At 46.8% G+C, this 60,948-nt stretch overlaps 2 protein-coding genes across 4 annotated transcripts; one reads left to right on the top strand and one right to left on the bottom strand.

Moving 5' to 3' along the window:
- Positions 1-731: 731 nt before the first annotated feature.
- CCDC186 (coiled-coil domain containing 186) lies at positions 732-33,828 on the top strand. Of its 3 annotated transcripts, none has more exons than XM_080597746.1 (17): positions 732-824; positions 10,371-10,421; positions 12,540-13,238; positions 15,622-15,748; positions 17,673-17,801; positions 18,524-18,736; positions 19,975-20,094; positions 20,620-20,724; positions 21,079-21,177; positions 21,972-22,058; positions 22,825-22,967; positions 24,939-25,194; positions 25,805-25,994; positions 27,082-27,162; positions 28,192-28,402; positions 29,028-29,247; positions 29,978-33,828. In XM_080597746.1, the coding sequence occupies exons 3-17, from the start codon at positions 12,544-12,546 to the stop codon at positions 30,059-30,061; spliced, it is 2,760 nt and encodes a 919-aa protein (XP_080453872.1). In that variant the 5' UTR covers positions 732-824; positions 10,371-10,421; positions 12,540-12,543; the 3' UTR covers positions 30,062-33,828. The 3 variants fall into 3 exon arrangements, with proteins under 3 accessions (XP_080453872.1, XP_080453873.1, XP_080453874.1); XM_080597747.1 differs by lacking the exon at positions 732-824 and adding an exon at positions 4,301-9,813; XM_080597748.1 differs by lacking the exons at positions 732-824; positions 10,371-10,421 and adding an exon at positions 10,585-12,411.
- A 23,145-nt stretch (positions 33,829-56,973) lies between these two features.
- ADRB1 (adrenoceptor beta 1) lies at positions 56,974-59,705 on the bottom strand. The gene has a single exon (XM_080597219.1). It carries the CDS (start codon positions 59,698-59,700, stop codon positions 58,393-58,395), a length of 1,308 nt encoding a protein of 435 aa, XP_080453345.1. The 5' UTR covers positions 59,701-59,705; the 3' UTR covers positions 56,974-58,392.
- Positions 59,706-60,948: the final 1,243 nt, after the last annotated feature.

The raw sequence follows: 60,948 nt of genomic DNA, 5'->3' as shown, positions 1-60,948 counted from the left end.
AGGTCCCTTCTGACCCAATTACTCCAAGTGGCTCGTTATGTTTAAGGAGTTCCTACAGGACAGATGCCATTGCTTGGGGTAGCCAAGCTGCTACAGTAAATGCAACTGTTATCATTTGCAGCGTCTGCTAATGTACTTCTATCAATTTATTTTTATTAGATTAAAAAAAGGCATTTATGTTGTCCTTGGGATTCCAAACTGTGTTCCATGGAGCAGTTGCTTCTGTCACCACTAGACACGCTCCAGGCTTTTGCTGCCCAGCAAATTTTATTTATTTTTTTAACCCCCTCAGCAAAAAGCGGTGAAGTTCTGGCAGATGCTCGCCGGGGCCAGACCCCATAACACCCTAACACATGCTATTGCACTGCAATAGAAAAGTGAGGTGCCATTCTCTTCATGATGAAGGGGTGAATGTTACTTGGTACAGCACACCCATCTTGGACGAGATGAGAGGCGTCGGGATCTATCTCTCTAAAACCCCGAGGGGCACACACCTCCTGGGGACCGCCCTCCCTACGACGCCAGCCGTGAGGCGCACCCCGCTCTGACAGAATCCCGGAACCACTCCGGCTGGACAAGATCCCTAAGACCATCCACCCACCCTTTACCCCAGCACCGACAACCCCACCACCAAAACCATTCTCCTGAACACCTCAGGCCCGGCCCCTCACGGGACGTCCCCGCGTCCCCTTGCGCGTCCTCCGCCCACTGCGGGCCGGCCGCCGGCATGGCTCCGCCCGGCGCGGGCCCGGAGCGCCGCCCGCCGCCATCTTGGCTGATGTGTCAGGCCGCGGCCATGGGGGAGCTGTCGCCCTCCCCGCACGGTGAGGCGGCCGGGAGCGGGGACGGGGAGGGGGCGGGTGGGTGTCAGCTCGCTGCCGGCCCCCTCAGCCCCGGGGGAGCCCGTGGGTTCCGTGAGGGGGCCGTGCGGGGCCGGGGCTGGGCTCGGGGGGGGGGTCCCCGTGGCGGGGGGGCTCGGTACGGGGCGACCCTAAGCCGGGATGTGGGAGCGCCCCGCTCCGGCCTCTCCGCGTCGTTAGGCGGCTCGCCCCGGTGTCTGGGGCTGCGGGGGGCTCGCTACGCGGTTAAATAATCCGCTGACGAGAATTAGCTTTATGGTGTATCAGTACGAAGGTTATTTTCCAGCGGTAGGGTGAGCGGTGTCCTTGTTTTTGCGGGTGGTGTTTGCTGAAGCCCCTGCTGGGTTGGCGAGCAGGGAACGCTGCTGCGAGTTGGGTTGTGGTGTAGGTATGTGGGGTTTGGCTCCTGGCCTGGAAAATCGGCTGCCCAGGTGGGTCTGGCGTGGGTGTGCTTCCAGTGAGACCGTGCACGCCGGGGGAGGATCTCTTGTGGGACTGAAACCTGTATGTAGGGATAGGGATAGGGTCCTCTGGCTTTGTTGTTGGCTTGCTTTATCGCGTAAACTTTCCAGAAGTTAAAATGTGACAGGCGGAACGTGCTAAAAAATCCACATGTGACCAGTGTCCTGCTATGTTTTGCTGTATAAGGAAATTGTTGAAACAGCATGGAAAACAGCTGCTCTTTTATATTGAGAAAGAAATGCAATCACTGACTGCGACGAATGCTTATGTTGCCATTGACTTTAGGAGGGGATGGTTAAGCTCTAAAAGCAGAAGAAATTGAAATTCTGAAGTGGCATCAAGAGACAAGGCAGTCCACTTGAAATGTCATCCATTTTAGAGGGGGGGGAATGTAAACTTGAACCTTATTGCCTCTGAGCTCTTCTCGTCTTTTTCTGGAATTCTTCAATCATCCTTTTTTGCCTTGGCTTTAAAACAATATTCTCTATTGTTTTAAAAGACTTACTTGATTTGGTATTGTTGACAGATGTTTATTAGTATTGCGAAGTTCAGTATTTCAGTGTTGAGAAGAGGACTAAGGAACGAAACAGAGAGAGTGGTTTCTTTGGTCCTAATTAACAGGTATGTTGCTTATCGTTTCCTTAGGCTAATATTGGATTTCCTGAAGCTGGCTTTTTAAAGAGTTATGGAAGAAAGCAAGTCTTTTTCTGGATAGGCTGGTGTTATTAGGTAAAAGGCAGTGTGTTAAATCAGTAGTCCTTACGGATAGCTTACATTCAGACTATAGACTGAGACCTTGCTGCCTCCAACTGAAACAAAAAATCTCATCAGAAGCAAAACAGTCTCAGAAGAGAGGAGTTGTAGAAGAAAATGATCCTATCTTCAAGAAGGGCATGGAATACTGATGTTTTTAATGTGCAAATGTTACATAATACCTCTTATTAATTAACAGGAGTCCATCTTCTTTAGAGCTCTCAGTTGACTCATTCAGATTTGCAAAAGATCAACTCTTTTTCCCTGTTTGTTTTTTTTCCCCTCAGGGGCTCTGGAGAAGCTCTGTAGGAAGATCAGGTTAGAAAACAGCAGTGCCTTACCATCCTCATGAATGGTGTTTTTCAGTATACAGAGGTCAGGCAGACAGAAACGCCTTGGTTGGAGTTTCACAACCCTGTTGTATGTTCTGGAAAGAACATTTGAAAATAGCCTTTGATTGCAAATATGCTGGCATCTTCAATACTAAATAAGCTAAGACCAGTAGCTTAACTAATACAATACCATGACACTACAGCTTTGTAATGGATGAAACTTCTAACTCGGTTAGCGATGGAGAAGACCTGTCGTAGAATATATGTTTTGTCCAGGCTGTGATCTCAGTCATTCAGGGAGGATTTCTTCTCCTCCCTTAAAGCATTCTGCTCTGCACAGGTGAGAATGTCAGTGTCAGAAAGCGAATGCAAACGAGGCAGTAGTGGTGACTAAACTGGCCGATATTAGCCTTGTTCTGAGCAGAGTTGATGCACGATGCTAAAATCCTGAAAGACTGTAATGGTGCTGTTGGTGGTATGGCAGCAGTTGCTGAGCAGTGTAGGTGAGACCAGTTTTCCTTACTGAGAAGAGTAGGAGTTGTGTGCTGAAGAAGCTTGCCCACAGAAGATTGCAGGTCTGTGCATAATCCCGTATGTCTCACTTGAAGCTCAGGGTAAAAGGGCCGTGTTGCTCGTATGTGGTTTTTCCTGAGACACGGGCTTCTGAGCCTGGGGCTAGAGTGACAAAAAAAGCAATACTCAGGGTACCTGATGCCTTGTGTTATGGGGAACAAATCCAGTCCCACTTACTAAACCTTAACCGATAAACTTTATTTTGGAGTTGTGCCGTTACTTGGCTCTGTGTGCGGAGTTAATGGGATTGTGATATTAACCACTTGCAAGACATGGGTAGAAAACCTGGTGATGCCGTGAAGAAATTCATACAGTGTTGCTCAACTGTTTAACTTGTGACATAAACAAAGAAAAGCAAAGTTAAAGTATGAGTAAGCCTGGTCTTCTACAGTACTTGACTCACGTTGAAAGAATTGATAGCGATGATGAGCTTTGCACCTTAGCATGGGGCTATGCAATCAGTGCGTGTATATAAAGTAAGATTAAAAAAAGAGGAAAAATGAGCTTAAGTGTTAAACTGATACAAGCAAGGAAATCTAGAGAGTATTTGTGTATATGCACACTTCCACTCCCTGCTCTCCAAGCACTTGCATCAATGCAGGTCTTTGTGTGAGCTGAATCGGGAACTGTGTCGAGTTATGCCTGGGCTGGAGAGCTCGGTGTCGCAGCACGCAGCCAGCTTTACCTCTTGTACGTGTCCTGTCTGCACTGTAGCCCTCCAGCTTTTCCACACAGACGGAGCCACGTGTCGATACATCTTCCCTCTCAGCAGCACTGGCTGATACTCCGTAAGCCCTTTACCGTTTGTCTAGTATAGAGCTATATCCAGTCTTTGGTCTAGGGTCAAAATGAGTTAATGTTGGGAGAGCTGGTGTAGGTGGGACTTGGGTGGTTTTCTTCTGTTTCCGACATGTGCCATCTAAATACAAGAAGGCCGTCAGTGTACAAGGCCTCACGGCCTTCCCCTCTCTGTTTTGTATGGCATGCAGGCAGTAGTTAGGAACTAAATCTCCTCTGAAGCTGTTCTTGGCTGAAATCTTTGATCTGTCCCTCTACATAGCAGCTATACAGCAGAGATACTTCTCATATCTGGTCACGTAAACAAGAATTTATTTCAGTGAATCCTCTTTTCCTTATATTTTTCAATTGAAAACAGAATTATCTCTTGGAGTTGAATTTCCCTCTTTTGCAGCGTTACCTGGTGATGCACTGTTTAGACTGGGAAGGCGATTTGAGGTGGAGCTCTTGTGAAAGATGCCATGCCCAGTACAGGTACGCTGGGTGCTAACTGGAAACAACAGGGAAGTGGGCTTTGCTAGTCACTGTGATGAGCAGTAGACAATAGCTGAAGATATTTGCTTTAGGAAAATAATTAAACAAAATAACCTCATAGTTGACTTGTTGGACAAAGGTAGGTTTGGTCTGTTCAGATTAGTCTAGGTGAAAGTATTATTAGGATTACACTTCAGCTGCCTGCTAACACAAGCTGTAAGATTTTTCTTCCATTTTATTTTTAGTCATGCTGTCAAGTAAAACTTTTAACGAGTTCTTGTGATGACAGGTTGGCACTCACTTAGTGCTGACTAATTATCCCAAATTAAATGATTGTTGTCTAGTAAAGATGTGAAAAGTTCTTGAAGAGTTGCATTGTAGCTTTTAAAATGAGCAACGCTACGATACGAAGGGAAAAAATTGTCCTACCCCAGCATCAGTTATTTCCTTAGCAGTCTGCTTGGAGATTCATTCCGTGTATGAGAGCACATGAGCTGTCCTGCGGCTTCGTTTCTTACCCAAGTGTAATAGATTGGAAATTAAACCCAAATTAAAATGAAGTAGCAGTTTCTGGGATTCTGAGAGTTGTCTGGTTGCTAATGGTGACTTTAATGTGTTTGTTTTAGGGTAATCTGGTAAAGAAAATAGTACTTATTATTCTGTGGTGATAGAATAGGGAGGTGTCCCTGCCCATGGCGAGGGGTTGGAACTGGATTGTGTTTAAGGTCCTGTCCAGTCCTAGCCATTCTCTGGTTCTGTGAGCTAAATGAAGTTTCTCTTTAGTTTACGATGAGTGTAGAAGCTAGAACTGAGGTGGAAGGCTAGTGAGAATTGCAGGGCATTTGAAGAGACTGCTGCTTAAAGCTGTTTACTTAGATTTTCTCTTGAGTCTCCAATGGGTGTTACTTTGGGATGGTGCCATCTTGAAAAGCAAGATGGATAATAACAGCAGCTATTTTGTAAGCTCTTGGTCCAGAACAGAGTTTAAGGACGGATCAGGAGGCAAGGATCTCTAATCCCAGTGCAGAGAGCTGCTCTGGAGCAGTTCCAAGGGGCCTGTCCTGTAGGTAGGGGTTTTCTCTAAACGTACTGCGTAGAGGTGCGCAGTGTTTCCGTAGCTAGTTTGCGATACGGGCTGCAGTTTCAGCGTGACCGTATGAATACCTCTGCATGTGGGCTGCTTGTGTTGGTGTCACCGGGTGTTTCAGCTCTTTATGTTTGCCTGGTCATGGTGCTTAGGACCCTACTGCCTGGGGGTGTCAGCTGCCCATGAGCCGTGGAGCGCTTCGTCACTTCTTTCCTTGTCCCACGCCCACTCTGAAACGCATCGTGCCGCTGCTGCAGCTTTAGTCATTAGACTTCAGTCCACTGCTTGTAGGAAATTTGAGTACTCTGCTGTGACAGATAAGAAAGAGGAAAGAGGGTGGCTTTGTAAGTTACATTGTACTTTAAAAATAAGCTTGTCTCGGATTCTATAAAGCCTATATGGATGCTTTTCACATTTCCAGAGGCGAAGAGCACATGTGGTGTTAGCTGCTGATGTGAGAGCTGTGGTTCCCTGGGTTTGTGGATTACATCCCTGCCTCCTTGGTGGAAAGGAGATGGTGCTCTCTTTGCCAGAGGCTCTGCTCCAAGGTCTCGTAGCACAGCTATGAGGGGAGAACATCTATGCAAAGCTGATGCAAACCCTTCATTGTCGGAACTGACATAAGTGGCTGCAGCTGACCACTACGTTGTTTAATGCTGACTATGTCTGGTGTTCAGTGAACTGCATTTATGGTGTTAGCTTCTTGCTAACCGAACGTTTACTCCTCTTTCACTCTGAGGCACGTATCTCAATACCCTTTACTGCTTCTCAAAATCCACTCTGGTTTGAGCAAGTCTTTGTTGTTATGCACACACTCCTGAAGCATTAGTCCCTTTCTTTCCATCCTTGTCCTGCTTTTCTACTGTATAGCTAAGCTCAGCAGCTTAAATATATTCTTTTTCTGTTACAGCAGTGATTTTTTGTCTCCTGGGACTGACCTGAACAGCCAGCCCATGTCCTGGCAGTGCCATGCTTCTGTCACTCTTTACTCTGTTTTGGTAAAAGCCCAAATGTGATAGTTACTTGGTGACAAGATGCGCATTTTCTTTTTTTCCCATACTGTCAGTGATTTTTTTCTCAACAGTCAAGCTTCAGAAAATGCTTCCTATACTTCTGTCATTTAATGAGTCGTTAGATGTGTTTTGAAATTGCCTGAAGCCTCTTTGTTCTTCTCCGCTGTTTACAGCGTACGTGAGGCATGGTTCAAACTCGGCTTCGTGAAATTGAATGCTGGCATTAATGGTGCATCTGCTTAGGAAGTCTTTGTAGTCCAGGATTTAAAAGGATCATGTTTGTGTTCCGTAAGATTGAAAAGGCAGGCGGTTTGAAATGGCATGATATTGAATTAAAATGTACCAGATTCTGAAGGCATGCCCCTAATAACAGGATAGGGGAGGGTTGTGGTCCTGCTGAGAGCTGTGCAGGCAGTGGGAAGCACACAGGGAATTGCTTTCATCATGAATTAACTTCTGGTGGCTGGAAATTAGCAGTGTTGGAACGGGGCTGAAGATTTCTGAGTGGTACGGTGGATAACCTGGTGGATGGCTGAATGTGTCAAGAGCATCTTAAAAAGTAGGGTGTATGGTCTTTTCAGCAGAGGAAAAGGGAGGATTGAGTGTTGGAGAAACTGCTCTTTTTTTGTGCTCAGTGACTGGCCTCTGAAGTGAGAATTTATTGTTAAAGCACGTATGGGAATGAAGGACTGCTGCTGGTTTTCTTCCCTCTGCCTTCCACCTGTATTGCTGCATCTTCTTTCACTTTTGCATTGGCAGTAGGCAGAAAGGCAAAAGAAAACCAGAGAGCAGGAGGGAGAAAAGCTGCAAGTTTGAGATGAATGTGGTAGGTCTTAGCTCTCTGCTAATACAGAAAACTTCTTAAATTTTCAGAGTTCTTCTAGTGAAGGTGAATAGAGGAGTTAGTCTGGTGGTTCAGTGTAGGTATTGTTTGAAATACTTTTATTTGGAATCCTGTATCTCGAGCTGTACCTGCAGAAGCTATCCATTGCTGGCTTGCGTTCTGACACCGGGCGTTTATTGTCATCTCTTAGTGTATTTGGAAGAGTGATCCTAAAACAAGAGTTATTAAATTTATTTTTGTTACTGCATATGAAAATTAATTCTTAATTCTTCAGAACGTATAGCAGTATTAAAATCAGCATTTGAGTTGGAAGAGATCTTAAAAGAGGTGATGTGTCTTCTAACTGCTAATTGGCTTCTTATCGCTGCAGGTAACTGCTATGGTTGTAGTCCAGGAACTAAATATTAATGTCTGATCACTGCTTTCTTAAATAGTTATTTAATGTGGACTAGTAAGTCTTGCATTAATAAACAGTCAAATTACTGTTCAGAGATGATATCACTGGCTTTTCTGGTAATTCTATTTTCATTTCCCTGTAAAAATACCATAATAAACAGGTACCTTACTACCCTAACACATTGTCACAGCAAGGGTATACCATAATTAGACTTTTTTCATTCCAGAAATCCAACGAACGTGCTGTAGCGTGGTATTTACTCGTCGTGCGAGAATGAGAGCAAATCTTGCGTGAGGAAGAGTTGCTTGACTTGTCCACTTAGCAGGTGGATTTCATAGGACAAGTTAAGACCTTGATCTTACTGGCTGGTACTTCACAGATCAGGTCTGTACTGTTACGGTAGCTAAATATTAAACATTATTCGACTTAATTTTTAAGTCACTTTAAACCTTGAGATAGGTTACTTGCAGACAATAGAACGTAAATGGACGTAATCCAAATAAATTCCAGCAACCTGTACATTTTTTCCTTTGCAAGTTTTACCTTTTTACATGCATTAATTCTGCAAGCATTTCTGTGTGCTCTTACCTCTTGTCTACAGATAGCCCCCGAGGCCAGGGCTTAACAACATGTTAGGGTGCTTGCTGCTGAAGGTAGCTACAAGGAATATTATTTTTTTGTATTTTACAGGATCATGTAGCAAGGTTTTTGATGTTCCCCCCAGATCAATACCTGTCTTGTATCAGGTGCTTAGCCGAAGAGCTCGAGTGACTGTCACCTCAGTTCGTGTTTCTGCCGTTTGATTAGCAGTTAGAGGGGATGCTTCTGTTCTGGTCCAAAGGCAGTGAATGAAAAAACTGCTGCTGGTTTCCTGAGTATTTGCTTTCTTTCATGTATGTTTCTGTGAGACACTCCCTTAAAAAGTTGTGCTGGCCATTCACTGTACCTGCAGGCCCTCAAAATCTTCCGGAGTTTGATTCCCGGCAGTTTTGCAGCAGCAATTCGTCAGACAAGCACATTTAAGTTACAGCAGTAGGAGAAGGCTGCAAACTGTGGCCCTGCCAGAGCAGCAGCAGCCTTACAGCCTGGCTGCAGGAAGCCTTCCCCGCACCGTGCCAGTGCCCGGCAGTCTCACAAGGTACCTGGGGGCGCTGGGGGTGCGAGGCAGGCACGCTGGGGCTGAGCTACCCTCCCTGTGCTCACCTGACAGTTCCTACCCTGGGCGTCTCAGCACGCACTGCTGCTGCAGATAGGCTGCTGCGTGAGCCGGGTCCCATGTGGAAGGGCTGGAGAAGCCTCAGGTGGGTTTTGGGGCCGAGTGACCGTCTGCGGGTGTAGGGGCACGCAGAAGGGCGCCGGTGCTCCCCTGGCAGCACTTTGCTTTCTCCTGCCCCGCTGTGTGCAGACTTGCCCTGGTGGTAGGGCTGGTGTGTAAGGAAGTGGTACCACAACTTCGTTATTTCCCTGACCTTTGGAAGAGTCATTTAGGGTAGGTAGGGTGATAGAAGGCGTAGATGGAACCTGGAAAAACATCGAGCTGCTGTCAAGTGTGTATCAGGCGTGTTTGGGACCTGCTGTATTTGTACGCTTGATGTGAAAGAAGCGAATATTATCATATTTCGTTTCAACCAGCTGGGGCTAGGCTGGCAGCGTTGATCTCTTTAAGCTAAGCACACAGTTTTGCTTACCAAGCAGGAGCTTTTTCTTTGCTATTGTTACTGCAGTTTTCTGTCTCTGGCCTTACAAAAGAGGTCTCTGCTCTATTTAGTTGCCTGGGGTAGACGTGAGAAACTTTGGATATGCAAGAGATACGTTTGAATATCAAGGTGAATTTGCATTGACAGCTACCCCCCATGATTTCTTTGGCTGGATATTTCTGAAGATAAAATTCTGATCCTAGCATAAGATCTTATTTCTATTTTAAAAATAGGAATGTGAAAACTAGTACTGTGCGGTGGCAGCAGGAGGAAAGAAAACATCTGTTCAGGGCAGGAACAGGTTTGGATCGATGTGGGCAAACAGATGTAGAATTTAATATATTGGAATCGGGCTGGGAACATTCTTAATGTAGGAAATTCCATTCTGGGCACCACTGAGATGCAGAGCAAGTCTGCAGGGAACACTGAATCCTCAGAATTTACTCTTAAGCTTTACCAGATTTGTACAGTCACTTCAAACTCCCCATGCGTTTGATACAAAACCTACACGTCATGGCTGATAGTAAGTACATGATATTATGGATAAGGACTTGATGGCATTTTATTGCTCTGTAACTGCTTGAATTATGCAAATAACTTTACTTCTGCTTCCGAATAGATTAATCTCTATTATTAGTCTCTAATATTAATTCAGAGTCTTACTTACAGGAGGAAGTAACACGACAAGGTTAAAAATCAGTATTCTTTCAAAAGTACAGTCTAACAGCGCTTTATTTTTCTGTTGCTCTCATGTGAGGAGAAATACCATCCAGTTTGCTGACCGGCCTTGAGGTTTAGGTGGAAGCTCCCCTATCTGCTTTTACCACTTCTTTTCTTGTGGGAGTGAACCGCAGCAGCTGGGCAGCCATGAGCGGCTTTGAGGCAGCAAAACATCAAACAGCTACAAAGTTGGGGGGGTTATAACACTTTAGAAAGTGCTTCAGAAAAGTCTTAAATTGAGCCAGAATTTTCCCTCTGATCATTCCAGAGAAAGTGTCGGCAAGGACTTAAACTAGAGGAACCGCTATGGAAAAAGTTGCACCTCAGCTTTATTCTAACAGTCTTTTTTTTTTTTAACAGGCATCTGCTGAGTGTGTGGATTGGAAGCTGCCCGTGACAAGATAGTAGGAGGTGAATTTCTGCCTTCCCTCTGAACAACGGCATTGTTTGCAGATCTGATGGTTATTGACTGTGTTAAATGTACCAGTCTCAATCATTATTTTTAACAGCTTTTTAATTAAGTAGAAGCTAGCATTCTGCTACTGTCGAGCTCAATGCTTTTTCTTGCTGCCGTATTCATTTTCCTTGCTTGCCAATTTAGATCGTAAATGGGGGTTGTTTCATTTATTTTTTTTAGATTAACAGTAGAACATCTTGAACTTTCATTACTAGGAGCTATCAAAATGTAGATAGTTACGAAAAGAGCAGTTGTTTTGGCTGGACAAACTAAGCAGATGGATTCATTGGCTCTGGTATTGACCTAAGCATAAATACTTGAAGCCAAGGGTAATCAGGAATTTTATTCATGTCAGAGAAGATTTGCTTGTAAACTGGGAATCCTTGTAAAAGTTTCACATGGTATGTTGTGTAAGAACTCTGCCGTTCACCACCTCTTTCTCATTTGTAGTTTAGTTACCATTTGTTTTCTGGTTCCCATTGATTTGTACTGTTTTAGAGACTGTGGCGTTTAGTTTTTTGTTTTGAAACCAAAAAGGAAAAGAGGTCTGTTTGTTACTTAAAGAGGTAGAATTGTCACTGGATCATTTGTTACTGTTGCCATAGCATGTTCTCTTTCATACTCAGCCTTAGGTTTAGTTTCCCTTTCTATTTTCCTCCTGTGGATTACCCGGCAGTGTTTTCAGGTACTTGTGGTGGGTCTTTTTTGATTGTGTTCTCTGATAGAAACAGCTGAGCTGAGGCTACTTCTTTTTTTTCCTTATCTGATTTTTTTATCTATTAGTGCATAGTGGTAGCAATTAGTCACAGACATAATGGGGTTCGTGTATCCCTCTGTTTTAATGGGGTAAGCCGTGGTACTAAGTGTTGGTTAATAAGGCAGGGACTTTGGAGGAGTTGAGCCAGGTGGCACAGAGGGCTTCTGCTCGGTCTGAGTTCAAGTGCAGAGTCTGGAGCGTGTAGCTGAACAGCTCTAGTTGTGTGAAATGTGTGAGAGAAAGCTAAACAAATGAGAAAGCAAGTGTGAAAACATGCCTGATGTTGCAAGATGGCAAAGTTACTGCTTCCTTCGAGATAATTGCTGGAAAAGCTAAGCTGAATTCCTAAATGAAAAAATTGACTTCTGTTTATAAATAGTCTAATTTATCCAGTATGGGGGGCAGGGTGACATCTAAAAGTTATGACTGCTGTAATGAATTTCTCCGAATGGAAATGGTACGATAAGAGCTTCTTGTGCTTGATAAAAATGCCAGCAGGCTTTCCAGACACCTGACCATCTGGGAGTCCTGAAAAAGAAGATCCAACTTTATATCCAGGCTGTTCCATAAATGTTCTAGCTATTTGGATCACAGTACGGTGTCCTTCTAGAAGAACACTTTCTTGCATAGCTTTTCAACTCCTCAAATGTTTGCTCTGCAAGCTACTTTGGGAGAGCAAATCTGCCTCAGACCATCTGTGCTCATCCAGCAAGAGATTTCTGCTGCTTGCTAGCAGATGGGAGAAGAGAATCTCACCCCCAGCCCCCTTCTTTTGGGTTGCTGGGTACAGATAGGTTTCGTTGTATGGGTAATAGGTGAGGATGTGACAGTAAGGAAGTATTTTCTCCCTGGCCGGATGAGGGAGTTGCCCTGTGTTATAAAAATGAGTGAGTGAAGGCATATTGTTGCTTTTAAATCGTGTGTGGGACAATGAAAGCTAAAAAGCACACAATTCTTAGATATTTATTTGTTATATCTGAAATGTTTTTCAGAGGTGATTACTTGAACTTTTTCTGGTTTTAAATCATAGAATTATTAATTCTAAAAAAGTTCTATTTTTTTGATTGTGTTGGCATTTACTGTCCCACTCCTTCGTGTTTGCTTTCCTTGATTTATCACCCTCCTTCAGAAAAACTTGGAGAATTGACGTAAAAGGCTAGAAGAACAACAAACTCTGCATAGCTGCTGTATGTAAATGTTTCTGCCCTTTGAATTGTGCTTTCCAGTAGACTTTCTTTCCCCTTTCTTAATCTCTTTTAATTTTGATTTTGAATATAGCATGTTGTCTAATACGAATCCTTCTACATTTCTGAAGGAAAATGATGGAGGAATGTGTACCAGCAACGCAAGGCACGCCGGAGCCAGTCAACCTGTCGGGCAATGCCTCTTCGAGGTGCCCAGATAACAGGAGGGCTGACGAAACACCTGGAGCGAAGGACTGCTCAGACATCGCTTGTGCTGGAGCTGGAGCTGGCGTCCTGGAAATGGAACCGAGGTTGTCGCCCTCAGACCAGGATCCGTCAGACATTGACCTGAGCAGCCGCGGGGGCCTGGCGGAAAGACAGGAGCAGCAGCAGTCTGTGCGTGACGACAGCGGAGGAGCGGACTGCGGTGCCAGTACCTGCTCTGAAAGTAGGGTCGAGGGCTCCACGAAGCCAGGGCGTTTATCTAGCGAAGAATTTGAACAAGATCCAAAAACTAATCAGGCCGAACAATCGTTAATGGAAATACTGCAGGAGCTAAGGGAGGAATCTGACTTTGTGAAAAAATCTAGTGATAAAATCTACTCAGAAAGCCCTTACGACACAGACTGCACAAAGAAGCTTATTTCCACCATGCATCAGACTTCCTCACAGGATGATTTGCTGAAGGAAATAGAGTCTGAACTCTTATCTACAGACTTTTCCAAAGAACACAAATGTCCAAACGGTGTGAGGAAAGGTGAACATGCCTTGGCTGTGTTTGAAAAATGCGTGCAAGATAAATACCTGGAGCAGGAGCAAACTATAAAAAAGTGAGTATTTTAGTATTCTCATTGCAGCTGTGGATGTGTGTACTAAAAAGTTTCAGATGCGTATTCATGAACACAACGTTATGGTATGAAACAAATAGCATCCTGAGTTGTTTTAAGGACAGATGAACATCCTTAAAAAAAGGTCAGTAAGTGAGGAATTATTTTTACGTGTGGAATGTACTTTTAAATAAAAATGCGTGCTTAGATCTCTGAATTCTCGTGGGCTTTGGCAGGAACTGAATGGCCAACTGTTCAGTCGAATAGCTTGCCAGTGTCTAGAATTACTTATATCACCATCACTTTTACAGTATTTAAAAATAGTCCAAGATTCGTTCTGTCCCTGTATGTCTTCGAAGAAACGAACCATTGTAATTACGAACTCTCACTATTTGTGTTTGATTTGAGTTTGAAGTTGCTTGTTTCTTTTTCAAGCAATATCAGAATTCAGTCTTCTGTCATAATCCGGAAAGTTCTAATTGGTTGAGAGTTGTTCTTTGTATTTGAAATGGTACAGGGGGGCTTTTGAAATGCTTAAACTTTGCTGTATTCAACTGGGCTTAGTAGTTCTACCATCTGCTACATGAAGCATATTTGTCGAAAGCCAGTTCATTGATTTTTATTTTATTTTTTTGATTCCCCACTTGGCCTTTAGCGTTCTGTTACCTCTTCAAAAAGGTTTTTTATTAACAAAGCGTAGTGTGTAACTTTAATTTTATTCCTGCTTGCAGAGCTGGAAATAAGTGCCCTCTCCTTCCTACGAGGCATTCTGATAGCGTGGAACGGGAGGACATCAAAGGGAGGGAAAAATAGGGGGAGAAGCTCCCAAAAAGTAGAGCAGGGAAAGCATTCTCTTGCACCTCACCAGTTGACCTCGTGGCATAAAACATAAACGTGAGGAAAGTGAGCTGATGACGGGAAAGCTTGGGTATGCGTGATTATGCATTTAGTAATTGTGGAGGAGGAATGAGACTCTGAAGGGACTGGTGTGTAGCTGGTTCTAACTCCAGAAAATGGTAAGTGAACAAGTCAGTTGGGTTTTACATTTGTTTACAGTAAATTCAAAGGCAGATCAGTATTTTCAGCAGTGGACCAATTACTTAGAGACAAATGTGCATGTAGATATATGTATTTATTACATATACACACAGATTTGTTTTATATAAACATATCTTCAGTCTCTTTCTTTGCCAGCTGCATCCCTTTGAATTTTGGGTACTCACCTCGAGAGCGCAAAGCTGCTGTGGAATACTTTGTTTAGTCCAAAGAGTGTTCTGGGTTGGGCTGATTTTTGTCCCTTTGTTTATGATCAAAAGAATTTCCTGTAACGTTGCTCTGGAAATAGTCCAGCTGTCTTTTATGAGCAGATCTGCGATAGGTAAGTGAGCAGCAACTGTGTGAATCTCAGCTCCCTTTGAGCATTTGTAATCTTGGAATATTCCTGACTTCTGAACTGTTCTTTAACCTAAGCTTGCTTTCGTTGGTGGTATTGAAGTTCTTGTAATTTGGAAGTCTTGTTTATTTAGAAAATAGTTTTTGAAGGAGGGAAGCTGAAGATGAAAGTATGAGTCTAAAGGGGTATTTAAATATCTTGTTCGGGTAAATACATACGGCACACAAATTCATGCGGTTGGTGGCCTAACTTGCCTAGGTGCTTTTGGAAATACCCACTACCTAACCGTGTCTTTAACCATTTAAGTACATTTGAGACTGTTTACTCAGCAACTCTGACAGTATGACTTCTGAGTTTCACATATTGCACTGCTAGAAGGTCAGGCTAAATCTAGTATTGTCAAGGTGTCAGCCTCAACTCAGGCTTCAAACAGCTGCAAAGGAACAAACTGTAGCTAAACATTTTAACTTTATAAGGGCTATGAGCACAGATCCTGTTGTAGGTACATGGAACCCAGATTTGCTAAGTCCTATATCTTAGCAGGTTGTGGACTTCAAAGGCTGCTGTGAGAGTTTGTGCCGATCCAGGAAACGAACGCGCTGCCTGTGTTTTCAGAGCTCTGACTGGGGAGCTCTGTGGTTGGAAGTTACTGTGTACAAAAGCACCTTAAAATTGTTAACCTTTACAGAGCCTGCTGCTAGTTCTGGAGTGGCATAGAGGCATGAAATATCTCACATCGTCAGGGGCAGTAGAAACCCCAGAATGCTGGAAGCAAGCATTTTCTCATCAGAAAGATGCTGCTGGCTGGTTTAGAGTTAAGCTTCATAGGCACAGCATGCTTTTGTTTTTCTAAGGCTTTGGTGGAGTTCATTAGTGTTTCTGGCTCTAATTGCAATAGGATTTGCAGTCAAGAAGGAAGAAACGTATCTCAAAATAAATAAATCAAAAATACAGTACTGAAGTACCTTACATTTTGTTTCTTTTTCTTTACAGATTGATTAAAGAAAATAAAAAACATCAAGAACTGATTTTGGACATTTGCTCGGAAAAGGACAGCTTAAAAGATGAACTGAAAAAGCGAACAGAAACAGAAAAGCAGCACCTCAACATCATTAAACAGGTACAGACAACGAAACAGAAGTGGCAGCTAGTATCTCACCTGTATGTGGTGCCCCTGTTTAATAGAATATGTGGTAGCATAGGGGAGAAGGAAGGAGTGCCCGTGCTCATGTATTCTGAGTATTTGGATTTATCCTCACAATTCTTCCATTCCAAGAAGTATTAACTGGCTGAAAGTGCTCAGTGCCTCTGGCTAAGCAATCTGAATCCAGCAATTCATTTTAGGTGTTCAGGGAGTTCAGCTTGATGAGTTGCCTTGATAGGCGCGTTGTGTGTACCTTGTCTTCCTGCTGGAGACTGTGTATGTTACAGGCCTCGTAAGCCTTTTTGCAAAATGGCGAGTTCAGTCTTTTAGGATGATTTATTTCTTGTATTTAGACAGAAGGGGAATCTTAGGAAAGTGTTTTATCATGCCTCATTTTTTTTGTAGTAGTCTTTACCTTCTGTTGTTAACTACTGCATCTGGCAATAGAGGTGAATGGCTGTAGGTGGACTTGTAAGTGCTAATGGTTATGTGGAACGTATGTAAAGGTTACAGCATGTTAACTGTGGCCTTACACGTTATTTTGGTATTACTATATGCTACATTTGGCCAGTGAATGGTTCAGAACCATGACAGGCCAAAGAGGAGCATAGAGTTTGTGTTGGTGTAGGCTGGCATTAGTGTAGGAGGGAAAGGTATCGCTTCGGGTGTCACTGCTGCTCTATTACAACATTCGTGAGGGAGTCACATGTTGGTTTCTAGTCCCATGAGTAAGATCCCTGATACGGATGTTTGGAGGTGGTTTCAGAAAATGCTGCTTTGGTGTAATACTCGTAGTTGGATAGCAGCTGGAATTGTGAGATACAGTGCAGTGAGAAACACCTGAGTTGTTGGGTTTTGTTTTCTCGTTGTTGAAGTGAATGTTTTTAATGTGATGATTTCTGAATTAATGCGTCCCGGTAGCTTTCAAGGAAATGAAAGTTTGGCAGCACTCGCAACTGCAAGTAAAATGTTTATGCATGCTTGCACGTTTAAAAATAAATAAAAACAAAGGTTTTGTGTGCTAGGCAATGATTCAACTTGCAAAACTGAAGAGGGTGTGATCAAATTCACTGTGTGGCAACAAGTATTTTAGCTTGTGTTTGCTTTGTGTTGTAGCTTAGGTTGCACAGAAATGAGGTACTGACAGTGGCATCTTTCTTCTTTTACACCTTTCTTCCCCACAAAAAAGGCAGGCCTTGGTGAAATGGCTCTTGGTAATGAGAGGGTTGTCCTTAAGGCACAGTTTGAGCAGCCTTAGGGCAGCATCACAGCTTGTCTCGCCACCACTCGCCCTTGTGCGAGTGCTGTTTCCTCTTGGCCATGCCTGTGCGGCTGTTCAGCGAGCCTGCCCGGGGAGGTGTTCAGCTGAGCGTCGGTGGTTGTTCTTCAGCTGGATCAGGTCTCACCTAGTTCACTGGGTGCCTAAGGAAACGTGCCAGCACAGTGACTAAGCACCACCTTTGTATTTGCTGAGTTGTTTTTCACTGAATTAATTCCCAGTCCAGTTCAGCACGGACGCGTGACTTCTTTGCCAGCGCAGTGCAGGCTGGAGGTGGTGGCACAGGGATAGCAACGAAAGGGTAGAAGGTGAAGCTACTGCAGCCAGCAGCCAGCATCTCAGCATTTGCTGTCAATCTAATTTTTTTTCTGTAATAAACTACTGTGCCTACTGTTCTACCTCATTTGATGCAGTTGTGTCACTGAAGATGAAAATTGACATCTTTCATGCTTGTACTTGAATACAAAGCTAGGCGTTGATACGGATAGTTGCAGCTTGACAAGTGTAAAGTACAGGTAAAGGTCTGTTGAGGCATATAATTTGTGTGAAATGTTCCTGCCTGTACAAAACATGATCAAAGTCTTATTTTTCCTGTAATTATATCATAATGTTGTCTTCTAGCTAGAAGCAAGAATAGAAGAGCTTATTAAAGAAGTGAAAGCTGGTAAAGACAAACTTTTAACCCAAGATGCAGCAGCCAAAAATGCTATTCAACAGTTGCATAAAGAGATGGCCTATCGAATGGAACAGGTAAGACAGAAAACCTTTAATTACAGAACATCTCATGAATGAACTTGATTCCTGTAGGAAATATGCAACGTGGTTTTGGCTCAGAAGCAGGGTAAAAGCTGGCAGTGGCTCTTACTTATGCTAACTTATCAGATGAAATATCTCTCTCAAATACGGCACAAAGCTTTTATTTTTGTCTTGTGTTACTGAGAGTTGAGTTTTTTTTTCCTTCCTAATACATTATGCCAAGTATTTTCTCTATTATGTGAACTCTAAAGCTCAGTTTCTGATTCTTTTTATTTTCTTACATGAAACAAAATTTATTAATGCTGGGGTAGGGGGGAAGCCCATCTGAAAAACAAGCCACTAAATGATACTGAGGTTGGCATGTGGACAAGCAAGACAGAGGATTGGTACTGGGTTTTTGCAAAAATATTTTGTGACTAAATCTTATGAAATACAACTCTTTCCTTCTGAAATAAACTTGTGGGGGGGTAATTCACATGAGACGTTTAGCTGTGAAGCTGCAGCTGCTTCGATGCATTTACTGTTACAAGTAATTCCAGGTGAATCAATTGGACTCTTGTGATACTTATGTGGTGGTCTAATGCTAGGCTTTGCAAAACTGGTGCTATTGAGCCCTACTTTGATATGCTCCTATATTGGATGTCTTTGGAGTAGTGTCTTCCAAAAGCAAACCAGAATGAATCAACTTTGTATTTCCTATTTAAATATTTTTCAAGGCAAATAAGAAATGTGAAGAAGCACGCCATGAAAAGGAAACAATGGTGATGAAATATGTCCGAGGAGAAAAGGAGTCACTTGACCTCCGAAAGGAAAAGGAGATACTTGAGAGAAGAGTGAGAGATGCAAACAAAGAAATTGAAAAGCATGCTAATAAAATCAAACAACTTTCTCAGGAAAAAGGAAGATTACACCAGCTCTATGAAACTAAGGTGCTCTGAGTATTGCTGCGTGACTTGAGTGAATGATTAAAAGCACTATCAGAACAAACTTTTATCAACGCTTGTTTGCTACTATACTTGGGGAAAGAAACATGTTTTCATTTTGTTTTGACGTATATCTGTGGAAAAAAACCCTTTCCTCTGAGGGAAGGGGAAGAAGTAACTGACTTCTCGTTATCTTTTTCAAGTTCCATTTAATATTTCCCTAATTTATTGTATTTAATAAAAAAGAAAAGACGGCTTATTGCAGGTCCGTGGATTTTTGAGGGACTTTCTAACTTTTTTTGAAATTTTAAAAGGCTGTAATGGCACTAAATTATTGCAGTCTTTATTGTAATTTTTCTGTCTTTACTCTGTTCTCTTTTGTACTTCTAAAAATTGGTGGTATGGCAATCGGATTTTTCAGGCCTGATTCAAATAAATAAGTAAATTGCCATTCAGTTGTAGAAGCCAGTAAGATTCCCATCAGGCTCCTAAATTATCCAGGTCTTTCTGTACTGTTTTGCAACTATTTCATGTGGAAGAACCCAAAACTGATAAATGAGTAGGGTTCATGCTGATTTGGGTCTCTTCTGATGAATTTTACTATGCTCAGTTGACAAAAGAAGAATCAGAAAAATACAACTGAAAGTGATAAAAATTATGACTCTGAAGCAAAAAATCAGTGTTCTTTCTCACATGAGCAGGAAGTGGGAGCGTGGCTTCAGGTTTGCTAAACAAAACTTAACCTCCTAAAAAACCTCCTAACACCTCATGATTACACTAGAGCCTTACAGGAACTGTACTGCCCTCACACGGTGCTTCCGTAAACCTGTATTGAGCAGTTGAACCTGTCATTTCTGAAACAGTTTGGAGGTGTGGGTTGCTGCCGTATCTGTGGATGCTGGTATAGAAGTTTGGGCCAGCAGTGTGCCTCTCTTAACGTCCTGACTTGACGCTGACTTACAGGCTGGTGGTGTGACCTGCATATGTTGCTGCCAGAGCTCACGCTGCACATTTATAGCTGGTGTTACCATTCTGTCAGCGTCAGGACTTCTCTCTGTAGCTTTGTGTAATACATAACTACTGCTTTGCACCTGCGTTTCCTCATCCTGTTGCCAAAAAAAGAACAAAAAGGGGCCTGTGCAGCTTACTCGGGAGATTCTTATTGTAGACCAGAACTCTAGTCTGTGTGTTGCAAGAAGCGCTGAATGATTTATATCCTTAAAATAAAATTTGATTTTTTTTAGGATGCTGAAGCCACTCGACTCAACAAAGAAATAGAAAAACTGAAAGAAGAAATCAATTCTCATGTTATCAAAGTGAAATGGGCTCAGAACAAATTGAAAACTGAAATGGATTCGCACAGGGTTAGTAAAGTGCTACCATGACTTGAAACTACAGTCAGAGGAGTGTAGTTGCGATACTGTTCTCTCTTTAAATAGTACTAAAATCTATTTTTAAAGTGTTTTGAATTTGAACACCTGCAGCAGAAGTTGGAATAGTGCTTTAGATACTGTTACTGAAGTGGTAATGGTGGAAGGATGCGAGGAGGGAAATGCAGAGCGGGTTCTGTTTAATTTGATCATCAACTTTTAATTTGGATTTTGTATGATAGATTTAACTGTCTTTTTAATTTAGGTTTTGTGTGATAGATTTAATGTGATCTGTCATCTACAGCACATAACCAAGAAGTCCTTTTTTTGTGATTTTGGAACAAACAAAATTGCATAAAGTAGTAGCAGAATGGAAGTATGAAGGGAAAAAATACTGGACATTTTTGTTGTTAAATCTTTTCAAACTGAAGTAGGAAACTTCTGTTATAAGAAATGGTTTTTTTTCTAAATGATGTTATGTAAGTATGTTTAATCCATTATTCATTCCTGTTTCTGTAGGAATCAAAAGAGCGCCTCAAAGATGCAACAACAAAATTAACTCAAGCAAAAGAAGAAACAGACCAGATAAGGAAGAACTGTCAAGAAATGATAAAAACCTATCAGGTAAACACTTCTTCTCAGGAGGTGGAATTAGTGTTCAGGATCTGATTTTACATCCCCCTCTCTCCCAGTCCCCCCATTTCTATCTTAAGCTGTAGCAGGGAAGAATTATCCTGTGTGAGCTACAATGTTGAGATGACCAATCACTGATTGCTTTGATTGGAAAGTTGATAATCAGAAAGGAAGAAGTTTGTCTTGATTGGCATCTGGTGTGCAAGTCTACTTCACCTTTTCAGAATTATTGGATACATACCTATGGGAAAGTTGTTCAGTGATGTGAAAAGCTGTATAGATGTTCATAAAACAGGAAAGAGGGACGTAAAACTAAAACTCTCCTTGTATCTTCTATCCTTTTAGGAATCAGAAGAAATTAAATCAAATGAATTGGATGCAAAGCTCAGAGTAACTAAAGGAGAACTAGAAAAACAAATGCAGGAGAAGTCTGATCATCTGGAGGTAAATATTTGGTGTATGGAGGCAGCACAGTTGCCTGGCTACCAGTTAACCTGGTAGTTAAGAGTGCTACGAGTTTCTAACTTTAAATTTTTTTTTTAAGCTGATTACAGTTCTTGCCAAACATTTTTCTTCTTGGCCTAATACTCCATTCCAGGTGTCTGCCTCCAACTGTGCTTACGGGAGGATGTTTTTACATGTTACCCTGGACCCACTTCTTAAAAACAAAGCTGCCCTCGTTGTATCATGCTTTTCCCATAACTGCTCTTTTCATTCATAAACGTGAATGTTGCCATAATTTTGAGCACAAATCCTAAGGCAAGGCTGTCTTTCTTTGACCAGTATTTTGCTAAACTACGAGTCAGGGGATAGCTTCCATTCTCTGTAGAAATTTGCTATCCCCAAAACTAGATTCTCTAATGAGTACCTGCTCACATGTGCATATATCATCTCCAGTTAAGCAAGTGTCAGAACGTAGAACTTTCCCCAGGGGCTGTTGTGATGTCAGTTTGTACAACTAAAACTGAAATGTGCAATCCTATTTTTGTCCTTGGTTCTTTTAAGAATAAAGAAACTTCTAGGCTTTGCTTTTTTTTTTTCCCTAGGCTTTTGCTTTTGTTTGTGGTGGCTGTTTACCAATCTATATATAAGCAAAACAAACCTTTAAAGTACCTGTTTTATTTTAAGCCCAGCCCTCTCAGCTGTTGTGTTGGCCTGCATTCGCCTAGAGTTTTTTTTAATATCCTAGGAAATGCCAGTGTTGATTTAGATTTCTGAATGAACTTCTCTTTAAAAAGGTGCATCATGCAAAAATAAAAGAACTGGAAGACTTGAAGAGAACATTTAAAGAAGGCATGGATGAACTTCGAACACTGAGGACAAAGGTAACGTGTTGGATTGTAGGAGAGCACAGTGCATAGTATTGGCATTTGGAATAAGACTCTATTCAATTTTTTGTTAGTAATTTTCGTTCTTTGAATAAATACTGTGATTAGAGACCGGCTTGCATGAGATCAGAAGGAGCACATAACTGTAACTCTGGGTAGCCTTTCTTAGTGAATCGGTTGGTCCATAGTACAATGTTTTGTTTTATGGTATGCAACTCATTTGACTGAAAAGTTAGGAGAAACATATTTAGTAAAGATCTTCTGAGTTTAGTAACTTTTGGAAAATGAAAAATATCTGTAAAGTTTTCCTATCAGTGAAGCTAGGCTTGTAGACATCACACATTTGATGTCTGTTGAGGAGGTTATGCTATCCATAACTTCTGAACTGTCTATAAATTAGCCTGCTGTTTCTTCAACCCAGATCTCAATAGGGCCTTAGAAAAATGGATGAAGACATGACTGGATTTGGCTTTGTAACTGGAAAAAAGATGTCTTTGAGGTCTTTGAGTCCTGTTGCATTAGTTTGAGTCTTTGGACAAGGCTAATGTTAATCACACTCGCATAATTTGATATTTTTTGCATGTATTATTTTATCTATTTTTTCTGACTATGTGTTGTCTGAAAAACAGGATATTACCATTCTAAGCTAAAGTAACCAAAAAGTAACAAAAATGTTTTGTACAAAACGTTAGACATTTGATCAGAATACTTCATCTCCGAAGCTTGGGAGAATAAATAGTTTCTGATTTTTTTTCCCATTTAGGTGAAGTGTCTAGAGGATGAGCGCTTAAGAACAGAAGATGAGTTATCCAAGTATAAAGAAATCATTAATAGACAGAAGACTGAAATTCAGAGTTTGCTGGACAGAGTCAAGACTGTAGATCGTCTGCAGGATCAACATCAGAGGTACGGCTATGCACTTTGAGGAGTGATGTGACAGGTTTTCTGGTATTTGGAAAGTTTTTCTTTATTGAAATTACGAAAAGCTTTAAAACATCAATAACGTGCAGAATCCTTGTCCTAATTTAAGTGTGTATTTCTCACATGAATCAATCTCCCCAGTAATAGAGATGACCTTAATAGCTTCTAATAAAACTAGTGGATTTAGTCTTGTAAGTCTAACCAGAGTGTTCACTTTTAAGTGTACCCTATAAGAAGTTACATCTTGTAGAAGCCTACCCAGTGTTTGCTTCATTGAAAGATCTATCACTTCAAAATTGTGATGGATGAATTAAAGTATTTAACAGAAAAGTTTTTATATCTTTGATAGGTGCTATATGCAGATAGTTGGGAGCACTTGTATTTCTGGTGGATTAGTACTCATTCCGCTCTTCAAAGTTTCCTCATTTAAGAACGTGAGGGATATAAAATTTTGGAAAGGAGTTGGGTTCATGGACAGTTCAGGAGTTTCTGAGCATATTTCTGCTTTTGTATGGTGCATATGAACTAGAATACAGAAATGCTATCCACTTCACTGATTCTAAACAAATACAATGGAGGTAGACAACTTCTGGATAAACAGAACCACTCATATGTCCCTTCTGTGCTTCTAAAGAGTTCTTATTTCTCATTGAAAAATACCTTCGTGATTACATGCTCGGGGTTTCGAGAATGAAGCGTTTTCCATTTGCTGTATGCTGGTCAGCTGCATTGGCACTGTCTCCTCAGCTTTCCTAGGGAAACTGTGATCTGTTAGAGACAACTGAAGCTTAGACTTCAGTCAGTAACAGTTTTTTTTCTCTTGGGATCTTGTTAAATGAATTAAAATGAACTCTGTGATCACAGTGTGAAGACTACAAATGTGTTTTCCAGTTATCTTTTCCTCTCGGTAGTTGAGATGTCCTTAAATATGTCTCCATTTTTCCTATTAAACTTGGGTTGAGGTGTTTTTTTAACATCTTTTCTGCACAACGCTCACTCCCACTGCATCAATTTTCATATAGTCTTTTATTTCTGTCTTAAAATGACTGACGTGTTTTCAGTACTCCCTAGGATGTTTGACAGAGTCGTGGAATCTCAACAAGAGATTGAAAACTTGGATCAGTAAATTCCTGTTCTCTCCGAAACAGACATTCTGGAATCTTGATCTATTTTTCTTACTGTTGTTTAGAGTAAATAAACTTGCTGCCTTTTATTTTCTTGGAAGCAAGTGAGAAGAATTTTGTCTTAATTCATGCAAAATCTCATCTATTTTCTTTATGAGGAAAGGGTTGAGGAAGCAGGTTCCTTCCTTCTAGAAGGAATCTAGAAGATTGAGGTGAAACATCTCTAAATATGTAAAAAAGTATTATAAAGGGGAGGTTCAGCTAGTCTTTGTGCGCTGAAGCAAGGATAAAAATAAATGGGGTTTTGCAGGAAATATTATTTTAGGTTGGATGCTGGATAACACTTTTGAGTTGGATACTGATTACCTCCTGTGTTGCAGGATCTCTTTTTTGGAGAAGTGTAAGGATCAGTTGGAGATCTCTTTTCAGGACGGTCTAAACATTTAACTTTGGTTTGACCTTGACTGTTAAGTAGAAATTGCTCCTGTCATAATGAAACAACGTATTTGGAAAAGGGAAATACGAGAATATTGGATTTGCAGGCAGTCCTCTTATCTACAGTCTTGTTTCTGACACCCTGTACTGAAGCACGTGAAGTTGAGTACAGACAGGTGGTCACTTCATTTCTGTGTCATTATCAGCATTGCAACTTGTCATGAAATAGAATCTGCAAACTCCCTTCGTTTTTAAAACAATCCATTGATACACGAGGGTCACAAAGTGTTCCTGGGCATTGCTTGGTCTGGACCTAAATGCTTTTGTTTCAGTAGGGTTTCATAACTGATGTCTTCAAGCTCAGGTTATTCCTAATAATATGCAATTCTTTTGGCAGAGATGAACAAGATATCAGTGCTTTAAAGGAAGAAGTAGATGGTCTCAATTCTCTTATTGCTGATCTCCAGAAGGACATTGAAGGTAGTCGGAAAAGAGAATCTGAGCTATTGATATTCACTGAAAAATTAACCAGTAAGAATGCACAGCTTCAGTCTGAAAACAATTCCTTACAGAGCCAGTTGGATAAGCTTTCTTACAGCGAAAGAGAGCTGCAGAATCAGGTGGAATGTGTTCGACAGGCTAGAGATGATCTGGTGAGTACAGCATGCAGTTTGTTCATGCATTACTGAGATGTTTGGGGACCATGAATTCCGCCACGTGTTTTTCCTCACCTAACTGCAACTTGTTGAGTTTGCCAGTCTGGTAGAATGAACACCTCCTCTTTTTAAGAAGACAGAAATCCCAAGGCACGTGGCGCTGAAATGGGATGGGGGTGTCCTTGCACTGTTCTTTCTGTCTTGCAGGACAGAGTTGCGCTCTATGCAACTGACATTGAAACAACCAAAAGATTGTAACCTGTGAATTGTATTACTGTTAACTGTTTCTTAGGTAATCTTGATAAATATAAGATAAACAATTTTTAATGATTTTTGTAAAAAAAAAAAAAAAAAAAAAAAAACCACAAAAAAACAAAGTTAATGTGCCTGTACTGCATCGTATAGATGTTTTAGAGTTCAGAAATCTTACTGCAGCATCGTGCTGTGCTGTGTATTTATTTGCAATGCTAGTTTTTAGCTTAACAAATGTAAAATGCAAGAGACTCTCATGTGGAAAGCAAAGTACAGAGATAGAACTATTGAGTGTACAGTGTGGTTAGGCAAGAATTCTTTTGGTATATGACTTACGGTCAAACTATAATTTCAGGCCACCAAGCTGCAGAAGGAGGAGGATCAGCGAAAGCTAGAGGTTGAGACGCTACAGGCTCAGCTGGCTTCAGAGCAGAAAGAGCTAACAGCGCTGAAGACCCACGTGGATGAACTGAAAGATGAACTGACTACCCAGAAGCGCAAGCATGCAGCCAACCTGAAAGATCTCACGAAACAGCTTCAGCTAGGTTGAAATTCATTTCAGATATAATACGTCAGCCCAGTCTGTAAGCCCCTTCACAGAGTCTGATAGAGACTAAGGCTCCCATCTGTGTATGCGTGCTGTTTGAGCGTAGCCCTTCTCGCTCTCCCTGTCCCAAAAGAGTGAGCGAGCAAGTTAAGACTTGAGAAAACTGCAGTGGCAGTAAGCAGGCCCTAGTCTCAGTTGTCAGTCTTAAATAAAACTTTTGAAATGGGCTTAGTTATAAACTGAAAGTTTTATCTTGAGAGCTTTGTCTTTGTTATCCTGTATGTGACTGCCTAAATGTCACTGTGGGTAGGCACGGATCCTGGTCTGTGTATGAGTATAGTCAAAAGCTGCCAGAAGTTTCCTAGCTCCTGACTTATCTGGAATTATTGGTGAGAGTTACTGTTTAGTATGTTAAACAGAGCAGTTTAGTTATTAAAGATGGATGGACGTTGAGAGACTGATGATTAATTTTGTCAACAGAAATCATTAAATACTCGATAGCACATATGTTCTGAATGCAGATAGATTTGAATGTATTCAGACTTCTTTGAAATGTATTTGAAAGAAAAACTCTTACAGCCATAGTGCAAGAGAAGTTATTTGTCTCTTTGTACATATATGAACAGCTGCGCATTTTCCCTTTTCATCCCTACTGAATGAGTGGTGCTTCTGGCTCGAGTACTACTCTCAGCTCCCAGTAGTGACAGTCATGAGATCCCAGAACAGAGCTGCCGCTCTGTCATTCAGCGGTTATTTCCATAGCAGTCCCGATCAAAGGTAAAATCAAATTCAAGTCTTGTTGTTCCCAGATAACCCTGTTTATGACATTACTTCAGCTGGAAATTGTTGCAGGGTCTTAGCAGATGTTGCGTCCAGGTACTTCATGGCTGAGTGCAGGGAGAGAAGGGAGCTATTTTGGTTCTTGTTTTGTCTTTTCCCCATCAGATTTTAGTTGCTACCATTGTCTTTAAGTAGTCAAGCCACGTTAAATTATCGGAGGTCAGAGGATTAGAGTGGTTGTTGTATCACACTGAGTCTTGGTTTTTAATCTCCTGTTGGTAACAATCACTTTATTATACTTTTAGCACGGAGGAAATTGGATCAGATGGAAAACGGTAATTATGACAAAGAAGTCAGCAGCATGGGGAGTCGTTCCAGTTCATCAGGTAATATAGCAAATAGCAGGGCTGCCAAAACAATCCTTCGATCTTAATAAGGTTGCCATGGAGTGCTGCTTTGAGTCGTGCTCTTTCTGTGGTTTCTGCATATGCAGTGTGTGGGCAGTCTCCCATTCAACCTGACAAAATAGCCTTTAAACACCAAAATGCACTTGGCTGAATGCAGTTAAAGGTGCTTATTCTTATTACAAGATTAAAGCTTGATGTTTATATGTTTTGGGTCTTCTTAAACGCAAGACTTTTTGTTGTTGTTGTTGCTTTTATGTTTGGAGGAAGCTCAGAGGACTGCAGTTTCTAGAGAACCCTCTTAAATGCAGCTGTGGCAAAACAAAAATTAGCAGCAGCTTCCAAGATTGTTTAATTGCCTTATTGACAGTTGCAACTGTTTAACTGATAAAAATCAATTAGCATGTTTAGAGGCATCGATGCATTTGTGTAGAATTCATTACTTTATATCCAGTTAGAAGTAGAACGGTTATCTGTAACGCTGAATACAACATCTGTTTTCTTCCTCAGTATCTTTGGGTTTTAAATTGGGTTAGGTATGCTGAAGTATTTTGTAATCTCTCTGTATAAGATCTGAACAGAAAGGAAAAAAAAATACTTCAAGCTCTAAGTGAACGGCGCTGCAGATGGTTTACAATGTAGGGCTCTTGTCAGTCTGTACACAGTTCTCATGGTTGTGATGTTAGTGGACTCTAGAATAGATCTGTTTGAAAATCAGCTCAGTCTTGTACAAAGTAATATTAATGAATATGACAGTACTTCTGCAGGACTAAGTGTTACTGAAGTACGTACAGTGATGCTAACGGAATTCTGCCCATAACTAGGGGACTACACGCTGTTCCGGCATGCATTTAAATGGTGTAAATACTGTTTATTGTAGAAACCCACTCACTTGTAAAGGAAACTGACATTCTGAAGAAAATATCCTAAGCTACTAAAACGTAATGAATGTGGAGACGTTTTATTTGTGGCAAAAGTAAAAAGAGCTTTAAAATCTGAATGTGTTGGCAGGGTCCCTGAACGCGCGCAGCAGCAATGAGGATCGGTCACCTGAGAACACTGGATCTTCAGTGGCTGTGGACAGCTTCCCGGAGGTGGACAAGTCTATCTTGGTTGAAAGAATACTGAGGCTACAGAAAGCACATGCTCGAAAAAATGAAAAGATGGAGTTTATGGAGGATCACATTAAACACCTTGTGGAGGAAATCAGGAAAAAAACTAAGTATGTTCTGAGTTTGGTTCATACAGTTTTCGATGTTGGGTATACATATACTGTAGTATGCATGAGACTGTTTTTCTTCATAAATTCTTAGTGTAGTTCTATTACTATTGTCAACTTAAAAGTTGTTGAAATGATTTGGAGAAGTTATGACTTAAATGAGCAGCATTGTTTCAATAACCATTCAAAAACAGATGAGTTCGACTGTGGGTGTTGGCTTAAAAATAAAAAGGCAAAATATTGCTCCCCAATTGTCTTGCACTTGGTGTTTCCACAGGTTAATATCACTTGATACTTGAGGTTGTTTATCTTTCAGCAAAGAAAAATAGACACATCTTTTAGTACCTTTTTTTGCTCCAGTAGCAATATTACTTTCTCAAAGTACTTCAAAGTATGTAAAACTTGCGCGTTTTAGTGTCCTGGCTTTCTTTCCATCACCTCCTATAGCATCTGTGGTATCTTGGGTTTTCTGCTGTCATGAAATTGCAGGTGTTTACTTTGTTGCCTTTGCAGTAATACAGTACTGCTTGAAATTAAAATTATTGTATGTCAGGAATGTGAAGTTATTTTGATGTCTGCCTTCTTACTACCTTGTAACGCTGTGGTGTCTTTTTAATTTTTTGCCCAGAATTATTCAGAGTTACATTTTGCGGGAAGAAGCTGGCACGCTGTCCTCAGAGGCCTCTGACTTCAACAAAGTACACTTGAGTAGACGAGGTGGGATTATGGCATCTCTGTATACGTCTCATCCCGCAGATAGCGGTCTCACGTTAGAACTCTCCTTAGAGATCAACAGAAAGCTGCAGGCTGTGTTAGAAGATACATTACTGAAAAATATTACGCTGAAAGTGAGTATAGCTTTTGTTCCGTATGCTCTCCTAGTTCTGAGATGCTCTCTTCAAAGAGATGCATGCTGTTAAAGGGAGGAGGCTTTTTGGAAGTCAGCTCCCTGTGAATTGGTGATACTGATAGCATTGGTTAATCAAAGGGTGCTGTAATGTGGTCCACTCTGAAACACTGTCAGGACCCTGTCATATGCTGTAGTGGAGGGCTGGTTCTCAGCAGTAAATGTAGGGCCGCCAGTTTGGCAGAGAAAAGGCCTTTGCGCGTTCCTCTTGTCATGTGGGGGCTGCTTGGGCTCTGTGTGCCTGGTCCTGTGCCAGTTGCTGGGTACCAAATGGAGCCGCTGGGGCAGCGTGTCTGCTGTGAGGAAATGGCAGCAGGCTGGGAAGAGCTGTGCAGCCTGCCACCTGAACTGCAACGTTCTGCGGGAGTTGGACGTCTCTTCCTGGGGTTATCATTCCCTTTAAACACTACGCTTTGTAGAGACAGCCTGTAGAAGTAACTTAAGAAGTAACTATCGTAGTAAGTGCAAAAAAAGACTTGCTCAAAGGGTCGCATCCTTTACTGAAATGAGCTTGGTTTTCTCTACCTCTGTCTAATCATTTGCATTTGTTCGGGATACTTGAAAGTATCAATCTGCTGATATAAATAGTAATTTTGACTTATTAGTGCATTTTGTGCTGATTTGGTTTGTTTTCTCTCGCTAACTTAACCCATCCCTTTTTTCCCCCAAAGGAAAACCTTCAAACTCTAGGAACAGAAATAGAACGACTTATTAAACACAAGCACGAACTGGAACAGAGAATAAAGCAGACATAACTAAAGCTTCTGTGGAATAACTGATATGAAGATGCAGAAAAGGCAGGTGCTACAGACCACTGTTTTTCTACATTTTTCCTGAAATTTGATTGCCTGCCAGCACAAGCATCCAGTATTTTGTATACACGGCCTTTAGTCATACAGGCTGTTCTTACTCGTGAGAGATATACAGGGTATGGCATCAGTGTGGTTCTGTCTACCCAATACCAGCCTGAGGTGTTGCTGAACTTTCCTACACACTACATTTATCTAAAACTTTTATTTGAAATGACATACAGATGCTTTGCAGTGCATACTATGTTTTCAGTGAGTTGCAGTGAGATTTTCATTTCTACACTGTATAATTAATCAGTCTTTTAATGATGGAGCTTGAAAAAATAAACCAATCATGTTTTAATTGCTGTTGAACATATCCAGTGCTACTGAGCTTTAAGGGCTTTCAGATATTATTTCCTTTCTTGCATATTACTTCTAATGATTAGGTTGATCGAGCATTTTTGACAAATGCATGGAAAAATGTCACAAAATTTTTAAGTGATGACTATGACATTGTTTATTTTCTGCTTTGGATTAGCATTCATTGGGTCAGTTTCTTTATTCAAAAGAAATGAAACAACAGTAAAACTAAGGGATTAAGGAACTTTCTGAATCAATTATTGAGTATGTGCAACAGAAACAAACATCAATTCAGCAAATTCTGTAAACCCCTGATCTTTAGGTGTATGGGTCTAAAGAAGTCTGATCTCTGATAACTGGTTAATAAAACATTGTCCTTTTTTATAACTAACAACATTTTAAAAAATAGGAGTTAAACTGCCCACTGTTACATATGTACAGATAGACATTGTGCTTGCATCTGTTTTCAGATGAAGGAAAAATTTTCAAAGACAAATAGAAGCTTACTAAGTTCTCTCATTAGCTATGAATAGACCAGCCCATGAAAGTGGTGCTAAGAAATGGAAAATATGTCTAAATGGGATTTCATTCTCTTGGTTGGACTGTAAAAGTGGCATAGAAATGGGTGTGACTCCTTAATTTTACTGTTGTGAAGAATTAAGACAGTTAAAATGGCGTGAACTGAGAATTTTTGTTTAATCCCTCAGTGTCTGAGAGGGTGATAGCAGAAGAGGACCAAGGTGACAAGTTTTTAGTTTCACAACATCACATTTGCATTTTAATTCCAAGGTACATAATTCACAGGATCTGAAATGTCTATTCCAGCAGTAAATGCATTATCAGTGTGTTTATTGCCTTCTGACCAAAATGTATTGATCAGTTCACCCTGTAAATACATACGTTGGGTTTTTCTTAAATACTTGAACTTCGTATTATCATGAAAAAAAAGATTCAGTGTACATTTGTATGCTGGAGCACACAAGGAGGAGAGTTTATGAAAGCATCCAGGTGACTTAGGGGTGTGTACTCCATTTTCATGTGCCACTGAGTCACTTGAGCATTGTAATGAACCAAACTGAGCAAAACAGTTGGGGACAAGAGAGTGGGATAGGCACTTCTGAAAGCACTTGCAGGATCTAGACCTGGTTTGTGGTCCAGGGAGCTTCAGGGGCTCTTTGGATAGCCGGTCCCTTCAGTGTCAGTGGAGTAAGTGTTTGGACAGGGAGGGTGGAAACAAGTGATGTAAACCCTGATGAGCGTCGTAGAAGCTGTGAGCCTTTAATCTGGGTGGGTTTTATACACATATGTATATTTTTTTTAAACTCCTGAGAACAATGTTTATTGAAAACATTAGGGAATTTTGACCAGCGCAGTCGTGGGACTACCTCCGCTTTATTGTTGCTTAAGTGATGTGGAGAGGGAAATTCCTGGCTCTGCTGAAATAGATTTGTCCCCAACTTCTGGGAAGCTGAGATTTAACCTCAAGCGAACAGGCAGTTGGTCGTGACAGAGCTAGACCTTCTGCTGAAGGAAAGTATTTAGAAAGACCAATTTGCATGTCGAGACATAGCTTAGCTTTTGTATGTTTGCGTTTTCATGCTTTAATGTACCAGATCTCTGGATATTTTCAGGTGTTCAGCTGAATGACTCCAGTATTTTAGATACGATGTTAATATTGTAATCATTTAATATATGTTCTCCAGGTGTACAATGTGAATGAAGGAGAGGTGTGGTGCAGATGGAATAAGTGCAATGACATTGTGGAAATTCTTATTTCTTTTTGGCATGGTTGTTTCTCCATTTAAGTTATTTGAGGAACCTAGTTAGTTGCCCTCCTGCCCTGCTGGAAATGCTGCTTTCCTCTCTGTAGCACCAAAAACTTCCCAGACTTTTTCCCGCCTGCTTACGGAGACACACAAAGCTGCCGAAATTTCACTTTGCTTATCATGCATGGTATTTACATAGACTAAAGGCATCATCAGGAGGCTTTATTTTAAGCATACCTGTTAGAGATAGAAGCTCCGCTGTGGTTGGCACATTAACAAGTGACTCCATACAGTTAGCCCAGAGTGCGAGGAACACACAACAGGGCCAGCCAGCAACTCTGCGTAAAGGTGTTGCTCAGTCCTGAGAGCTCATGGTGTACCGGCCACGTAAATGTTGGCTGGCCACCTGCCTTTTGTTTTGGTGGGGTAGGTTGCCAGCAGTGTGATCTCGTTGGTGCACACAACAAGAACCCTTGTGAAAAGGTGTTTCTGTGGGGTGACTCACACCGTTGAACACCAGTGGGTGCAAGGCTCGGTTTATTACATTTCACTTACCCTTGTTCTGGAGACTTTTTGTGTTACCAGCAAGAGATTGAAAACTATCCTCAGATAAAATAAATTTTGCTGATGAACTGATAAACTGATTTTGAAGACAGCCTGGAGCAGTGAGCTTACATACCTGCCACTGAATTTCAGTGCCCATTAGATGTGTAGCTAGTTGTATCCCACAGGCTAAAACATCTGATTCCTAAACACTCAGGGTGCTCTTTTAATCCAAACATCTCACATCCAGATGTTCTCAGAGGCCCTACAGGAAGGCTGCCGGTGCTTTTCCACCCTCTGTAAAATCCTGTGCTGTCACTGTCTAAAGCTAGATCCTCTGAACTGAAGAATTCTTTTTTTTCCTGTAGAAATCACTGGCTTTCTGCTTCATAGGCTTGTGCAATATGTTTAATTTCAGTCTCCAGAATGCATTGGAGGTCAGTTCGTTCTCAGATACGCTCTCATCTTCTTAACTTGTTGCTGGCAACACCTACAGTATCTCCAGCTGCTAAAACTGAAGTTACTTTTTTGAAATAGTTTTCATTACAATAGTTTAGTTCATAACTAAAGGAAACAATAACAGATCAGATCTCTGGCTTCCACTGAACTGAGTGTAAAGCTGTTTGCCTGCGTGCTGCGGGGACCCTGCAGGAATCTAGGAAGCGGTTCAGAGCTCAGGGCCCGACAGCCCTTTAGGAATGGGCTTTGACCCTTCTAGCTGCCAGTGTGATGGGAAATACCAACGGTAGGTGGCACTAGAAATCAGATTTATCCTGTCTCCCCAGCCACCTGAGACCTTTCAGAAGGCAGACAGCTGAGCTGCAGAGGGAGTTGGGTGGCATTTACAGCTTTTCCAAGACGGATGGCATTTCCTTCCTGTTTTCATGTTCAAACTGAAACTATGTTAAATCTTCCAATATATGTATGTACGTTGTCTGAATATACAGAGTGTCTATTGATTTAATTTTGTAGATACTTGTTTCTGTATAAAGTTTTTGAAGATATCGCTATACATTATGTATATATTGTACTTTGAAATAATAAACCTACAAATGAGTGAAAGTCTGCTGCGGGTCTGTGGTTTGTGCCTACGTACCGCTGCCTGGCGCCGGGTCGCACAGGTACCTGCGTAGCTGCGTTTTTCTGCTGCACCATCTAAGCAAGAGGTAGGTGGCAGTGTGTCGTTGCTGCGTACCGCAGGTGCTGGCAGCCAGTCTAACAGCAAAGCCAGGGAAAAGTAGAGCTGGGCATGTCTGTACTTCATCTCTGGGAAACTGGGCTGAGACTTTTCCATCCTAAAGACAGGCGATAGGTGTGCTGTAATTAAATGCTGCTCTGAGCTGTTAGCAATTCTAGTAAGTGGCCTGAATGCTGGAGTCTTCTTTTTTCCTTGTGTAATGTGAATTTGAAAATCCCAGTAGCAAAGGCCCCATTCCCTTGGCCACACTCTGCCTCCAAGATACCGCGTTTGCTGCTCTGGTTTGTTTATTCACTTATACAGGTGTAACATAACAGCGGTATGACTACAAGCTGTGTTTTTTTTTTTTTTTTTTTTAAGTGATGCCGTCAGATTGCAGGCTGTTCGTTGTGGCTACTCTTTATTAATAAAGTCCAGGAATCAGATTTGCAGAGGCTGTGCTGCCCTTTCAAACTGGTTGCATGGAGACTGAGAAAGGGGAAAAAGGAAGACCAAGAATAAGATAATATAAGGAGTTTATTCTAGTATCTCCTAGAGAATGTTAAGTGAAAGAAGGGAGGGGTGCTATTTTCTGTTGGAATTTTAATGGCAAACTAGCACTGGCTTTCTGGGAGTAGGGTGAGGGTTCCCAGCGTGTTTTCTGGTTGCTGTTATCTGCATCGCCCTTTGCTGGAGTTGTTTGCAGTTCACTGTCTTTCTTCCAGCCTTTTCCACTGGGAGCAGATGCAGCTCTTGCTGACAGACGAAGCGAAAAGCTGGGCTTTATTTGTGCTCCCAAGTACTTAGCAGTGCTACTTGGAAACATCAGCTTGGAGCAAAGCTTCCTCAAATAGAGATCTTAGTTTGGGTGGTAGTTGCAAGTAGCCACCTGGGGGGGAGAAGTTTGCCGTTTCGCAGATACGTCTGTGTTTTGGACGGGCACAACTGTGTTTGCAGAGGAAAGGTTCTCAGAGCGCGCTGTGAAGCACTCAGCCCTGCAGCAAGCCAGTCTGATACCGGAGCTATTGGGCAATAAATACACAACCCAGAGCTAGCAGACTACTTCTGTAGCTGACTGTGAAAGAGGAAATCCGTGCTGCTATTTTTCTCTCCCTGCCCTATTTTAAGGCTTTTTAATAGAGAGACATGGTTGGGGTTTTGTTGTTGCGGTTGTTTTTAGGCTATTTTACATTAAACCACAGTGGGTCTGTGCCAGATTTTGCAAGATTTTTGCATGCATAAAGTGACTTCTTGTAGAAGAGTGAGTGCTGATGAACAAGTTGTTCTCATACCCTGTACAAGTATGCTGTTAGATATGTTTATGGCTGTTCTGCTCTGGTGGATGCCCTATATTCAGGAAATCTCCAGCCTTCAGGTGTTGCACGGCTCTTCACCGTGTGCAGCTGGTCTCAGGGCCGCTGTAACGCCCCAAGTGAAGCACCTCACTGACTAAAAGGCTGAATTAATTCTGGTCTTGAATGCCTATGGGCTACTTAAGGAATTTCTATTCAGAAAATAATCCAGAGCATAGGAAAGCAGCTCATGAGAGCCCTGAGAAGTCTGCTCTCTAACAAGATGCTGGTGTTTGTGACATTAGGTAGGCGAGCACAGCCTTGCAGGCATGGCCTTTCCTTTTGGGGTCGCTGGCATGTCCTTAAATGCTGTCCTGGGGTGTCCAGCCTGCAGGCACTCAGGAACAGGTGCTGCCTTTGAAGACGGAGATGTCTTGAAGCAAGGTGTGAATTTAGGGCACTGTTTTTCAAGCTGTGGTCAGTCAGAGGTAAATGCGCCTGTGGTTTCAGAGCGGCTTCATGCCCTGCTACCGACTGTTCTGGCCTCGCTGCTGGAAGGAGCGGCCCACGCAATCTGACAGCGGTGTTTGTGAGACTGCACTGTAAAAGCAGCCAGTTAAAAATGCCTTGAAATAATGTTATTAAATGTGAAATTAACTCCAGTCAGTGCATGGCACAGGGGAGAGGAAGGAGGCGAGAATCCCTTGCACTGGTGCTGCAGGTAAAAACAGCGTATGGCAAGGTTATGGGCTGAGAAGAACAAGCTTAGTACTGGTCAGCCTAAACCTGTTTTGTGGCTCTGCAAATGGTCCCCTGGAAACTTTGGCAAGCCAGAGACAAAAACACTTGAGTTTGACCTCGGAGCTGTAACCCATTAATGGTGTAAGTGGCTTGTACTACGCTGGTCTGGCTCTACTGCAGTAATTAGATTATCACACAGCCCTGGTCCTCCATGCTGCAGGGACAGGAGCTCCTCGAGCGAGGCAGGACAGCTGGCAGCAAAACCCCTGCCTGGCTCCAGGTGAACCTGCCCCTGCATCCGCAGCCCCTTGCTTCCCTTGGCTTTAACCAGGCATTTCTGGGCACTCACACAGACCCAGATGGAGCCAAACAGGCGTTTTCCATCAGCAAGGACAGGCAGAGGGAAGCCTCAGATTTGTAAACCAAGCTGGTGAAGAAAGCAGCGATCAATCCAGGTGTCTGTGGCCCCACGGATGCTCTGAAGCCTCCTTTCCGAAGTCATGCAGCATGGGCCACACAATCCCGATAACAAATGCATCAAGACGGGTGGGCTGCTGGCAGCGAATGACTTCTGCATTGGCACTTCAGAAGCAGAAGCGTAGGTGCATCTCTGAGCCAGGACTTGGCAAACCACCGGTTGCATCAAGTTGCTTTTGCTCCTAAGGTAGGTGAAGCCCTTGGAAGAGAGATGTGATGGATTTGGCAGTAAGCCCGTAGCACGAGGCTCCTAGATTACTTTTTGTTGTTGTTACTTGAATTACGTCAAACAACTTCCCTCTCTTAGACTTTCCTTGCAGTCTTCCAAGGCTGCTTGTTGACAATGAAAGACCATTCAACTGTTTCAAACGGATTTGACCTTGCTTGGGTTAGTGACAGAGCCAGTACCTGGCTGGCAGTGGTCACCTTGTAATGCCAAACCGGCTGTGATGTGTCCCTCACTAAATAAAAAGTTTGGGCAACTGCAAGCCCTGCTGAGGCACGTTGGCAGGCAAGCTCCCTCCCATCACACTGAAGGAGAGCTTGATTTATTTTTCCTTGGCTTTGGCAGTAGCTGAAACAATAGAATTGTCCCCAAAGACTGGGGCACGTGAGCCAGCACTGTTTCTCCAGAGAGCAGTAAATGGAGGGACTCGTGTTTAATTGTGTACTGGAGCAAACATTGGAAGTAAAACACAAAACAACCCTCCCACCCCAATCGGTGAGTTTAGCACCAAGTGCCGAGGGAGGTTTCTGGCAGGGAAGGCAGGCTTGGACGGGCGAGCGAGGAAGCGAGGCACTTCCACCGGCTCTGAGTCACCACCCCACAGGCTGGAAAAAACCCGGTCTTCCAGCTACGTGGCTTTGGTGATGGTTTCTCTGGAGGGAGACTGGCTTTGCTTGCCCGGACCGTGAAGATCTGCTCCTTGGGAAGTGCAAAAACCCATTTTGTGGTGCCAGGATGGAGCAGGGAAGGAGGCTTCTGTCTGTGGGGCCTTCCCGCTTGTGAATGCAGGAACTGGGCTGCTCCACGGCATGGGGAGGCTAGGCCCTAGCAGAGCCTTCATTTCTAAAATTATCCTACTTCCAAAAAGCAATTCCCGAGTTCAGTTGGGTTTTGTGCCCTTAAAAGGTTTAAGGAGGCAGTGAGCTCGGATTAGGCCCCGTTACTCCTGGTTTCTGGAAAAGCGGCCGGGCAGATGTGCAGGGGCTGAGCAGAAACGGTGCGGGCAGGCCCAGGCCCGGTTTCCTGCCCGGCTCTGGGCGAGGGGGAGCTGCTCCAGATAAGCAGGAAAGGCTTAGCAGTGAAGCATGGGAGAGAGAAAGGGGCTGGGATGAGGCTAGCTGGTGAAAAGCTAAGAGACAGGGGAAAAAGGAACTCTTTTATAAGGAAGGCAGTCCCAGCACAGCAGCCAGGGGCCTCGCCTGCCCGGGCCTGGCGTGCAGCCGGCAGCACCATCTGAGCTTCTCCTTGCTGAACCCCGGGCATCCCAAACATCCACTTCTAAGTGGAGATATGTGAAAAAGAAACAGAAGGGACTGACTGTTTTTGGCAATGCGGCACAGCAATCCCTTTTGCAGGGAAGTGCTTCCAGCAGCGCTTTATCTCAGAGAAATGGCCGGGCTGATTTTTTCCTGTTTCATCCTAGTTTCTATGACACAGCCTCCGGCCACCCTCCTGCCCCGTGTCCTTCTGGTCCCGAAGGCATCGCTCACTGTCCATCCCTCGAAAGCAGAGGTGAGGCTGGCACCATTGGCAGGATGCTGCCTGCAGCCCAGCTCCATCCCCATGGTACCGGGACAAAGACAAAGCCCCCGGCAGGTGAAAGAGGGGACAGGGACACGCAGCCCCCTGCAGGGCTTGGATAGGCAAATGGAAATATTTGGGCAGGGAAGGAGAAAACGATACAGACTGCAGATCAAGGCCTTTTTAGGATTTCTGATGGGTTTAAAGGAGAAAAAGATTGTTGCTGGGGGCGGGGAGGGAGGGGATGCGGGGGGAATGTTTCGGTTTTGTTTTACCAAAAAGCGATGGTAAGAAATATAATTTGTAATATAAGAAAATAGACAACTCTGTACTGATGATTTGACTGTCGGCTCTTACAATAAAAGGTGGGTTGTGTTCTAATACTGAGGATGAAAAATGGGTGGATCCAGCAAAAGCCTGTAGTAACGCTGTAGGAAGGTGGAGGTAGAACTGCCAGGAGCAAGGAATGGGCTCTCCTAAATTGCTGAGGGAAAAATGCAGTTGGAAAAGGTGTATATCTGTTGGAAAGGTGTATATCCAGAGCAGGACAAGCAAAACATGACACTAAATTGGTGGATGCAGTGAAGAAAAACACAACAGAAATAACACCTCAAAATTATCTAGTTACACTTCTTCTGAAATCCTATTGCACTGCTGCTGACAAAGGTCTGCAAGCAGTTCATATGCCAGGCACGTACACCTATCATGCTGGGTAATGCTGCATCATCGTTTCCTGGTGCTCCTGTTTTCCTGTCTGTATCCATCTGTTGTCCTGTGTGAAGGTTAGATCACAAGCACTTGGGGGCTGGGAGGGATGGGTATTGCCTGTGCGGAACCAGCATAAATTGTTCCTGATCCTCGCCGGGATCTGCTAGGCACCGCTATCAAAAAGGAAAGTTTAAAGATTTCTTGTACATAGTATGAGGACAACTTTAATCCGAGATAAGTAGTGACGTGCGAAAATTAAAGGGGAAGAGAAATTGCATTAGCCTTTGTGAACAAGCAAGGAAAGAATTGCAAAATAACTGCTTTGCAAAGTTTGGATTTGCAGAGGCAAGCGCAAGGTGCACGAAACGGGAAACGGAGTGTGCAGCTGGCAAGTGTGCATGGCTGCAAAGATTCCCTGATTGCAGTGCCAAGAAAATCAAAACTGCAGCCAAGAAAAACATGGTTAAAATGATGCAATGTCATAACCCAAATGCTGCTAGTAGAGTGGCAATGGCATGCTGAACAATCGAGAAGGAAAACACTGACAGCATTAGCTAGTGTAACAGGGATACCTGAAACTTGCAGGCAAAAGGGGTGAGCCAGTGGACCTGCCAACACAGGAGCAGACACAAGTCATGGCAATGAGCCCTGAGGGACCTCGACCTTACCAAAAGTATCAGCCAGCCTTTCTCCAAGGGGTGATACTGAAGTAACCATGAGGGCTGCATGCTCAGGTTTGTGATTTTTTAACTCATTGTTTAAATTCACTGCACCCACAACTCCCACTAGAGCAGACCCATCTGGTGAGCAGAGCAAGCCAAAAAAGCTGCAGTTCAGCACCAGGATGCTGCATCTTGCCCAGACAAAAAGCTGCGTAAGGGCTGATAGCATCCCACCCTTTTGAAATAAAGAAGGAATACACTTCGCAAGGGCTTTGAGATCTCCAGAAAGGGCAAGTCCCACCTGTAAGGTAAGTGCTGGTGGCTGCAGTGCATTTGGGAGACAGATGCGGTTTATGTTCTCCAGACATCTTCTCCATGCCTTCTAAAGGCTGTGATAATTTAGTGATGCCAGCTCTACTTACACTTGCAATGCATTCAGGTAATAGAACTAGACATGAGAAAATGCAAATGTAGATCCACACCAAGATATGAACACCCTGGCTTAGACCCAACCTTATATTTTGCTAAAAAGCGAAGAACAAAAATTTCTTATTCAGAGAATAAAAGACATTTTATTCACCCAACACTTTTTATTAGTAGGATGTGGTTTTGGGGTGTCTGTTGATGAGCAGCCTTTATTACTCACGCTTCGCAGCTTTATCTGTACCCTGGACTTCAATACAAGCAGCCTGATGCAACCCCTGATAAGTGGGAGAGGGGAAAAAGCATGCACAATACAAGACGTTCCCATCAAAATCTCAGTTCCTCCTAACGCAAAGAGGTCCTACAGCACACAGCGTGACTAGGGCTCAAATGCTAATCTCCTCTTCACAGAGCACCCCTCAGATGGGGAAGGGCAGCTCGTCTGGTGGCTTAACCACAGCCCTCTGCGGCCACTTCCTCAGAGATGCCTGGGGGGCGCCCGCTGGGACAGCAGAGCATGGAGGTGGCCTCATCCGAGGTCACTTTGTGGTAACCCCAGGCCTGGGGCTGTGAGCGGGAGCCACAAAAGTGTCCTCACCCCACGGGCAGTGGGAGGCCCAGGCAGCTCCTTGACAGAGAGGAGCCTGGCAAGGAGCTCTCCACGTGAGCCTCCAGGCAGGCTCAGCCCCACAGACGAGCCTCCTCACTCCCTACCTGCCCTGCTCTGCCCCGCTTGTCTCATCCCCTTTGCCTGCTGCTTCGGGACCTACAGGTCTGTGGGTAAAAAGGGAGAGCTGACACCTAGAGTAATCAGGCCGCAGAAAGTGCCCAAGAACAAAAGATTGATTTTAATGGCCCAGCTTTGAGCAAGTTTGGCCGTTAGCTTCAGGAAGTCTTCATCATTTGTGTCGAGGAGGAAGCAGATGGAAATCGCAGAATTAATTTGATCTGAAGAGATTGTGCTCTGGAAAAACACACGCGTCAGGCCCCATTACTCAAGGCTACAGACCTGGGGACAGGACGAGCCACGTGTGGCCTGCAGGTGGGAGCGTGCTGGGTGCTGCTCGGCAGCACTGCCTAGCCGTGCCTTTCCTCCAGCAAAGGGACGGGGGCAGTTCTGTGCAGGTGCTGACAGAGCAAACCCAGCGGGAGCTTGGCTGTCTTCTGTCCTTCGAGGAAGGTGAACAGCAACAGGAACGTCCCCTGGGAAAGCATAGAAATTGGAGGACTGATAACGCTGTCCCTTGTTGTTGGGTGGATCGCTTTCAGTCAAGGCAGAGCACGGTTTTGTCTGGAGAGAGGTCTGGAGGAGCCTGCAGGGAATGGGCTCAGGCCATGACAGCAAGCTGAGGTGTCCCCTGACCAGGGGCACACCACAGCACCTCCCTGAGCCCCACGGAGCTGCAGGGCTCTTTCCAAGGGCCCCACAGACCCCAAGTGTGAGCTGGGCTGCACGCGCTCTGTGTAACATTGGGGTGGCAACGCAAACCCCGCTTCTGCTTTCTTTCCATGGCACAGCAGGAGCACAGGCAGAATTTAAGTAGGACCTGCACACACATTGCCCGGGATGAGGCCACCATTTTACCACTGCATTCAGTGGGGAAGAAGTCATGCTGTCCTCAGGGGCTGTTCAGTAACCTGGGCATTTACAGTCTCAGAGTCCCTGTACGTTTTTTGGGAGGAAATAATGGGGTTTGTAGCTTACTGGTAACCTGAAGGCAGGTTGCCAGTCATCTTTACAGATAGCTAAGGTTCTGTAGAAATAATTAATTCCCTTTATTCTATTTATCTTTTTAGAAAAGGGTGTTCTAATTGCAGAGCAGCTCCCCACCTGATACTGTGAACAAACCTCTTACGAACTGAATAGCTGTACTTTGTGCTTTAGGCTTGTAACAGGGTGCGAAGGGGGGTTAGTGAGTTCAGGCAGCCCCTAACACTGCTCTAACTCGATCACCCATCTCTCTCACGAAGCACAAGCGTTTTGTAAAAGGCAGCCACAACTGGAGGTGACCCCCCAGACGCTGTGTCTTCGAGACAGTCGTCATCATTTACCTGAACTAGCTCAACAGTTGCTGGAAGAAGTGCATGATAGAAGCATTCCCACCCCCTCCTACCAGCACCACTTTCGGATCCTATGATTTCTTCCTTGTTTAAAATGATTCAGCAGTAGACTCTCAGATAGTCTCTGTCTGGTTAAAAATAGTTGCTTGCCTCATATGGATTTAGCATGGTGCTGTCAACTGTAAAATGTTCCACCTTCCAAAAAAGTAGAGTGAAAAATGAAAGGGAGCGCTCACACACCATTACTCCACAGTCAGACCTCCAGAGCTTACTCCAAACCCATGGAAGGAGGAGAGGCCAGCTGGGCAGTGGGCAAGGTGCTCGAGCCGCTGCCTGATGCCAGGTCCTTGGGGAGCAGTGTCCCCTACACAAAAACACCCAGGCTGATGATTTGCTCATTTCTGAAGACAAAACACATGTTTAATTTCAAGAAGTATTTATTTGCTGCATTTTCAAAATACAAGAAGAGCTTAGTCATTGCAGCTGGATGTCTCCTGATGTCATCTAAGAGAACACGCTCCAGCAGGAAACCAGTATAGCCCAGTTTGCTGAGCCACATTCCACAGCCAACCCATAACAGTGGGGCAGCAGAGCCCGAGGGCCTCCAGCCCTCACTGCTGCCATGCTCCATGGGTGTGTGGAGCCCGCACAGTGCCATCAGCTGGCCTGAGCCTCGTTTGTAACAGTGAGGTGAAAGTGCTTTGAAGGAAAAATGGGGTAATTTGATTGCAGTAGAAGGCAGGTGGTGCAGGAAGGTTATTTCACTTGGGCCTCAAATGTGCTTGCGTTCAGGCCCAGCTGCTGGGGGGCTGTGGTGGGCCCCCTCTGCCACAGAGGTGTCACGGGGTGGTGGTGGGAGGCATAGAGGGGAGAGAAATGGAGAGTGCTTCTGGCCCAGCCCTCCAAGGGGTGGCTGCGAGGGGACAGACCGTGCTTCTGCAGAGCCCCCAGCCAGCTCCTGACGCCCCTGTCTGTGGGGGCTCCTAGCTAGGGAGGGAAGTACCGGTCAAAGAGCTACCTGCAGTGAGCAGCTGAAGCGTTTGGCATGGTTTCTGCCGTTTGCTGAGCAGCAAACAGCCTCGGTGGTGTTCACCTGCTTCCAGTGCTGAAGAACCTCAGAAAAGCCAGAGGAAGAGAAAAGCTATCCATCACTTTTCACTGCACGCTTCACAGCGTCACAAGCTGGCTTTAGAAGCTGTATGACAAATTGCTGGTTAATGCCTGATTTATTTTTCTTATTTATTTATTTATTTATTTATTCATTTTTATCCCTAAGAATTGCATCTGCTGTGCACGCAGAACCAGACGAGCCCACAGCTTGGGTGCTCCGAGGCCCCATCTCCGCAGCACTCCGGCAGTGCCATGGCCCTGTAGAGGTCCCGCAGGGTACCTGCACGTAGCTGCAGCTCCAGCCTCAGCCATTGTTCTGTGTCATGCTCGACAAGACAAGGGATGAGTCTAGGAATGAACTATTGCTACGGGGAAATGATTGCCTTGAAGGAGTGCAGGCAGGCCCCAAGTTTTCCAGCTTCAGGCGCCTGCATGTGCGCCAGACCCCAGGACACAGCTGTGTTTATGGGAAGGGACGTTCTCACAGGCCAACAATTTTAATGCACGCCAGGCCTTATGCAATTTTCCTTTCCATTTATAACATTATGTATTTTATATGATAAAGTTTGAAGCGTGGCTTTTGTGCATGGATGATACAGTTTCCATAATATTTTTTAATATGCAGAGGCATTTTGTTTTGAGCTCTTGGGGCGTGAGTCAACTCCTATTTGAGGCCACTGGAGTCCTTCCAGTGACCTTCCTGGGACCTGGCTCATGGGGCAGCCAGGGCTGATGTGCTGCAGGTGCGAGCTAGCGTGACCTGCCGAGGCTCAGGGCACCTCAGAAGAGCAGGTCCATCAAAAATTGAAATTACAAACAGGAAACTATGCCAACAGCACCGTGAGCCTCCACTGGGCAAGCTGGCAGCAGTTGGGTTCAGCCCTGCAGGATCCCTACGTTTGCCAGTTGGAAGCAGATGCCAAATCCCTTAATCTCGAGGCTGCAGGAGGCAGGGTGAGTTGCAGGAGCTCCTTGAGTGGGACAAACGTGACCCTGGGTTGTCTGAAGCGCATGGGCCAAGTCCTGCACCCTCACACGAGCAGCGGCCCCATGGGGCTGCCCGGCCTGTCGGGAGCGCTGCCTACAGCAGGCCGTGCGGATGTCCAGGGGGGATCCGTGCCAACTCAGCCAGGTGCCCACCCATGAACAAATTTTATCCCCATTTCTTAAAGGCGCTTGGAAGAGTCATTTCTTTTTTGGTAGAAGCAAGATCCAGCAGGGAAATGTAAGGGTCCCTGGTTCAGCAAAATGGCAATTTAGCTCAGCTCAGAGAGATAGCCCTGCTCCGTGGCTCCCTGGACAGCCTCCGGTGTGGTCAGCACGTGGAGGTGGCAGTGCTCGGGGCAGCGAGTCCCTCAGGAGGCTCCAGCAGGTGGTAGCCTCAGCCTGGCTCTGGTGCCATCCTGCACAGCACGGCTCTGAAGACACCTGGGATCGTCCCTTGGGATGCAGCACAGGGCCATCAAGCCGATGGCAAAATTAGGCAAGGATTGGGTGTTTATAAAACAACTGCTAAGAGTTTTAAAAAGGGACCAGGAGTGTTTACATACAAGCTGGATGGACTCTAAAGCGCTGCATGCTTTGTTGTGTCAACTCGCACACCTGCACAAGATATTTTTAAAAATCTCCACGAAACCAGGGAGCCAAAGAACAGAGAGAGTCTAAGTGCCAAGCCCCACTTTCAGGGATGACCGAGGGCTCCTGGCAGGACCTTGCACAGGGCTCCAGGCCCGGCTGCGTGGCAGCCAAATGTGGGCAGGGAGGAGCTCTGTACCTCCCTCCATCCCCTGGCAGAGCAGGCACCTGGATGAAGAGGAGTGGAGCCACACCATGCCTTATCTTGCACTTCTTAACCTACCAGAATTCCCAAACCCGCCTTTCTACACCAGCAAGTTTCTGGACCCTTTTGTAGCAACACGGGTTCTTTCCTCTGGTATCTCTCACAGAAAGCCCTGCCTTGACCGTGTTTGCTCGTAGGATGACAGCAGCACTCGGCCCATAAAAGGTTATTGACCTGGGAAGAGAGAGTTTCTAGAACTGAAGGGCTGGGCAGTTTCTTGGAAACTGCCTTATCAGCATGGCTACAAGCTGGGGCTTTAACAGCCTTGCTGGTCTGCGTGTCGCTTGTTCCTATTCCTACAGCTCTGGACACATTTGCTTATTTTGCAATACGTTATTTAAAACAGCTTCAGGCCAAGATTGCCTCAAACCCATGAAGCCACGCTCTATTGCTTTGTTGTTTCTGAAGTTAGGTGTCAACCGAGTCCTGAAGCAAAGCAAAGGGAGGGGGAGCACACGGGAAGCGCATAAAGGCTGATGCTGCAAGCCTCGTGCTTCCTCTTTCACTGGTGGGGAAGGGAATGGCAGGGGAGCCCGGGGTTATCAGTAGAAGCAAGAGGGCAAAACAGGAACCGAGGGGTCTTGGCTTTGACTAGCGAGGAGTGTCATCAGAGTGCAGGCTGGTCACTGGGAGAGGTGGAGGAGGAGTGGCTGAGTGCAGCACCCTGGGGATTCGCAGCCACGCCTGACGGTGCACTGAGGCCTGTTCGAGGCACCAGCCTGCGTGCGCTGGGGCTGGATCGCCATACACCAGCAGCCCCTGTCCCACCTGTGATGCCCCATGGGAGAGCAGGGGCTGTGGGAGGCATGCTGCCGTGAGGGCAGGGCTTTGCAGCTGGGATCCAGCACCAGGGTGCCGGGCAGGAGCTGGCTGGAGAAGTCCTTTGGTGCAGGCAGCTCGGCCAAGCCTTTGGAGCGGCGCCCACAGGGCCATGGACACGCGGCTCCAGTAACCTCACCTCCCCACTCGCTGTTGTAACAATCCTGTTTGCTCAGTCTTGATGGCTGAAGCCAACCGTAACCAAGAAAAAACAGAAGGTTGCCCTCCAGCACCTCTTCCCACTGACAGGATGATGGTAGCCAGCCGCGCTGGGTGCCATCCTCTAGGTGTCCCCATGAAAGCAGCCTGAGCGCCCTCCATGGTAACTCCGCTTTGCTGCAATTACACCCGCAATCAATAGAAGCTGGTGTAAGAAGATGACATTTTACTGGAAATGAAAATGTTTGACTCCAGAAAAAGAGATCTTCCTCACAGCTGTTTTCGGGGAAAGCAGGGAAAAACAGAGAAGGTCCAGAGAAATTTTGGAGAGACTCAAAGCTTGGGTGAGGAGCTCAGGCAACAGAAATGCAACCCTCCCACAGATGGAAGTCTTCTGTTTGACCTCACCTTCAGGACATGGAATCTCTCCTGCTGTTCCCACTTCTTCGGCTTTCTTTTTGGGATCCCCTTGAATATGAAGTTTAGCTCAATGGCCAAAAAGTTGCCACTGGGCATTGCAACAGGGCCCCAAGGGCTGTGATGGGTTTCAAAGCCTGTGAAATAGTCTTTGGAAGAGAGGTGGGATGTGCTGGAGGGAAGGAGGTGGCCTTCATACCTATGGGCGTGATTTAAGTGGGGAGGTTTGAGTGTATAAGAAGTCCCATGTGCCACTGGAGCTCTGAGGGCAGGTCATCTGTGTTGGACCAGCACAAATGTGTGATTTACTGAAGCAATATTAATGACCTGCTGCCACCCCTCGGGCAGTGACTGAGCACGTGTGCTCCTCTCGTGCTAGCAGAAGGCAGCCTGGGTCCCTTCAAGGCAGGGCATCTCCCAGCAGTGGTCACTGCTCTTAGTCCCCCGTGGAGCTGCAAGGAAGGCGCAGTGCCCCGGGATGGTGCAGAGAAATGCTGTGACTGCCCCGAGACCCCCATGACACAAGCTAACGCCTCTCTGCAGCTCTTCTCAAGAGCATCCTCCCATTGCCTAAGCAGCCTTTGGCCAACAGATCGCTGCAGTCACAGATGTTTTTTTCTATACTGGAATGTAGCATTAAACTAATCACTGGGGGATGGAGACAAGCAAAGAAAAAAAAAAAAAAGGAAAAGAAAAAACAAATGGGAATAATCCTTAGCTCGCAATGAATTTTGCAGAACATTGTTGAAATTAGGTTTTATTGGAACAAAAATGTATTTATCATATCTGTCAACACTGAAAAATTAAGTTTAACTTAAGACTTTATTTTAGACCCTGAAAATGACCCAGAAGTGATATAATATTTATAAATAGCTTATCATACACCATAGTATAAAAATACATTTATCCTCTTACCATTGAGTCAATATCGAGTCAACAATAGTCTTGCTATTGTTATATACAAGATGGGCATTAGTTTTACCCTCCTTGCCATCAAAACAGAAGCAAAATAAAACCAAGCGGAGGAGAGCAGCAGCCACCAGGACAGATTGTCCCATGGAACGCGGCACAGAAACCGGTGTCCGTCAGAAAAGGGCACCTCACCTCAGTGCCAAAACTCATGTAGGACCAAGCCCAAACGACACCAAGCAGCAGAGGCTTCTACCCCCTGCCCTTGTGCACAGGCTTTGAGGCTGCAGCCTGCTTAAAGCTGCTCTCCACCCTGAGCCAGCCAGGCCCTGTTTAGCTCCCGGTGCTGCGGCCGGGCAGCCCTTCCGATGTCTTCGCCCTGTTGTTCTTGGCCAGGGCTTTGCCAGGGCTGTGGGACTGCAGACCATTTCTTGTGCCAGCTCAACCTGAAAGCAAGCGATGCTCCGTGACCCCGGTACAACGCACTGTGAAGGCTCCCCTGACCAGGAGCAAAGCAGTGTATAAATTGAGCCTGACACCGTCTGTGCAGCTGTTTCGCATGGCCGGGAACCCACGGGACTGCTAACGCTGGCATCCGGGGGCTCAGGCACTGAGCTCAGCTACCGAGCGGCCCCAAGACATTTCGGAGTGGGATTCGAGACCTTATGCCAGCAGTGGCAAGGCTGCGAGGGGACACGCATGGGGGACAGAGGTGACGGGCAGCAGTAGAGCACCACAGATGCGGCTGGTTGGGACGCGGGCTGGCTGAGCACCACGCAGCAGCCCGGGCTGGCCGCTCCTGCCTGCATGCAAAGCTGTCGCTGGAGTGGCAGGAGGTAAACAGGAGACCATGGGTAATGCTGTGAAGCCCCCCAGAGAGGAGAGATGGTAAAGAGAGGGGAGCTTTGGGGAGCAGGAGGCTCTCAGCAGCTGGGAGCCATGCAGCAACGCGGGGAGATAAGGCTCGTGATGGATGGACCTCGGAAGGTTTGAAGGTTTTTGTTCTGTTTGGATAAGCAGTGAGCTATTCGCGCAGATAAGCTTCAGAAAAAAAAACATCTGATCTGAAACCCTTTGTATCTAAAAAGCAGGGCTGGAAATAGCATGAGATAATTCCTCCAGGGTTTTAGTGGTTCCTGGGCTTCCCTTCAGCAGCACCGGGATGTCCAGACCCACCCAGGCGAGTACCCAGGAGTCGGGGCAGCGCTGACAGCCAGACCCCCCCGGGGCTCAGGCACTCGGCCGTGCCCTGCTCGCAGCCTGGGGCAGGGGGAGGCGGGTGCGTGGCGTCGGCGTGGTCCCCACAGCGGACGTGGGTGGTTTAAAATACTGCAGAGGAAACGCCCTTGCTAACATTTGTGTGTATCTTAACGTATCCGTTGGCAGGGGGCTCGTGTAACGCTGCCCGGCGCCTGTTCACCAGCACAGTTACACCTCGCCGAGCATCCTGCTGCGTGCAAAGATCTGCCGTGACTCCTGATGGGTGCAGCATGAGGCTTCGTCACCTGCTGGTGGTCCTGGCACAGTCCTGCCCCACTCGTGTGCCGTGCTCAGACCTGGACAAGGGCTGCAGGCAGCATGGAAAGGGACCCGAGCATATCCTGCAACTTTAACTGCAGTGCTGGAGAGGAGCGCCTTTGGAAAGTGCATCATTTCCTTGGGAACGAGCTATAACGCTGTGCGCTACTCCAGCGAGTTTCCTTGTACCACAAGTTGTTTAAACAGTTTCTCATTATGCATTTCCCATTCGGACGAAAAACAAACCTGAAAGCCCGCGGCACCGAGGCTGGTAGGAAAACGGAAATCCTGCTCTGACCATCCGAGCGGGCAGGGAGCAGCTCCCGGCTCGGGCAGGCGCTGCTGGACCCCGGCAAGGTTTGGGGCAGGAAGGGGCAGGTGGGAGCAGCGGAGGTTTGTGGCCCCGTAGAAAGCCTTTGGGTGACCTGAGCACGTTTCGGGCTTGCCTTTGAACGGCTGGTCGGTTACGTGGGGTTCCTGTGGGGTATCCCCTGCTTTGGGATGCCGCAGTGAGGACCCTGGTCTGGACCCAGAGGGCAGCAGAGCAGAGGGCTTTCGGCAAGCTCAGGGCGCCTGCCCTGTCTGGGTTCAGCCCTGCATCCCTTCCCGGGCTGCTATTTATGTCTGTGCCCTAATGAGTCCCCCGTCCTCCCCCCAGCGTTAACCTCTGCCTTGCCGAGCAGTGTCAGAACTCACAGGAGAAAGCTGTTTATGTTCTATGGCTTTGTGATAGTTTCCTCCTACACCACCTCCCTTCCTTCCCCAATAAAATCACTACGGCGCGCTCGGCAAGGCCCAGAAACAAAGCGGGGTGGGCTGGACACCCAACCGCTTTTTGGAGAACCCAGATGGGGTAGGGAAATAATGTCTCTCCCGAAGGATGCCAAAGGCTGAGCTCATAATACAGGGAAACTAGCGTCCACCCTAAGCGAGGAATTGCTCGCTTGCAGCCTCTAGTGTAAAATACAGATGTCCATGTCCATGCAGCAGGCCACAAGTCGTCACTGGATGCAGAGGTGTCTTCCTCACCGGTCAGGATGCTGCTGATGGTGGCAATCCCATCTGTGGGAGGCTCTGTACGTAGGAAGTTTCTCCAAGTGAGCAGAGAAACGAGAGCAAAAAATAAAAACTGAAACCTGCAGCAGTGTTCTGGACTCACCTAAATGGATGAACAGCGGCAGAAGGCAATGCAAATCCATTACCCTGGCTGCTCCCTGCAGAGGGAAAACAGGCACGCCAAATCCCATTCATTATTCTCTTTCTTATTTAATGCTAAGTAAGTCGTTGAACTTTACTACTTGATCTATCCATTTTCTTTAATAGCAGGGCTGCAGGAAATCTTTTGCTCCTCAAATGGGGTTTCAAGTTTCTCACTGATATCACACAAAAAATACTTGGAACGTCTGAGTAAAAAATAACCGCGTTTCAAAGGGAGGTTGAGCCATGCCGATAATGGTAATTTTTCTCTTTGGAGGCGCAGCACCAAAGAGTGGAGGTCACAAGGAATTCGGAGCGCCATTGTTCTCCTTCCAGGGGCTTTATCTGGAGACGGGCGGTGTGACAGACCCCGCGGGGGCTACCGAGCGCATTATCTGCTCCCCGTGTTAATGGCATGCATTTGACAACACCAACCGGTTCATTTATGAGGTGCCTCATAACGTAAAGTCGAAGAAATCCACGCCGTGCAAGAGCACGAGCACATTTGGTGCAGTTAAAAAGTATCCGATCGACGCCCAGCCTGCTCCGCAGTGCTCCTTGCTTAATTACGGTGATGTAGAAACGTTCCTAAAAGGCACCTGAGATTTTGTGGCGTGATGGAAGCGTTATATAACGAGAGATGTATTAATGGAAACAATCCAGCGCTGAAATTATCCCAGCCTTTTTATCGTTGCATTCCTTGCTCCTGCATGAGCGGCGTGCACGGGAATAACAGCAGCGAGGCTTCACCCACCAGAAGCCACGCGTGATGGGGATGGCTCACAGTCCCTCGCAGTGTTACAGTGCCCGTCGGTGCTGGGATCTCCCTAAGGACACTGCTCGAGCAGGGCAGCTCCTCCTGGGGAGTTATGTACCTGCTGCCCGTGGCTTGGTGCCGTGCCATCCCCTCGCAGCTGGGGATGGCGCAGTGCTGCCACCAGCTTCTCCTCCAGCTCCCCTGGTCCAGGGCTCTGCCAGCGCCTGACGAGTCAGTCCCACGCTCTTCTGTGCCGTGTAACTGCACCTGCCCCGGGCAGGCAGAATAAGAGGCCAAGGGGTGCCGGTCTGCATCTCGGCTCCCGCAGCAGCACCAGACACGTGGCTTGTGATCCCACCCAGCAGATTGAAATCTGGGCCGCCACCAAAACAGATGATCTCAGCCCCGTCACTCCGCACCTTTCCATTTCCTTCGTGCCATCGCCCGTGCTCATGCAACCCACGTGGACCAGCTGAAATAAATCTTTCCCGGCAAGGCTGCTTCGCCCCCAGACGAGCCCGTTGTCCCGGCGGCTGCAGAGGCAGCAGAGCCCGGCCAGGCAGGGACTTGCCACGGGGGCCGGGCACCAGCCCCCCTTGGACGGGCCGGTGCCGAAAACCGCAGACATGTGCTCACCCTGCTCCCAGCTCGCTGGCAACCAGCTGGCAGCGAAAGAGGAACAAAAGCTCTCCCTGGACGCTCTCGAGGTGGTTTGAAGCGCTGTCACAATACCTGTTGTGACCGGCAGCTACCGCAGCTGCCTTGCGCCGAGTATTATTTCATCAAAGCTCCAAAAAGCCTGAATATTTTGCGCAATCCTATCGATCCCCGCTGGTGCTGGGAGCACTTGGATGCACTTTTTTATCCTACCTCCTGTGAGCTAGGCAGTGCTGCCGTCACCCAGCTGGGGTGACCATGGAAAAGAGCGAGGCGCTGCCGGCCCTGCCAGCGGGGTGGCCGTGAAGGGACCCTCAGGGGGGGCCACCTGAGCTCCACTTCTGCAGCCACCTTCCCGAAGCCAGGTGGGTCTGACTCGCAAGCAGATGGGACCAACGGGGTTTCTGGCTGTCCCAGTCCGGGGACTGGAGCCTGCAGTGGTGCCCGTGGAGCTCGGTCCGGGCTGTGACGAGGTCTCCCCAGCGCTCTGCTCGGCGAGGGCACTGCCCTCAGTGGCGTAAGCGAGCTGACGGAGACCTCATTTGAAGGCTCCCAAGCGAGTCGTTAGGGGAAGAGCAGACAAACAACACATCCCTCCTTGAAAGCCGGGCTCGGACAGCGGCCGGGCTGCTAAACAATGGGAGCTTTGTGGGACGTCTCCCAATTTACCTGCTGCCGTCCAAGAGGAAGCGCCCCTCCCTCGCAAGCACAATGCCTGGGTCGGTAACCCCGCGCAGGGACGTAGGCTGGCACATACCTTCGTGTCACCGCGCTCGCCCTCCCACCCAGGCAGGAACACCTCCGAGGTCCCACCTCCCACCACGGCTTCTCCTCCCCACCGGTCGCAGCGGCGAGGAGAGCCTGGAAGGAGCGGGAATCCCTTCTTCTTGAGAAGCACTCGTAGAAATTTTGACCGCAAAGCATTTTAAAAAAATTTACCACATTGCGAATTGTTTGTTTTCTGTAGTCCCAGCCGGAGGAAGCACGGCTGACAGCCCCAAGGGGTCTGCAGCACTCTCCCTGCCCTCAACAACTGGCTGGTTTCTAGCTGCAGGATTTATCCGCCCAGCAGCTGCTGAGATTTTGGGCCCCTTAGCGGCTCTGACCGCCTCCCTGCTGTATTCACATACATCTACCTCTCGAAGCATCGTGCCAACGAGCTTAGGACCAATCATCAAACTAATTTTGGTAAGAAGACTAAATAGCATTGCTCTGAGAGAGACACAGGGCCGGGCACGCACAGGTACATCGCTGCCTGGAGGCGCAGAAGAGCGGCTGATGGCAGGAGCACCGAGCCGGGAGGAAATCCCCATTTAATCTCATTAAGGGTGACGGGGTTTGGAGCTCACACAGGCTCGGGGAGGAGAGGCACACCACTACGCCCGCAACACGCTGCTCTCCGCGGCGGGGGCAGAAGCCTGTGGGGGTTCTCCCTCGGGTTGCTGACCTGGAGGCCGGGACGTTTCCCGTGGGGCAGCCAGGGCTCGTAGCGCCCAGCACCCCGCGGCCAGGGCCGGGCACGGCCGCACCAGGGCTGGGCCGCGGGCTCCTGCCTGGGCATGGCTCCGGGCGGCTGCTGCGGGGTGCTGGGGCAGGGCAGACAAACGGCAACGTGAAGGGGCCTGCAGCGAGCCTCCGGGATGAGGAGATGGCAGGGAGAGTGCCTCGGAGTGCCGGCAGAGCCATGGATGCTTTACGTAACAAATCCCAACGCTCCCGGTTTCGGCAAGCCCGACCCGCCGAGGTGCCACCACCGTGGTGCCGTGGGTCCATCCCTTTGTGGGACCAAGGCTGTGGCTCCAGATGCCAGCGCGGGCTGTGGGAGGTCTCCAGGCCAAGCTGGGGGCGAAGTGGAGCCCCTTGGGGAGGAGACGCAGGTCCCCCAGTGCTGCGGGCAGCCAGGGAGCTGCACGGCTGCCGAGACGCTGCTCAGGTTCGGTCTGGTTTCCTGCTGCTGCCCAAAAAGAGTCAAAAACTTTCAGGAATGTCTGGGGCATGTTTCAGCTGCCATTCTCTTGGTGGCACAGGCCTGAATGGAAAGAGCCTTCACTCCTACACTCCTTACCCCGCGTTTCTGTGGTGTGCCCACCTGGTGCATCCCTACCAAGAGGGGCCAGCCTTCCCCACAAAATTATATTACAATGTCGATGTCTCTGTTTTTACTGTTTGCAAATGACAGCTCCAGGTTTGCCTGCCAGCATCGCCTTTCTCACCGTTTCCTCGTCCCAGTCACTTTTTCCAGCCCTGTCCGACAGCCCCTGGACGGAGGGCAAACCACGGTGGTTCCTCTCGGGCAGGCGGGCATGCCAGCCCCGTAAATAAAAAGGAGATCGATTTCTTCGGCGAGGCCGTTATTGCAAACGGTGTTGATCTTACATTCTGTGCGATTGTTTACACGCAGAGGAGGACTCCTCGCTTCCTCCTTGGGCGTTTCGGAATTTGGCAGGCCCTGAAAGCGAGTCAGTGGTGCATAGGGTAATGCTCCTTGGGGGGAGCACGCCGAGCGCGGTCCCAGGAGGTCGCATTAGTGCCTCTGCCACGATCAAACAGAAAGTTCCCGCTGAACAAAGAGTTTTGAGGACTCCGAGTGAAATATTCAGAAGGTGTGTATGTCTCTGCGAATTTGCTTCATTTCACTCATTGATGTGGCTGTAGCAGAACTATTTTTAGGCATAATCCTTCAAACAGAACACGACTTCTTTCTGATTAGCACAAAGCTGGCTGCTAGTCAAAGGATAATTATTTCCCAACACATCACCTAACACACATCGGCAAACAAAACACTTATTATTCCAGCTATCCAGTGTTAACTGTTGTTTAGCAGTTAACATTTTCTTGACAGCTTCGGATAGGACTAATTGCTCTGGCTTCATTAACAGAGGTCATTTTCTGCTGGTAACAATACTTTTCTGGAGATACTCTCTCAGAAAAGATTAGATTATCGGGTCAAGTTCTGCTGCCAGTGGCAATGATGCCTGACCGCATTTGGCCTCAAGAAAGCGCTCCTTTAGTTCATAGCTGCGCGATTTCCAGCCCTGCAATTGATATGTTACATAAAGGAAGTAAGTGCACTCTGCTGGGCAGGAAATTACAATAAATGAGGAAAGCGTGCAGCACGAGGAAGGTCTGCAAAATAAATAGCCACTTAGAAGTTATTAATAAAATGTGAACTTCTGATAGGGTTTAGCAAAAAAAAAAAAAAAAAAGGAAAAAAAAAAAAGCTGATAAAGAAGTAGTCCCTATACTTGAAAATAGAGGGGTACCCCGAAGGGAAAGCAGCTGCTTGCAGAAGCAGCAGAGCGTGCTGTATCACCAACCGATGGCTGATGCTGTCAAATCCTGTGTGAGCTGTGGGCACTGCTAAGATCCTAATTTTAAGCCACACTTTTCGCGCTTAGTTTCATTGGTTCATCAGTTACAGCTCGGTGCGAACCTGCAGTCAGCTAACGGCCGGGGTCACAGGCCTTAAGAGCAGTGAATTTTCGAGAGGCGCTCCTGCAGCCCCAGCGCTGTTGTGCCGGGCGCCTGTCGGTGCATCCAGACCTCGGAAACATCCATCTCCCCTCTTCCTCAGCTCCCCCGAACACGCCACGAAACGAAGGCGGGCGTCCCACCTGCTATTTCCATTTAGGCACCCGGAGGGGTGCAGCCTACTTCTCAGACGCGCTGCGCAAACACTGCCAAGAGAGCGACCGGCGCCTCTGAGGATCCGGCCGCTGACACACGCACGTCTCAGGCACCCTGCTCGAATGATTTTGGTCCCGCCAGGCTCTGGCTGTTTCCTCAGAAGTACGTACGTTCACTGCAAGCCTCCAGAGCATGTCGGCTGCCCTGTAGCACTCTGCAGGTTTGCTCCTTGCCCGGCAGCAGAGGACAGCCTGTCCCGAGGGGGATCCACGCCGCTGGCTTTCCAGCAGCTGCCCACGCTCGTACACGTGCCTGCTCCATGTCCCACTGCATCTGTGGGGTCACTGCGGCACCCTACGGGACAGACCCGCAGCCCCCATCCTCGCTGCCAGCTGGGTCGTCTTCACTGTCTGCTACGGCTTCGACGTGCGGGCTCCGGGTGCTCCCAGAAGGTCATCGAATGGCTGGAACTCATCGGGGGACATATCCTGGCCGCTGTGCACACACGTCTGGCCCTGCTGGGGTCAACGGGCAGCCTGCCTTCAACGTCTGTAAATCCGTGGTGCTCAGCCAGGGGAAGCGTGACCCCATGCAGCTCTCCGGCAGGACGAGCGGAGCAAGTCCCAGCCCTACGTTTCCCACCTGAAGTCCCCGTTGAGCCAAAACACTCATCACCTGCTGAAGCCTAAGGACACGAGAGCTGGCTGCTGGGGCCAGATCCTGCCCTGCCCTACCCAGCAATGTGCACCGGGAGGAAGGGCCGGGGCCGCTGCTGGCGCTGGGCACGCTGCCGTCGTGTCCTGTCCCGTCCTGTCCCCGATGCACGCAGCCGCCGCCTCCCCGCTGTCACCAGCATCAGGTGCCGCGGTCCCTGCACGTGGAGCCCCGGTGACTTTGCTGGAATCGCAGACAAAAGCAGGCCCGTGGGGTCCAAAGCCAACAAACCCTGCGGTGGCAGAGCACGCTTCGCTTAGCACCCGACCTGCCATCGCGGTGGCATTTCAAGGAGCCCACCTCACTGCTGCCACAGGAGAAACTCCTGCCCGCAGCTCGCAGCCGAAGCCCAGCTAATTCAACTCGAAAGGATTATTTACCTCCCCAGTTCCTTTATTTTGTCCTTGCATAAATAGCACAACTTATCTTTTTTTTTCCTTGAAATACATTATTAGAAGTTGCTAAAGACAAATCCCTTTAAAAAAAATGGTTACCAAATCAACCTCTCTCTCTGCCCTACAGATCTCACCTTGGGAAGCACTCTTCCTGGGAGCCGACTTGTGATTTAACTGCGCTTCTGAGCGTAATAAAGCTAAAAATGGCTCACTTTCATTCTGCGCTGACATTAGGAGGTGTTTTACACTGCCTTTTGGTTGCTCTATCTGCCGAGTATTCATTGCAGTCATGAAAACGTTACGGACCCACGAGGGCACGGCGCGCCTTCACAAAGCAGTAGGGGCAGGCAACCTCCCGCACCAGGGACCCAAAGCTCAGCCCTACTCCAGCGGTCACAGCACGAGCACCACGAGACCCCTCCCCACTCAAGGCCCCGTTTAACTTTCAAAGTAAGCATCTGCTGTAGTCTTAACTATTCTGGCCCCCCGACCCCCAGGCTCGTACCCCAGCAAAAAGGTGAGCACGACCCCGAACGGCGCGGTTGCAGCGAAGGAGCGCGTGCATTATCAGCCTGGAAACACCTTGTCGCTTAGCCATTAATTTTAAGGGAAGTGGGCAGACCTCGGCGCAACAGGAATGCAACCTTATTGGGTTTCAAACACGTTTTTTACAGTCCTGTGTCAGGAAAAGCCATTAGATAGAGTTGTATCGGTAACCCGAGCCGTCTTTGGAGAAAAACAAATGCTGGTCTTCCCATTATAGGTAGGTATTGTTTCAAAACCTATACAGACACGCTTGCTTGTGCTGCAATGGTATTTATTGCACATACACCAATTACTTACACAGTAGTAAATTGCACCAGAGTATAAATAGGTTATAAAACACACACACAGAGGAAAATGGAAATGTCACACAAGTGCTAAAATAACAGCAGGTTCACGTGGGCACTTGGAAATAAAAATAATAAAAGTCCCTTAAGAGATCTTAATTTATAATACGGATCTATGTACAGTACCTTCATAAAATAATATAAAAAGTCACTCTCTCGATAAAACTATAACAGATCAGACCAAAACAGAAATCAGTTTCAGGTTTGGTGTTATTTAAACCTCCGTTTCATTTTCAATTTGCATGTGTGTATGTGTGTGCAAGGAACATCTTCGAAAAAAACTTTACAATTCTTAATACTGTGCAAAAAAACCAGCTTTGTTGCCATTTTCCAAAATTGTGCAGTAAATTTTTGTTGCTGCCAGGACTTTTTTTTTTTCCCTGTCCATCTGTAATTACAACGAACCAGCTGCAGAAGGCTCATTAACCTCTCCCCCCCCCCCAGCCCCCTTTTCCATAAAATACTACTAGTGGTAGGTAAATACGCTGTTTAATATAAACACGGCCCGTTTATTCCCCTGTACAATATGCACAGTTTGAGGTAGAAGTTTCCCAGCCTGACTGCTATTGTCTGGCCAAAGAAATAAGCACAACAACTCGCTGGTTGCTGATAAAGAGAGAGGGGGCAAAAAAAAAAAAAAAGCAGAAGAGTTTGGGGTTGTTTTATTTTTTTTTCCCTTTCCCAACAGACCTGTGCTCCCCGTTCTTAATTCTGTCGTCGTCCCAGCTAGCAGAGCAGGGGAGCGCAGCCTCCCCGCGGCTAGCGGGGCTGGCCGGCAGGTCGGTGTGGCCCCGCGGGCAGACCTCGGCCACTTCTGCGTGGGACCGGTCCCGAAGGGCTCGGCAATAAAACTGGGGGCACCTGCTCGCCCCTGGCACAGGGGGGACCTGCGCCCACCTGGCTGCATCGCCTGCCAGCGGCCAACCTCCCGCTGCTCCAGCCCGGGCTCCGGCTGCCGGCGCCGTGCGGGGAGGCTCGCCCACGGGACGGGCTCCCGAGAGCGTTTCTCCAGCCCGGCCGCATCTAAGTCTCTTTCAGCACTAAATATAATCTGGTTATCTTTGGGACTGGCTGTTTTTATTTTCTGTTCTCCGGCCAGCGAGCTTCTTGCTTGCTTTTAGCTTCAGATGAGGTATGTCGTACGCAATTCACCTGCTTTTATTCGTAAGTAAACACGGGCTCTCTCTCCCCGCCAAGGCAGAGCGCAGCTTGGGCTGGCGTCAGTGTCCCCACCGTCAGCGTCCCCAGGGTCAGCGTCCCCACCGGGCTCCTGCCCCACTCTTCCCCTGGCCACGGCGAGCCCCGCGCCCCCTGCCCGCCTCCCCCTCCCTATACCTTGGACTCCGAGCGGGACGTTTTGCTATTTCTCTCCTCCAGGCTGGACTCGCTGCCGCCCCGCGTGCCCCCGTTGCAGTCGGTCCAGGTGCCCCCCTGGCTGTGCTCGGGGGAGCCCAGGGTGCTGATGAAGCCCCCGGGGAGCGGGGCCAGCTGGCCGCCGCTGGCGTGCAGCCGCCGGTCCGCTTTGCGGGGGCAGCAGAGCAGCCTCTTGAAGGCCTTGCGAAAGTCCGGGCTGCGGCAGTAGATGATGGGGTTGAACGCGGAGTTGGCGTAGCCCAGCCAGTTGAAGAAGACGAAGAGCCAGTCCGGCACCAGGTCCCTGTCGAAGGCGTTGACGATGTTCACCAGGAAGAAAGGGAGCCAGCAGAGGGTGAACACTCCCATGATGATGCCCAGAGTCTTCAGGGCTTTCTGCTCCTTCATGGCCATGATGCGGGAGGTCTTCCGCTTGCTGGCCCGCCCGTTGCCCAGGACGGGCTGGTGGTGGGCGAGCGGGGTCGCCGGCGGCTGCTCCTGGCCGCCGTAGAAGCGCCCCTCGCAGCGGTCGATCTTGCGGATCTGCTCCTTGGCCTCCCTGTACACGCGCAGGTACACGAAGATCATGACGAGGAGGGGGATGTAGAAGGAGACGACGGACGAGGCGATGGCGTACGCCCTGTTGGTGACGAAGTCGCAGCAGCCCGGGTCCTGGTAGCACTCCAGCGCCCGCGGGTCCTCGTCCCGCCACCAGTGCATCATGATGGGCAGGAAGGAGACCAGGGCGGAGATGGCCCAGACGGTGCAGATGATGCCCTTGGCCCTCGCCCTGGTCATCAGGCTCTGGTAGCGGAACGGCGAGGTGACGGCCAGGTAGCGGTCGATGGCGATGACGCACAGCGTCTCGATGCTGGCCGTCACGCACAGCACGTCCAGCGAGGTCCAGCACTCGCAGAGGAACGACCCCCAGAGCCACGAGCCCCGCACCACCAGCGTGGCCCCGAAGGGCACCACCAGCAGCCCCATCACCAGGTCGGCGCAGGCCAGCGACGCCACGAACAGGTTGGTCAGCGTCTGCAGCCGCTGCGTGCGCCCGATGGCCGCCATCACCAGCACGTTGCCCGCCACCGTCAGCAGCACCAGCAGCGCCATCAGCAGGCTCATGCCCACCGCCCACTGCTGCGACACGGCCCCGCCGCCGGCCTCCTGCCGCCCCGACGAGCGGTTGCCCTGCGGGCCGCACTCCGCCGCCAGCCACCCCTCGCCCATGGCCGCGCGCCCCGCAGGAACGCGCCCCCGCCGCCGCCGCCCCGGGCACCGCATGGCCCCGCGCCGCCGCGCCCCGCCCCTCGCTGCGCCGCCGCCAATCGGCGGGGAGAGGGGGCGGGACGGACCCGCCCCCCCGGGGCGCCGCCGCCAATCGGGAAGGGGGGGCGGGGCCCGGGCGCTCCCCGCCGGGCGCTGCCCCCGAGGCGCGGCGCCGGGGGGCGAGGGGCGGCGGAGCGGGGCCGGGGCCGGGCGCGGGGTGCGGGGTTGGCCCGGCTCGGGCTCGTTGCGCCCTGCGCGGGGGGGGCTGCACGGACTTCGGTCCCCTCACCGTGGGATTTCTTCCCCCGCGGATCGGTTCGCTCCGCCCATGTGTAGATTTATCCGGCTGAGACCCCTGGTCGCCACGGGGGTCTTCCCCCGTATACAGATCCGTTCCCCCATATATGTATTCGTGCCCCCCATATAGATGTTTCTTCCCCCCATATACATATTTATTCCCCCATATATGTATTTATTCCCCCCGTATAAATATTCCCCCATATAGATATTCATACCCCCATATTTGTATTCATTCCCCATATATACATTTATTCCCCCCGTATTTATATATTTATTCTTCCCTTATATATATTCCCCCATATATACGTTTATTCCCCCCATATTTATATATTTATTCCCCCATACACATGTTCCTCCATATATATATTTATTCCTCCGTATATACATTTATTCCCCCATATATATATTAATTCCCTCATATATACATTCCCCCATATATATTTTTATTCCCCCATATATATTTTTATTCCCCCATATATATATTTATTCCCCCATATATATATTTATCCCCCCATATATACATTTATTCCCCCAGTTATATATATATTCCCCCATATGTATATTTATTCCCCCAGTTATATATATATTCCCCCATATATATTTATTCCCCCATATATATATTTATTCCCCCAAAATACATAGTTATTCCCCCCATATACATGCTTGTACCCCTCCTATATATTTATTCACCCCCCTATACATACTTATTCCCCCCCCCTATATATTTAAGACCCCTGTGCCCTTCCAGCCGGACCCTTAAATTCCCTCCCAGCCCCAGGCTCATGCCTGCTCCACAAGGTTGCGACCTGGGAGCGGGGGATTTATTTCTCTGCCCGCTGTTTGCCTAACCCTGGCTGGCGGCCACGCAGCAGCGGGGACCCGACGCTTGGCTCCCCGCCGGCCCCGTGGGAACCCACGTGGAAATCCCGAAGCGTTGCCGTGGCTCGTCTGGTGGACAGGGGT

This window comes from Anser brachyrhynchus, assembly GCF_964034855.1.
Source record: "Anser brachyrhynchus genome assembly, chromosome: 6".
In the NCBI taxonomy this organism is placed as follows: domain Eukaryota; kingdom Metazoa; phylum Chordata; class Aves; order Anseriformes; family Anatidae; genus Anser; species Anser brachyrhynchus.
The sequence above is the reverse complement of the archived record's forward strand: the minus strand, read 5'-3'. Positions and strand labels throughout refer to the sequence as shown.

Excerpts from the sequence above, each read along its gene's own strand:
- CCDC186 (XM_080597746.1), top strand. The coding sequence starts at position 12,544 with ATGATGGAGGAATGTGTACCAGCAACGCAAGGCACGCCGGAGCCAGTC. Across the intron at positions 22,968-24,938 it reads CTGCAGGATCAACATCAGAG|AGATGAACAAGATATCAGTG; the intron begins GTACGGCTATGC and ends TTCTTTTGGCAG. Across the intron at positions 25,995-27,081 it reads CACGAAACAGCTTCAGCTAG|CACGGAGGAAATTGGATCAG; the intron begins GTTGAAATTCAT and ends TTATACTTTTAG.
- ADRB1 (XM_080597219.1), bottom strand. The coding sequence starts at position 59,700 with ATGCGGTGCCCGGGGCGGCGGCGGCGGGGGCGCGTTCCTGCGGGGCGC.